We start from the raw sequence: 71,095 nt of genomic DNA, 5'->3' as shown, positions 1-71,095 counted from the left end.
TTTGGGGCATTTCCTGTCGCGGGCGCTAGGCCTACCCACACAAGTGAGGTATCATTTGTATCGGGAGACTTGGGGGAACGCTGGGTGGAAGGAAATCTGTGCCTCCTCTCAGATTCCAGGACTTTCTGTCGCCGAAATGTGAGGAAAATGTGTTTTTTTAGCCAAATTTTGAGGTTTGCAAAGGATTCTGGGTAACAGAACCTGGTCAGAGTCCCACAAGTCACCCCATCTTGGATTCCCCTAGGTCTCTAGTTTTAAAAAATGCACAGGTTTGGTAGGTTTCCCTAGGTGCCGGCTGAGCTAGAGGCCAAAATCTACAGGTAGGCACTTTGCAAAAAACACCTCTGTTTTGTTTAATAAAATGTGATGTGTCCACGTTGTGTTTTGGGGCATCTCCTGTCACGGGCGAGTGAGGTATCATTTTTATCGGGAGACTTGGGGGGAACGCTGGGTGGAAGGAAATTTGTGGCTCCTCTTAGATTCCAGGACTTTCTGTCACCGAAATGTGAGGAAAACATGTTTTTTTAGCCAAATTTTGAGGTTTGCAAAGGATTCTGGGTAACAGAACCTGGTCAGAGTCCCACAAGTCACCCCATCTTGGATTCCCCTAGGTCTCTAGTTTTAAAAAATGCACAGGTTTGGTAGGTTTCCCTAGGTGCCGGCTGAGCTAGAGGCCAAAATCTACAGATAGGCACTTTGCAAAAAACACCTCTGTTTTCTTTAAAAAAATGTGATGTGTACACGTTGTGTTTTGGGGCATCTCCTGTCACGGGCGCTAGGCCTACCCACACAAGTGAGGTATCATTTTTATCGGGAGACTTGGGGGGAACGCTGGGTGGAAGGAAATTTGTGGCTCCTCTTAGATTCCAGAACTTTCTGTCACCGAAATGTGAGGAAAACGTGTTTTTTTAGCCAAATTTTGAGGTTTGCAAAGGATTCTGGGTAACAGAACCTGGTCAGAGTCCCACAAGTCACCCCATCTTGGATTCCCCTAGGTCTCTAGTTTTAAAAAATGCACAGGTTTGGTAGGTTTCCCTAGGTGCAGGCTGAGCTAGAGGCCAAAATCTACAGATAGGAACTTTGCAAAAAACACCTCTGTTTTCTTTCAAAAAATGTGATGTGTCCACATTGTGTTTTGGGGCATTTCCTGTCACGGGCGCTAGGCCTACCCACACAAGTGAGGTATCATTTTTATCAGGAGACTTAGGGGAACGCTGGGTGGAAAGAAATTTGTGGCTCCTCTCAGATTCCAGAACTTTCTGTCACCATAATGTGAGGAAAATGTGTTTTTTTAGCCACATTTTGAGGTTTGCAAAGGATTCTGGGTAACAGAACCTGGTCAGAGCCCCACAAGTCACCCCATCTTGGATTCCCCTAGGTCTCTAGTTTTCAAAAATGCACAGGTTTGGTAGGTTTCCCTAGGTGCCGGCTGAGCTAGAGGCCACAATCTACAGGTAGGCACTTTGCAAAAAAAAGCTCTGTTTTCTGTCACAAAATGGGATGTGTCCACGTTGTGCTTTGGGGCATTTCCTGTCGCGGGCGCTAGGCCTACCCACACAAGTGAGGTATCATTTGTATCGGTAGACTTGGGGGAACGCTGGGTGGAAAGAAATTTGTGGCTCCTCTCAGATTCCAGAACTTTCTGTCACCATAATGTGAGGAAAATGTGTTTTTTTAGCCAAATTTTGAGGTTTGCAAAGGATTCTGGGTAACAGAACCTGGTCAGAGCCCCACAAGTCACCCCATCTTGGATTCCCCTAGGTCTCTAGTTTTAAAAAATGCACAGGTTTGGTAGGTTTCCCTAGGTGCCGGCTGAGCTAGAGGCCAAAATCTACAGATAGGCACTTTGCAAAAAACACCTCTGTTTTCTTTAAAAAAATGTGATGTGTCCACATTGTGTTTTGGGGCATTTCCTGTCACGGGCGCTAGGCCTACCCACACAAGTGAGGTATCATTTTTATCAGGAGACTTGGTTGAACGCTGGGTGGGAAGAAATTTGTGGCTCCTCTCAGATTCCAGAACTTTCTGTCACAGAAATGTGAGGAACATGTGTTTTTTTAGCCAAATTGAGGTTTGCAAAGGATTCTGGGTAACAGAACCTGGTCAGAGCCCCACAAGTCACCCCATCTTGGATTCCCCTAGGTCTCTAGTTTTCAAAAATGCACAGGTTTGGTAGGTTTCCCTAGGTGCCGGCTGAGCTAGAGGACAAAATCTACAGGTAGGAACTTTGCAAAAAACACCTCTGTTTTCTGTCAAAAAATGGGATGTGTCCACGTTGTGCTTTGGGGCATTTCCTGTCGCGGGCGCTAGGCCTACCCACACAAGTGAGGTATCATTTTTCTCGGGAGACTTTGGGGGAACGCTGGGTGGAAGGAAATTTGTGCCTCCTCTCAGATTCCAGGACTTTCTGTCACCAAAATGTGAGGAAAATGTGTTTTTTTAGCCAAATTTTGAGGTTTACAAAGGATTCTGGGTAGCAGAACCTGGACAGAGCCCCACAAGTCACCCCATTTTGGATTCCCCTAGGTCTCTAGTTTAAAAAAATGCACAGGTTTGGTAGGTTTCCCTAGGTGCCGGCTGAGCTAGAGGCCAAAATCTACAGGTAGGCACTTTGCAAAAAACACCTCTGTTTTCTTTCAAAAAATGTGATGTGTCCACATTGTGTTTTGGGGCATTTCCTGTCACGGGCGCTAGGCCTACCCACACAAGTGAGGTATCATTTTTATCGGGAGACTTGGGGGAACGCTGGGTGGAAGGAAATTTGTGGCTCCTCTCAGATTCCAGAATTTTCTGTCACCGAAATTTGAGGAAAATGTGTTTTTTTAGCCATATTTTGAGGTTTGCAAAGGATTCTGGGTAACAGAACCTGGTCAGAGCCCCACAAGTCACCCCATCTTGGATTCCCCTAGGTCTCTAGTTTTCACAAATGCACAGGTTTGGTAGGTTTCCCTAGGTGCCGGCTGAGCTAGAGGCCAAAATCTACAGATAGGCACTTTGCAAAAAACACCTCTGTTTTCTTTCAAAACATTTTATGTGTCCACATTGTGTTTTGGGGCATTTCCTGTCACGGGCGCTAGGCCTACCCACACAAGTGAGGTATCATTTTTATCAGGAGACTTAGGGGAACGCTGGGTGGAAAGAAATTTGTGGCTCCTCTCAGATTCCAGAACTTTCTGTCACCATAATGTGAGGAAAATGTGTTTTTTTAGCCAAATTTTGAGGTTTGCAAAGGATTCTGGGTAACAGAACCTGGTCAGAGCCCCACAAGTCACCCCATCTTGGATTCCCCTAGGTCTCTAGTTTTCAAAAATGCACAGGTTTGGTAGGTTTCCCTAGGTGCCGGCTGAGCTAGAGGCCACAATCTACAGGTAGGCACTTTGCAAAAAAAAGCTCTGTTTTCTGTCACAAAATGGGATGTGTCCACGTTGTGCTTTGGGGCATTTCCTGTCGCGGGCGCTAGGCCTACCCACACAAGTGAGGTATCATTTGTATCGGGAGACTTGGGGGAACGCTGGGTGGAAGGAAATCTGTGCCTCCTCTCAGATTCCAGGACTTTCTGTCGCCTAAATGTGAGGAAAACGTGTTTTTTTAGCCAAATTTTGAGGTTTGCAAAGGATTCTGGGTAACAGAACCTGGTCAGAGTCCCACAAGTCACACCATCTTGGATTCCCCTAGGTCTCTAGTTTTAAAAAATGCACAGGTTTGGTAGGTTTCCCTAGGTGCCGGCTGAGCTAGAGGCCAAAATCTACAGGTAGGCACTTTGCAAAAAACACCTCTGTTTTGTTTAAAAAAATGTGATGTGTCCACGTTGTGTTTTGGGGCATCTCCTGTCACGGGCGCTAGGCCTACCCACACAAGTGAGGTATCATTTTTATCGGGAGACTTGGGGGGAACGCTGGGTGGAAGGAAATTTGTGGCTCCTCTTAGATTCCAGGACTTTCTGTCACCGAAATGTGAGGAAAACGTGTTTTTTTAGCCAAATTTTGAGGTTTGCAAAGGATTCTGGGTAACAGAACCTGGTCAGAGTCCCACAAGTCACCCCATCTTGGATTCCCCTAGGTCTCTAGTTTTAAAAAATGCACAGGTTTGGTAGGTTTCCCTAGGTGCCGGCTGAGCTAGAGGCCAAAATCTACAGATAGGCACTTTGCAAAAAACACCTCTGTTTTCTTTAAAAAAATGTGATGTGTCCACGTTGTGTTTTGGGGCATCTCCTGTCACGGGCGCTAGGCCTACCCACACAAGTGAGGTATCATTTTTATCGGGAGACTTGGGGGGAACGCTGGGTGGAAGGAAATTTGTGGCTCCTCTTAGATTCCAGAACTTTCTGTCACCGAAATGTGAGGAAAATGTGTTTTTTTAGCCATATTTTGAGGTTTGCAAAGGATTCTGGGTAACAGAACCTGGTCAGAGCCCCACAAGTCACCCCATCTTGGATTCCCCTAGGTCTCTAGTTTTCACAAATGCACAGGTTTGGTAGGTTTCCCTAGGTGCAGGCTGAGCTAGAGGCCAAAATCTACAGATAGGAACTTTGCAAAAAACACCTCTGTTTTCTTTCAAAAAATGTGATGTGTCCACATTGTGTTTTGGGGCATTTCCTGTCACGGGCGCTAGGCCTACCCACACAAGTGAGGTATCATTTTTATCAGGAGACTTAGGGGAACGCTGGGTGGAAAGAAATTTGTGGCTCCTCTCAGATTCCAGAACTTTCTGTCACCATAATGTGAGGAAAATGTGTTTTTTTAGCCAAATTTTGAGGTTTGCAAAGGATTCTGGGTAACAGAACCTGGTCAGAGCCCCACAAGTCACCCCATCTTGGATTCCCCTAGGTCTCTAGTTTTAAAAAATGCACAGGTTTGGTAGGTTTCCCTAGGTGCCATCTGAGCTAGAGGCCACAATCTACAGGTAGGCACTTTGCAAAAAAAAGCTTTGTTTTCTGTCACAAAATGGGATGTGTCCACGTTGTGCTTTGGGGCATTTCCTGTCGCGGGCGCTAGGCCTACCCACACAAGTGAGGTATCATTTGTATCGGTAGACTTGGGGGAACGCTGGGTGGAAGGAAATCTGTGCCTCCTCTCAGATTCCAGGACTTTCTGTCACCGAAATGTGAGGAAAACGTGTTTTTTTAGCCAAATTTTGAGGTTTGCAAAGGATTCTGGGTAACAGAACCTGGTCAGAGTCCCACAAGTCACCCCATCTTGGATTCCCCTAGGTCTCTAGTTTTAAAAAATGCACAGGTTTGGTAGGTTTCCCTAGGTGCCGGCTGAGCTAGAGGCCAAAATCTACAGATAGGCACTTTGCAAAAAACACCTCTGTTTTCTTTAAAAAAATGTGATGTGTCCACATTGTGTTTTGGGGCATTTCCTGTCACGGGCGCTAGGCCTACCCACACAAGTGAGGTATCATTTTTATCAGGAGACTTGGTTGAACGCTGGGTGGGAAGAAATTTGTGGCTCCTCTCAGATTCCAGAACTTTCTGTCACAAAAATGTGAGGAACATGTGTTTTTTTAGCCAAATTGAGGTTTGCAAAGGATTCTGGGTAACAGAACCTGGTCAGAGCCCCACAAGTCACCCCATCTTGGATTCCCCTAGGTCTCTAGTTTTCAAAAATGCACAGGTTTGGTAGGTTTCCCTAGGTGCCGGCTGAGCTAGAGGCCAAAATCTACAGGTAGGAACTTTGCAAAAAACACCTCTGTTTTCTGTCAAAAAATGGGATGTGTCCACGTTGTGCTTTGGGGCATTTCCTGTCGCGGGCGCTAGGCCTACCCACACAAGTGAGGTATCATTTTTCTCGGGAGACTTTGGGGGAACGCTGGGTGGAAGGAAATTTGTGCCTCCTCTCAGATTCCAGGACTTTCTGTCACCAAAATGTGAGGAAAATGTGTTTTTTTAGCCAAATTTTGAGGTTTACAAAGGATTCTGGGTAGCAGAACCTGGAGAGAGCCCCACAAGTCACCCCATTTTGGATTCCCCTAGGTCTCTAGTTTAAAAAAATGCACAGGTTTGGTAGGTTTCCCTAGGTGCCGGCTGAGCTAGAGGCCAAAATCTACAGGTAGGCACTTTGCAAAAAACACCTCTGTTATCTTTAAAAACATTTGATGTGTCCACATTGTGTTTTGGTGCATTTCCTGTCACGGGCGCTAGGCCTACCCACACAAGTGAGGTATCATTTTTATCGGGAGACTTGGGGGAACGCTGGGTGGAAGGAAATTTGTGGCTCCTCTCAGATTCCAGGACTTTCTGTCACCAAAATGTGAGGAAAATGTGTTTTTGTAACCAAATTTTGAGGTTTGCAAAGGATTCTGGGTAGCAGAACCTGGACAGAGCCCCACAAGTCACCCCATTTTGGATTACCCTAGGTCTCTAGTTTGAAAAAATGCACAGGTTTGGTAGGTTTCGCTAGGTGCCGGCTGAGCTAGAGGCCAAAATCTACAGGTAGGCACTTTGCAAAAAACACCTCTGTTTTCTTTCAAAAAATGTGATGTGTCCACATTGTGTTTTGGGGCATTTCCTGTCACGGGCGCTAGGCCTACCCACACAAGTGAGGTATCATTTTTATCGGGAGACTTGGGGGAACGCTGGGTGGAAGGAAATTTGTGGTTCCTCTCAGATTCTAGAATTTTCTGTCACCGAAATGTGAGGAAAATGTGTTTTTTTAGCCATATTTTGAGGTTTGCAAAGGATTCTGGGTAACAGAACCTGGTCAGAGCCCCACAAGTCACCCCATCTTGGATTCCCCTAGGTCTCTAGTTTTCACAAATGCACAGGTTTGGTAGGTTTCCCTAGGTGCCGGCTGAGCTAGAGGCCAAAATCTACAGATAGGCACTTTGCAAAAAACACCTCTGTTTTCTTTCAAAAAATTTTATGTGTCCACATTGTGTTTTGGGGCATTTCCTGTCACGGGCGCTAGGCCTACCCACACAAGTGAGGTATCATTTTTATCAGGAGACTTAGGGGAACGCTGGGTGGAAAGAAATTTGTGGCTCCTCTCAGATTCCAGAACTTTCTGTCACCATAATGTGAGGAAAATGTGTTTTTTTAGCCAAATTTTGAGGTTTGCAAAGGATTCTGGGTAACAGAACCTGGTCAGAGCCCCACAAGTCACCCCATCTTGGATTCCCCTAGGTCTCTAGTTTTCAAAAATGCACAGGTTTGGTAGGTTTCCCTAGGTGCCGGCTGAGCTAGAGGCCACAATCTACAGGTAGGCACTTTGCAAAAAAAAGCTCTGTTTTCTGTCACAAAATGGGATGTGTCCACGTTGTGCTTTGGGGCATTTCCTGTCGCGGGCGCTAGGCCTACCCACACAAGTGAGGTATCATTTGTATCGGGAGACTTGGGGGAACGCTGGGTGGAAGGAAATCTGTGCCTCCTCTCAGATTCCAGGACTTTCTGTCGCCTAAATGTGAGGAAAACGTGTTTTTTTAGCCAAATTTTGAGGTTTGCAAAGGATTCTGGGTAACAGAACCTGGTCAGAGTCCCACAAGTCACCCCATCTTGGATTCCCCTAGGTCTCTAGTTTTAAAAAATGCACAGGTTTGGTAGGTTTCCCTAGGTGCCGGCTGAGCTAGAGGCCAAAATCTACAGGTAGGCACTTTGCAAAAAACACCTCTGTTTTGTTTAAAAAAATGTGATGTGTCCACGTTGTGTTTTGGGGCATCTCCTGTCACGGGCGCTAGGCCTACCCACACAAGTGAGGTATCATTTTTATCGGGAGACTTGGGGGGAACGCTGGGTGGAAGGAAATTTGTGGCTCCTCTTAGATTCCAGGACTTTCTGTCACCGAAATGTGAGGAAAACGTGTTTTTTTAGCCAAATTTTGAGGTTTGCAAAGGATTCTGGGTAACAGAACCTGGTCAGAGTCCCACAAGTCACCCCATCTTGGATTCCCCTAGGTCTCTAGTTTTAAAAAATGCACAGGTTTGGTAGGTTTCCCTAGGTGCCGGCTGAGCTAGAGGCCAAAATCTACAGATAGGCACTTTGCAAAAAACACCTCTGTTTTCTTTAAAAAAATGTGATGTGTCCACGTTGTGTTTTGGGGCATCTCCTGTCACGGGCGCTAGGCCTACCCACACAAGTGAGGTATCATTTTTATCGGGAGACTTGGGGGGAACGCTGGGTGGAAGGAAATTTGTGGCTCCTCTTAGATTCCAGAACTTTCTGTCACCGAAATGTGAGGAAAATGTGTTTTTTTAGCCATATTTTGAGGTTTGCAAAGGATTCTGGGTAACAGAACCTGGTCAGAGCCCCACAAGTCACCCCATCTTGGATTCCCCTAGGTCTCTAGTTTTCACAAATGCACAGGTTTGGTAGGTTTCCCTAGGTGCAGGCTGAGCTAGAGGCCAAAATCTACAGATAGGAACTTTGCAAAAAACACCTCTGTTTTCTTTCAAAAAATGTGATGTGTCCACATTGTGTTTTGGGGCATTTCCTGTCACGGGCGCTAGGCCTACCCACACAAGTGAGGTATCATTTTTATCAGGAGACTTAGGGGAACGCTGGGTGGAAAGAAATTTGTGGCTCCTCTCAGATTCCAGAACTTTCTGTCACCATAATGTGAGGAAAATGTGTTTTTTTAGCCAAATTTTGAGGTTTGCAAAGGATTCTGGGTAACAGAACCTGGTCAGAGCCCCACAAGTCACCCCATCTTGGATTCCCCTAGGTCTCTAGTTTTAAAAAATGCACAGGTTTGGTAGGTTTCCCTAGGTGCCATCTGAGCTAGAGGCCACAATCTACAGGTAGGCACTTTGCAAAAAAAAGCTTTGTTTTCTGTCACAAAATGGGATGTGTCCACGTTGTGCTTTGGGGCATTTCCTGTCGCGGGCGCTAGGCCTACCCACACAAGTGAGGTATCATTTGTATCGGTAGACTTGGGGGAACGCTGGGTGGAAGGAAATCTGTGCCTCCTCTCAGATTCCAGGACTTTCTGTCACCGAAATGTGAGGAAAACGTGTTTTTTTAGCCAAATTTTGAGGTTTGCAAAGGATTCTGGGTAACAGAACCTGGTCAGAGTCCCACAAGTCACCCCATTTTGGATTCCCCTAGGTCTCTAGTTTTAATAAATGCACAGGTTTGGTAGGTTTCCCTAGGTGCCGGCTGAGCTAGAGGCCAAAATCTACAGATAGGCACTTTGCAAAAAACACCTCTGTTTTCTTTAAAAAAATGTGATGTGTCCACATTGTGTTTTGGGGCATTTCCTGTCACGGGCGCTAGGCCTACCCACACAAGTGAGGTATCATTTTTATCAGGAGACTTGGTTGAACGCTGGGTGGGAAGAAATTTGTGGCTCCTCTCAGATTCCAGAACTTTCTGTCACAAAAATGTGAGGAACATGTGTTTTTTTAGCCAAATTGAGGTTTGCAAAGGATTCTGGGTAACAGAACCTGGTCAGAGCCCCACAAGTCACCCCATCTTGGATTCCCCTAGGTCTCTAGTTTTCAAAAATGCACAGGTTTGGTAGGTTTCCCTAGGTGCCGGCTGAGCTAGAGGCCAAAATCTACAGGTAGGAACTTTGCAAAAAACACCTCTGTTTTCTGTCAAAAAATGGGATGTGTCCACGTTGTGCTTTGGGGCATTTCCTGTCGCGGGCGCTAGGCCTACCCACACAAGTGAGGTATCATTTTTCTCGGGAGACTTTGGGGGAACGCTGGGTGGAAGGAAATTTGTGCCTCCTCTCAGATTCCAGGACTTTCTGTCACCAAAATGTGAGGAAAATGTGTTTTTTTAGCCAAATTTTGAGGTTTACAAAGGATTCTGGGTAGCAGAACCTGGACAGAGCCCCACAAGTCACCCCATTTTGGATTCCCCTAGGTCTCTAGTTTAAAAAAATGCACAGGTTTGGTAGGTTTCCCTAGGTGCCGGCTGAGCTAGAGGCCAAAATCTACAGGTAGGCACTTTGCAAAAAACACCTCTGTTATCTTTAAAAACATTTGATGTGTCCACATTGTGTTTTGGTGCATTTCCTGTCACGGGCGCTAGGCCTACCCACACAAGTGAGGTATCATTTTTATCGGGAGACTTGGGGGAACGCTGGGTGGAAGGAAATTTGTGGCTCCTCTCAGATTCCAGGACTTTCTGTCACCAAAATGTGAGGAAAATGTGTTTTTGTAACCAAATTTTGAGGTTTGCAAAGGATTCTGGGTAGCAGAACCTGGACAGAGCCCCACAAGTCACCCCATTTTGGATTACCCTAGGTCTCTAGTTTGAAAAAATGCACAGGTTTGGTAGGTTTCGCTAGGTGCCGGCTGAGCTAGAGGCCAAAATCTACAGGTAGGCACTTTGCAAAAAACACCTCTGTTTTCTTTCAAAAAATGTGATGTGTCCACATTGTGTTTTGGGGCATTTCCTGTCACGGGCGCTAGGCCTACCCACACAAGTGAGGTATCATTTTTATCGGGAGACTTGGGGGAACGCTGGGTGGAAGGAAATTTGTGGCTCCTCTCAGATTCTAGAATTTTCTGTCACCGAAATGTGAGGAAAATGTGTTTTTTTAGCCATATTTTGAGGTTTGCAAAGGATTCTGGGTAACAGAACCTGGTCAGAGCCCCACAACTCACCCCATCTTGGATTCCCCTAGGTCTCTAGTTTTCACAAATGCACAGGTTTGGTAGGTTTCCCTAGGTGCCGGCTGAGCTAGAGGCCAAAATCTACAGATAGGCACTTTGCAAAAAACACCTCTGTTTTCTTTCAAAAAATGTGATGTGTCCACATTGTGTTTTGGGGCATTTCCTGTCACGGGCGCTAGGCCTACCCACACAAGTGAGGTATCATTTTTATCAGGAGACTTAGGGGAACGCTGGGTGGAAAGAAATTTGTGGCTCCTCTCAGATTCCAGAACTTTCTGTCACCATAATGTGAGGAAAATGTGTTTTTTTAGCCAAATTTTGAGGTTTGCAAAGGATTCTGGGTAACAGAACCTGGTCAGAGCCCCACAAGTCACCCCATCTTGGATTCCCCTAGGTCTCTAGTTTTCAAAAATGCACAGGTTTGGTAGGTTTCCCTAGGTGCCGGCTGAGCTAGAGGCCACAATCTACAGGTAGGCACTTTGCAAAAAAAAGCTCTGTTTTCTGTCACAAAATGGGATGTGTCCACGTTGTGCTTTGGGGCATTTCGTGTCGCGGGCGCTAGGCCTACCCACACAAGTGAGGTATCATTTGTATCGGGAGACTTGGGGGAACGCTGGGTGGAAGGAAATCTGTGCCTCCTCTCAGATTCCAGGACTTTCTGTCACCGAAATGTGAGGAAAACGTGTTTTTTTAGCCAAATTTTGAGGTTTGCAAAGGATTCTGGGTAACAGAACCTGGTCAGAGCCCCACAAGTCACCCCATCTTGGATTCCCCTAGGTCTCTAGTTTTCACAAATGCACAGGTTTGGTAGGTTTCCCTAGGTGCAGGCTGAGCTAGAGGCCAAAATCTACAGATAGGCACTTTGCAAAAAACACCTCTGTTTTCTTTCAAAAAATGTGATGTGTCCACATTGTGTTTTGGGGCATTTCCTGTCACGGGCGCTAGGCCTACCCACACAAGTGAGGTATCATTTTTATCAGGAGACTTAGGGGAACGCTGGGTGGAAAGAAATTTGTGGCTCCTCTCAGATTCCAGAACTTTCTGTCACCATAATGTGAGGAAAATGTGTTTTTTTAGCCAAATTTTGAGGTTTGCAAAGGATTCTGGGTAACAGAACCTGGTCAGAGCCCCACAAGTCACCCCATCTTGGATTCCCCTAGGTCTCTAGTTTTCAAAAATGCACAGGTTTGGTAGGTTTCCCTAGGTGCCGGCTGAGCTAGAGGCCAAAATCTACAGGTAGGCACTTTGCAAAAAAAAGCTCTGTTTTCTGTCACAAAATGGGATGTGTCCACGTTGTGCTTTGGGGCATTTCCTGTCGCGGGCGCTAGGCCTACCCACACAAGTGAGGTATCATTTGTATCGGTAGACTTGGGGGAACGCTGGGTGGAAGGAAATCTGTGCCTCCTCTCAGACTCCAGGACTTTCTGTCACCGAAATGTGAGGAAAACGTGTTTTTTTAGCCAAATTTTGAGGTTTGCAAAGGATTCTGGGTAACAGAACCTGGTCAGAGTCCCACAAGTCACCCCATCTTGGATTCCCCTAGGTCTCTAGTTTTAAAAAATGCACAGGTTTGATAGGTTTCCCTAGGTGCCGGCTGAGCTAGAGGCCAAAATCTACAGGTAGGCACTTTGCAAAAAATACCTCTGTTTTGTTTAAAAAAATGTGATGTGTCCACGTTGTGTTTTGGGGCATCTCCTGTCACGGGCGCTAGGCCTACCCACACAAGTGAGGTATCATTTTTATCGGGAGACTTGGGGGGAACGCTGGGTGGAAGGAAATTTGTGGCTCCTCTTAGATTCCAGAACTTTCTGTCACCGAAATGTGAGGAAAATGTGTTTTTTTAGCCATATTTTGAGGTTTGCAAAGGATTCTGGGTAACAGAACCTGGTCAGAGCCCCACAAGTCACCCCATCTTGGATTCCCCTAGGTCTCTAGTTTTCACAAATGCACAGGTTTGGTAGGTTTCCCTAGGTGCAGGCTGAGCTAGAGGCCAAAATCTACAGATAGGCACTTTGCAAAAAACACCTCTGTTTTCTTTCAAAAAATGTGATGTGTCCACATTGTGCTTTGGGGCATTTCCTGTCACTGGCGCTAGGCCTACCCACACAAGTGAGGTATCATTTTTATCAGGAGACTTAGGGGAACGCTGGGTGGAAAGAAATTTGTGGCTCCTCTCAGATTCCAGAACTTTCTGTCACCATAATGTGAGGAAAATGTGTTTTTTTAGCCAAATTTTGAGGTTTGCAAAGGATTCTGGGTAACAGAACCTGGTCAGAGCCCCACAAGTCACCCCATCTTGGATTCTCCTAGATCTATAGTTTTCAAAAATGCACAGGTTTGGTAGGTTTCCCTAGGTGCCGGCTGAGCTAGAGGCCACAATCTACAGGTAGGCACTTTGCAAAAAACACCTCTGTTTTCTTTAAAAAAATGTGATGTGTCCACATTGTGTTTTGGGGCATTTCCTGTCACGGGCGCTAGGCCTACCCACACAAGTGAGGTATCATTTTTATCAGGAGACTTGGTTGAACGCTGGGTGGGAAGAAATTTGTGGCTCCTCTCAGATTCCAGAACTTTCTGTCACAGAAATGTGAGGAACATGTGTTTTTTTAGCCAAATTGAGGTTTGCAAAGGATTCTGGGTAACAGAACCTGGTCAGAGCCCCACAAGTCACCCCATCTTGGATTCCCCTAGGTCTCTAGTTTTCAAAAATGCACAGGTTTGGTAGGTTTCCCTAGGTGCCGGCTGAGCTAGAGGCCACAATCTACAGGTAGGAACTTTGCAAAAAACACCTCTGTTTTCTGTCAAAAAATGGGATGTGTCCACGTTGTGCTTTGGGGCATTTCCTGTCGCGGGCGCTAGGCCTACCCACACAAGTGAGGTATCATTTGTATCGGTAGACTTGGGGGAACGCTGGGTGGAAGGAAATCTGTGCCTCCTCTCAGATTCCAGGACTTTCTGTCACCGAAATGTGAGGAAAACGTGTTTTTTTAGCCAAATTTTGAGGTTTGCAAAGGATTCTGGGTAACAGAACCTGGTCAGAGTCCCACAAGTCACCCCATCTTGGATTCCCCTAGGTCTCTAGTTTTAAAAAATGCACAGGTTTGGTAGGTTTCCCTAGGTGCCGGCTGAGCTAGAGGCCAAAATCTACAGGTAGGCACTTTGCAAAAAACACCTCTGTTTTGTTTAAAAAAATGTGATGTGTCCACGTTGTGTTTTGGGGCATCTCCTGTCACGGGCGCTAGGCCTACCCACACAAGTGAGGTATCATTTTTATCGGGAGACTTGGGGGGAACGCTGGGTGGAAGGAAATTTGTGGCTCCTCTTAGATTCCAGAACTTTCTGTCACCGAAATGTGAGGAAAATGTGTTTTTTTAGCCATATTTTGAGGTTTGCAAAGGATTCTGGGTAACAGAACCTGGTCAGAGCCCCACAAGTCACCCCATCTTGGATTCCCCTAGGTCTCTAGTTTTCACAAATGCACAGGTTTGGTAGGTTTCCCTAGGTGCCGGCTGAGCTAGAGGCCACAATCTACAGGTAGGCACTTTGCAAAAAAAAGCTCTGTTTTCTGTCACAAAATGGGATGTGTCCACGTTGTGCTTTGGGGCATTTCCTGTCGCGGGCGCTAGGCCTACCCACACAAGTGAGGTATCATTTGTATCGGTAGACTTGGGGGAACGCTGGGTGGAAGGAAATCTGTGCCTCCTCTCAGATTCCAGGACTTTCTGTCACCGAAATGTGAGGAAAACGTGTTTTTTTAGCCAAATTTTGAGGTTTGCAAAGGATTCTGGGTAACAGAACCTGGTCAGAGTCCCACAAGTCACCCCATCTTGGATTCCCCTAGGTCTCTAGTTTTAAAAAATGCACAGGTTTGGTAGGTTTCCCTAGGTGCCGGCTGAGCTAGAGGCCAAAATCTACAGATAGGCACTTTGCAAAAAACACCTCTGTTTTCTTTAAAAAAATGTGATGTGTCCACATTGTGTTTTGGGGCATTTCCTGTCACGGGCGCTAGGCCTACCCACACAAGTGAGGTATCATTTTTATCAGGAGACTTGGTTGAACGCTGGGTGGTAAGAAATTTGTGGCTCCTCTCAGATTCCAGAACTTTCTGTCACAGAAATGTGAGGAACATGTGTTTTTTTAGCCAAATTGAGGTTTGCAAAGGATTCTGGGTAACAGAACCTGGTCAGAGCCCCACAAGTCACCCCATCTTGGATTCCCCTAGGTCTCTAGTTTTCAAAAATGCACAGGTTTGGTAGGTTTCCCTAGGTGCTGGCTGAGCTAGAGGCCAAAATCTACAGGTAGGAACTTTGCAAAAAACACCTCTGTTTTCTGTCAAAAAATGGGATGTGTCCACGTTGTGCTTTGGGGCATTTCCTGTCGCGGGCGCTAGGCCTACCCACACAAGTGAGGTATCATTTTTCTCGGGAGACTTTGGGGGAACGCTGGGTGGAAGGAAATTTGTGCCTCCTGTCAGATTCCAGGACTTTCTGTCACCAAAATGTGAGGAAAATGTGTTTTTTTAGCCAAATTTTGAGGTTTACAAAGGATTCTGGGTAGCAGAACCTGGACAGAGCCACACAAGTCACCCCATTTTGGATTCCCCTAGGTCTCTAGTTTAAAAAAATGCACATGTTTGGTAGGTTTCCCTAGGTGCCGGCTGAGCTAGAGGCCAAAATCTACAGGTAGGCACTTTGCAAAAAACACCTCTGTTTTCTTTAAAAAAATTTGATGTGTCCACATTGTGTTTTGGGGCATTTCCTGTCACGGGCGCTAGGCCTACCCACACAAGTGAGGTATCATTTTTATCGGGAGACTTGGGGGAACGCTGGGTGGAAGGAAATTTGTGCCTCCTCTCAGATTCCAGGACTTTCTCTCACCGAAATGTGAGGAAAACGTGTTTTTTTAGCCAAATTTTGAGGTTTGCAAAGGATTCTGGGTAACAGAACCTGGTCAGAGTCCCACAAGTCACCCCATCTTGGATTCCCCTAGGTCTCTAGTTTTAAAAAATGCACAGGTTTGGTAGGTTTCCCTAGGTGCCGGCTGAGCTAGAGGCCAAAATCTACAGGTAGGCACTTTGCAAAAAACACCTCTGTTTTGTTTAAAAAAATGTGATGTGTCCACGTTGTGTTTTGGGGCATCTCCTGTCACGGGCGCTAGGCCTACCCACACAAGTGAGGTATCATTTTTATCGGGAGACTTGGGGGGAACGCTGGGTGGAAGGAAATTTGTGGCTCCTCTTAGATTCCAGAACTTTCTGTCACCGAAATGTGAGGAAAATGTGTTTTTTTAGCCATATTTTGAGGTTTGCAAAGGATTCTGGGTAACAGAACCTGGTCAGAGCCCCACAAGTCACCCCATCTTGGATTCCCCTAGGTCTCTAGTTTTCACAAATGCACAGGTTTGGTAGGTTTCCCTAGGTGCAGGCTGAGCTAGAGGCCAAAATCCACAGATAGGAACTTTGCAAAAAACACCTCTGTTTTCTTTCAAAAAATGTGATGTGTCCACATTGTGTTTTGGGGCATTTCCTGTCACGGGCGCTAGGCCTACCCACACAAGTGAGGTATCATTATTATCAGGAGACTTAGGGGAACGCTGGGTGGAAAGAAATTTGTGGCTCCTCTCAGATTCCAGAACTTTCTGTCACCATAATGTGAGGAAAATGTGTTTTTTTAGCCAAATTTTGAGGTTTGCAAAGGATTCTGGGTAACAGAACCTGGTCAGAGCCCCACAAGTCACCCTATCTTGGATTCCCCTAGGTCTCTAGTTTTCAAAAATGCACAGGTTTGGTAGGTTTCCCTAGGTGCCGGCTGAGCTAGAGGCCACAATCTACAGGTAGGCACTTTGCAAAAAAAAGCTCTGTTTTCTGTCACAAAATGGGATGTGTCCACGTTGTGCTTTGGGGCATTTCCTGTCGCGGGCGCTAGGCCTACCCACACAAGTGAGGTATCATTTGTATCGGTAGACTTGGGGGAACGCTGGGTGGAAGGAAATCTGTGCCTCCTCTCAGATTCCAGGACTTTCTGTCACCGAAATGTGAGGAAAACGTGTTTTTTTAGCCAAATTTTGAGGTTTGCAAAGGATTCTGGGTAACAGAACCTGGTCAGAGTCCCACAAGTCACCCCATCTTGGATTCCCCTAGGTCTCTAGTTTAAAAAAATGCACAGGTTTGGTAGGTTTCCCTAGGTGCCGGCTGAGCTAGAGGCCAAAATCTACAGATAGGCACTTTGCAAAAAACACCTCTGTTTTCTTTAAAAAAATGTGATGTGTCCACATTGTGTTTTGGGGCATTTCGTGTCACGGGCGCTAGGCCTACCCACACAAGTGAGGTATCATTTTTATCAGGAGACTTGGTTGAACGCTGGGTGGGAAGAAATTTGTGGCTCCTTTCAGATTCCAGAACTTTCTGTCACAGAAATGTGAGGAACATGTGTTTTTTTAGCCAAATTGAGGTTTGCAAAGGATTCTGGGTAACAGAACCTGGTCAGAGCCCCACAAGTCACCCCATCTTGGATTCCCCTAGGTCTCTAGTTTTCAAAAATGCACAGGTTTGGTAGGTTTCCCTAGGTGCCGGCTGAGCTAGAGGCCAAAATCTACAGGTAGGAACTTTGCAAAAAACACCTCTGTTTTCTGTCAAAAAATGGGATGTGTCCACGTTGTGCTTTGGGGCATTTCCTGTCGCGGGCGCTAGGCCTACCCACACAAGTGAGGTATCATTTTTCTCGGGAGACTTTGGGGGAACGCTGGGTGGAAGGAAATTTGTGCCTCCTCTCAGATTCCAGGACTTTCTGTCACCAAAATGTGAGGAAAATGTGTTTTTTTAGCCAAATTTTGAGGTTTAAAAAGGATTCTGGGTAGCAGAACCTGGACAGAGCCCCACAAGTCACCCCATTTTGGATTCCCCTAGGTCTCTAGTTTAAAAAAATGCACAGGTTTGGTAGGTTTCCCTAGGTGCCGGCTGAGCTAGAGGCCAAAATCTACAGGTAGGCACTTTGCAAAAAACACCTCTGTTTTCTTTAAAAAAATTTGATGTGTCCACATTGTGTTTTGGGGCATTTCCTGTCACGGGCGCTAGGCCTACCCACACAAGTGAGGTATCATTTTTATCGGGAGACTTGGGGGAACGCTGGGTGGAAGGAAATTTGTGGCTCCTCTCAGATTCCAGGACTTTCTGTCACCAAAATGTGAGGAAAATGTGTTTTTGTAACCAAATTTTGAGGTTTGCAAAGGATTCTGGGTAGCAGAACCTGGACAGAGCCCCACAAGTCACCCCATTTTGGATTACCCTAGGTCTCTAGTTTGAAAAAATGCACAGGTTTGGTAGGTTTCGCTAGGTGCCGGCTGAGCTAGAGGCCAAAATCTACAGGTAGGCACTTTGCAAAAAACACCTCTGTTTTCTTTCAAAAAATGTGATGTGTCCACATTGTGTTTTGGGGCATTTCCTGTCACGGGCGCTAGGCCTACCCACACAAGTGAGGTATCATTTTTATCGGGATACATGGGGGAACGCTGGGTGGAAGGAAATTTGTGGCTCCTCTCAGATTCCAGAATTTTCTGTCACCGAAATGTGAGGAAAATGTGTTTTTTTAGCCATATTTTGAGGTTTGCAAAGGATTCTGGGTAACAGAACCTGTTCAGAGCCCCACAAGTCACCCCATCTTGGATTCCCCTAGGTCTCTAGTTTTCACAAATGCACAGGTTTGGTAGGTTTCCCTAGGTGCCGGCTGAGCTAGAGGCCAAAATCTACAGATAGGCACTTTGCAAAAAACACCTCTGTTTTCTTTCAAAAAATGTGATGTGTCCACATTGTGTTTTGGGGCATTTCCTGTCACGGGCGCAAGGCCTACCCACACAAGTGAGGTATCATTTTTATCAGGAGACTTAGGGGAACGCTGGGTGGAAAGAAATTTGTGGCTCCTCTCAGATTCCAGAACTTTCTGTCACCATAATGTGAGGAAAATGTGTTTTTTTAGCCAAATTTTGAGGTTTGCAAAGGATTCTGGGTAACAGAACCTGGTCAGAGCCCCACAAGTCACCCCATCTTGGATTCCCCTAGGTCTCTAGTTTTCAAAAATGCACAGGTTTGGTAGGTTTCCCTAGGTGCCGGCTGAGCTAGAGGCCACAATCTACAGGTAGGCACTTTGCAAAAAAAAGCTCTGTTTTCTGTCACAAAATGGGATGTGTCCACGTTGTGCTTTGGGGCATTTCCTGTCGCGGGCGCTAGGCCTACCCACACAAGTGAGGTATCATTTGTATTGGGAGACTTGGGGGAACGCTGGGTGGAAGGAAATCTGTGCCTCCTCTCAGATTCCAGGACTTTCTGTCGCCGAAATGTGAGGAAAACTTGTTTTTTTAGCCAAATTTTGAGGTTTGCAAAGGATTCTGGGTAACAGAACCTGGTCAGAGCCCCACAAGTCACCCCATCTTGGATTCCCCTAGGTCTCTAGTTTTCAAAAATGCACAGGTTTGGTAGGTTTCCCTAGGTGCCGGCTGAGCTAGAGGCCAAAATCTACAGGTAGGCACTTTGCAAAAAACACCTCTGTTTTCTTTCAAAAAATGTGATGTGTCCACATTGTGTTTTGGGGCATTTCCTGTCACGGGCGCTAGGCCTACCCACACAAGTGAGGTATCATTTTTATCGGGAGACATGGGGGAACGCTGGGTGGAAGGAAATTTGTGGCTCCTCTCAGATTCCAGAATTTTCTGTCACCGAAATGTGAGGAAAATGTGTTTTTTTAGCCATATTTTGAGGTTTGCAAAGGATTCTGGGTAACAGAACCTGTTCAGAGCCCCACAAGTCACCCCATCTTGGATTCCCCTAGGTCTCTAGTTTTCACAAATGCACAGGTTTGGTAGGTTTCCCTAGGTGCCGGCTGAGCTAGAGGCCAAAATCTACAGATAGGCACTTTACAAAAAACACCTCTGTTTTCTTTCAAAAAATGTGATGTGTCCACATTGTGTTTTGGGGCATTTCCTGTCACGGGCGCAAGGCCTACCCACACAAGTGAGGTATCATTTTTATCAGGAGACTTAGGGGAACGCTGGGTGGAAAGAAATTTGTGGCTCCTCTCAGATTCCAGAACTTTCTGTCACCATAATGTGAGGAAAATGTGTTTTTTTAGCCAAATTTTGAGGTTTGCAAAGGATTCTGGGTAACAGAACCTGGTCAGAGCCCCACAAGTCACCCCATCTTGGATTCCCCTAGGTCTCTAGTTTTCAAAAATGCACAGGTTTGGTAGGTTTCCCTAGGTGCCGGCTGAGCTAGAGGCCACAATCTACAGGTAGGCACTTTGCAAAAAAAAGCTCTTTTTTCTGTCACAAAATGGGATGTGTCCACGTTGTGCTTTGGGGCATTTCCTGTCGCGGGCGCTAGGCCTACCCACACAAGTGAGGTATCATTTGTATCGGGAGACTTGGGGGAACGCTGGGTGGAAGGAAATCTGTGCCAGGACTTTCTGTCGCCGAAATGTGAGGAAAACGTGTTTTTTTAGCCAAATTTTGAGGTTTGCAAAGGATTCTGGGTAACAGAACCTGGTCAGAGTCCCACAAGTCACCCCATCTTGGATTCCCCTAGGTCTCTAGTTTTCACAAATGCACAGGTTTGGTAGGTTTCCCTAGGTGCAGGCTGAGCTAGAGGCCAAAATCTACAGATAGGAACTTTGCAAAAAACACCTCTGTTTTCTTTCAAAAAATGTGATGTGTCCACATTGTGTTTTGGGGCATTTCCTGTCACGGGCGCTAGGCCTACCCACACAAGTGAGGTATCATTTTTATCAGGAGACTTAGGGGAACGCTGGGTGGAAAGAAATTTGTGGCTCCTCTCAGATTCCAGAACTTTCTGTCACCATAATGTGAGGAAAATGTGTTTTTTTAGCCAAATTTTGAGGTTTGCAAAGGATTCTGGGTAACAGAACCTGGTCAGAGTCCCACAAGTCACCCCATCTTGGATTCCCCTAGGTCTCTAGTTTTAAAAAATGCACAGGTTTGGTAGGTTTCCCTAGGTGCCGGCTGAGCTAGAGGCCAAAATCTACAGATAGGCACTTTGCAAAAAACACCTCTGTTTTCTTTAAAAAAATGTGATGTGTCCACATTGTGTTTTGGGGCATTTCCTGTCACGGGCGCTAGGCCTACCCACACAAGTGAGGTATCATTTTTATCAGGAGACTTGGTTGAACGCTGGGTGGGAAGAAATTTGTGGCTCCTCTCAGATTCCAGAACTTTCTGTCACAGAAATGTGAGGAACATGTGTTTTTTTAGCCAAATTGAGGTTTGCAAAGGATTCTGGGTAACAGAACCTGGTCAGAGCCCCACAAGTCACCCCATCTTGGATTCCCCTAGGTCTCTAGTTTTCAAAAATGCACAGGTTTGGTAGGTTTCCCTAGGTGCCGGCTGAGCTAGATGCCAAAATCTACAGGTAGGAACTTTGCAAAAAACACCTCTGTTTTCTGTCAAAAAATGGGATGTGTCCACGTTGTGCTTTGGGGCATTTCCTGTCGCGGGCGCTAGGCCTACCCACAGAAGTGAGGTATCATTTTTCTCGGGAGACTTGGGGGAACGCTGGGTGGAAGGAAATTTGTGCCTCCTCTCAGATTCCAGGACTTTCTGTCACCAAAATGTGAGGAAAATGTGTTTTTTTAGCCAAATTTTGAGGTTTACAAAGGATTCTGGGTAGCAGAACCTGGACAGAGCCCCACAAGTCACCCCATTTTGGATTCCCCTAGGTCTCTAGTTTAAAAAAATGCACAGGTTTGGTAGGTTTCCCTAGGTGCCGGCTGATCTAGAGGCCAAAATCTACAGGTAGGCACTTTGCAAAAAACACCTCTGTTTTCTTTAAAAAAATTTGATGTGTCCACATTGTGTTTTGGGGCATTTCCTGTCACAGGCGCTAGGCCTACCCACACAAGTGAGGTATCATTTTTATCGGGAGACTTGGGGGAACGCTGGGTGGAAGGAAATTTGTGGCTCCTCTCAGATTCCAGGACTTTCTGTCACCAAAATGTGAGGAAAATGTGTTTTTGTAACCAAATTTTGAGGTTTGCAAAGGATTCTGGGTAGCAGAACCTGGACAGAGCCCCACAAGTCACCCCATTTTGGATTACCCTAAGTCTCTAGTTTGAAAAAATGCACAGGTTTGGTAGGTTTCGCTAGGTGCCGGCTGAGCTAGAGGCCAAAATCTACAGGTAGGCACTTTGCAAAAAACACCTCTGTTTTCTTTCAAAAAATGTGATGTGTCCACATTGTGTTTTGGGGCATTTCCTGTCACGGGCGCTAGGCCTACCCACACAAGTGAGGTATCATTTTTATCGGGAGACTTGGGGGAACGCTGGGTGGAAGGAAATTTGTGGCTCCTCTCAGATTCCAGAATTTTCTGTCACCGAAATGTGAGGAAAATGTGTTTTTTTAGCCATATTTTGAGGTTTGCAAAGGATTCTGGGTAACAGAACCTGGTCAGAGCCCCACAAGTCACCCTATCTTGGATTCCCCTAGGTCTCTAGTTTTCACAAATGCACAGGTTTGGTAGGTTTCCCTAGGTGCCGGCTGAGCTAGAGGCCAAAATCTACAGATAGGCACTTTGCAAAAAACACCTCTGTTTTCTTTCAAAAAATGTGATGTGTCCACATTGTGTTTTGGGGCATTTCCTGTCACGGGCGCTAGGCCTACCCACACAAGTGAGGTATCATTTTTATCAGGAGACTTAGGGGAACGCTGGGTGGAAAGAAATTTGTGGCTCCTCTCAGATTCCAGAACTTTCTGTCACCATAATGTGAGGAAAATGTGTTTTTTTAGCCAAATTTTGAGGTTTGCAAAGGATTCTGGGTAACAGAACCTGGTCAGAGCCCCACAAGTCACCCCATCTTGGATTCCCCTAGGTCTCTAGTTTTCAAAAATGCACAGGTTTGGTAGGTTTCCCTAGGTGCCGGCTGAGCTAGAGGCCACAATCTACAGGTAGGCACTTTGCAAAAAAAAGCTCTGTTTTCTGTCACAAAATGGGATGTGTCCACGTTGTGCTTTGGGGCATTTCCTGTCGCGGGCGCTAGGCCTACCCACACAAGTGAGGTATCATTTGTATCGGGAGACTTGGGGGAACGCTGGGTGGAAGGAAATCTGTGCCTCCTCTCAGATTCCAGGACTTTCTGTCACCGAAATGTGAGGAAAACGTGTTTTTTTAGCCAAATTTTGAGGTTTGCAAAGGATTCTGGGTAACAGAACCTGGTCAGAGTCCCACAAGTCACCCCATCTTGGATTCCCCTAGGTCTCTAGTTTTAAAAAATGCACAGGTTTGGTAGGTTTCCCTAGGTGCCGGCTGAGCTAGAGGCCAAAATCTACAGGTAGGCACTTTGCAAAAAACACCTCTGTTTTGTTTAAAAAAATGTGATGTGTCCACGTTGTGTTTTGGGGCATCTCCTGTCACGGGCGCTAGGCCTACCCACACAAGTGAGGTATCATTTTTATCGGGAGACTTGGGGGGAACGCTGGGTGGAAGGAAATTTGTGGCTCCTCTTAGATTCCAGAACTTTCTGTCACCGAAATGTGAGGAAAATGTGTTTTTTTAGCCATATTTTGAGGTTTGCAAAGGATTCTGGGTAACAGAACCTGGTCAGAGCCCCACAAGTCACCCCATCTTGGATTCCCCTAGGTCTCTAGTTTTCACAAATGCACAGGTTTGGTAGGTTTCCCTAGGTGCCGGCTGAGCTAGAGGCCAAAATCTACAGATAGGCACTTTGCAAAAAACACCTCTGTTTTCTTTCAAAAAATGTGATGTGTCCACATTGTGTTTTGGGGCATTTCCTGTCACGGGCGCTAGGCCTACCCACACAAGTGAGGTATCATTGTTATCAGGAGACTTAGGGGAACGCTGGGTGGAAAGAAATTTGTGGCTCCTCTCAGATTCCAGAACTTTCTGTCACCATAATGTGAGGAAAATGTGTTTTTTTAGCCAGATTTTGAGGTTTGCAAAGGATTCTGGGTAACAGAACCTGGTCAGAGCCCCACAAGTCACCCCATCTTGGATTCCCCTAGGTCTCTAGTTTTCAAAAATGCACAGGTTTGGTAGGTTTCCCTAGGTGCCGGCTGAGCTAGAGGCCACAATCTACAGGTAGGCACTTTGCAAAAAAAAGCTCTGTTTTCTGTCACAAAATGGGATGTGTCCACGTTGTGGTTTGGGGCATTTCCTGTCGCGGGCGCTAGGCCTACCCACACAAGTGAGGTATCATTTGTATCGGGAGACTTGGGGGAACGCTGGGTGGAAGGAAATCTGTGCCTCCTCTCAGATTCCAGGACTTTCTGTCACCGAAATGTGAGGAAAACGTGTTTTTTTAGCCAAATTGTGAGGTTTGCAAAGGATTCTGGGTAACAGAACCTGGTCAGAGTCCCACAAGTCACCCCATCTTGGATTCCCCTAGGTCTCTAGTTTTAAAAAATGCACAGGTTTGGTAGGTTTCCCTAGGTGACGGCTGAGCTAGAGGCCAAAATCTACAGGTAGGCACTTTGCAAAAAACACTTCTGTTTTCTTTAAAAAAATGTGATGTGTCCACGTTGTGTTTTGGGGCATCTCCTGTCACGGGCGCTAGGCCTACCCACACAAGTGAGGTATCATTTTTATCGGGAGACTTGGGGGGAACGCTGGGTGGAAGGAAATTTGTGGCTCCTCTTAGATTCCAGAACTTTCTGTCACCGAAATGTGAGGAAAATGTGTTTTTTTAGCCAAATTTTGAGGTTTGCAAAGGATTCTGGGTAACAGAACCTGGTCAGAGCCCCACAAGTCACCCCATCTTGGATTCCCCTAGGTCTTTAGTTTTCACAAATGCACAGGTTTGGTAGGTTTCCCTAGGTGCCGGCTGAGCTAGAGGCCAAAATCTACAGATAGGCACTTTGCAAAAAACACCTCTGTTTTCTTTAAAAAATGTGATGTGTCCACATTGTGTTTTGGGGCATTTCCTGTCACGGGCGCTAGGCCTACCCACACAAGTGAGGTATCATTTTTATCAGGAGACTTGGGGGAACGCTGGGTGGAAAGAAATTTGTGGCTCCTCTCAGATTCCAGAACTTTCTGTCACAGAAATGTTAGGAACATGTGTTTTTTTTAGCCAAAATTGAGGTTTGCAAAGGATTCTGGGTAACAGAACCTGGTCAGAGCCCCACAAGTCACCCCATCTTGGATTCCCCTAGGTCTCTAGTTTTCAAAAATGCACAGGTTTGGTAGGTTTCCCTAGGTGCCGGCTGAGCTAGAGGCCAAAATCTACAGGTAGGCACTTTGCAAAAAACACCTCTGTTTTCTTTCAAAAAATTTGATGTGTCCACATTGTGTTTTGGGGCATTTCCTGACACGGGCGCTGGCCTACCCACACAAGTGAGGTATCATTTTTATCGGGAGACTTGGGGGAACGCTGGGTGGAAGAAAATTTGTGGCTCCTCTCAGATTCCAGAACGTTCTATCACAGAAATGTGAGGAACATTTGTTTTTTTAGCCAAAATTGAGGTTTGCAAAGGATTCTGGGTAACAGAACCTGGTCAGAGCCCCACAAGTCACCCCATCTTGGATTCCCCTAGGTCTCTAGTTTTCACAAATGCACAGGTTTGGTAGGTTTCCCTAGGTGCCGGCTGAGCTAGAGGCCACAATCTACAGGTAGGCACTTTGCAAAAAACAGCTCTGTTTTCTGTCAAAAAATGGGATGTGTCCACGTTGTGCTTTGGGGCATTTCCTGTCGTGGGCGCTAGGCCTACCCACACAAGTGAGGTATCATTTTTATCAGGAGACTTGGGGGAACGCTGAGTGGAAGGAAATTTGTGGCTCCTCTCAGATTCCAGAACTGTCTGTCACCATAATGGGAGGAAAATGTGTTTTTTTAGCCAAATTTTGAGGTTTGAAAGGATTCTGGGTAGGAGAACCTGGTCAGAGACCCACAAGTCACCCTATCCTGGATTCCCCTAGGTATCTAGTTTTCAAGAATGCACAGGTTTGGTAGGTTTCCCTAGTTGTCGGCTGAGCTAGAGGCCAAAATCTACAGGTAGGCACTTTGCAAAAAACACCTCTGTTTTCTTTAAAAAAATGTGATGTGTCCACGATGCGTTTTGGGGCATTTCCTGTCCCGGGCGCTAGGCCTACCCACACAAGTGAGGTATCATTTTTTATCAGGAGACTTAGGGGAACGCTGGGTGGAAAGAAATTTGTGACTCCTCTCAGATTCCAGAACTTTCTGTCACCATAATGTGAGGAAAATGTGTTTTTTTAGCCAAATTTTGAGGTTTGCAAAGGATTCTGGGTAACAGAACCTGGTCAGAGCCCCACAAGTCACCCCATCTTGGAATCCCCTAGGTCTCTAGTTTTAAAAAATGCACAGGTTTGGTAGGTTTCCCTAGATGCCGGCTGAGCTAGAGGCCAAAATCTACAGGTAGGCACTTTGCAAAAAACAGCTCTGTTTTCTGTAAAAAAATGGGATGTGTCCCGTTGTTCTTTGGGGCATTTCCTGTCGCGGGCGCTAGGCCTACCCACACAAGTGAGGTATCATTTTTATCGGGAGACTTGGGGGAACGCTGGGTGGAAGGAAATCTGTGCCTCCTCTCAGATTCCAGGACTTTCTGTCACCGAAATGTGAGGAAAACATGTTTTTTTAGCCAAATTTTGAGGTTTGCAAAGGATTCTGGGTAACAGAACCTGGTCAGAGTCCCACAAGTCACCCCATCTTGGATTCCCCTAGGTCTCTAGTTTTAAAAAATGCACAGGTTTGGTAGGTTTCCCTAGGTGCCGGCTGAGCTAGAGGCCAAAATCTACAGGTAGGCACTTTGCAAAAAACACCTCTGTTTTGTTTAAAAAAATGTGATGTGTCCACGTTGTGTTTTGGGGCATCTCCTGTCACGGGCGCTAGGCCTACCCACACAAGTGAGGTATCATTTTTATCGGGAGACTTGGGGGGAACGCTGGGTGGAAGGAAATTTGTGGCTCCTCTTAGATTCCAGAACTTTCTGTCACCGAAATGTGAGGAAAATGTGTTTTTTTAGCCATATTTTGAGGTTTGCAAAGGATTCTGGGTAACAGAACCTGGTCAGAGCCCCACAAGTCACCCCATCTTGGATTCCCCTAGGTCTCTAGTTTTCACAAATGCACAGGTTTGGTAGGTTTCCCTAGGTGCCGGCTGAGCTAGAGGCCAAAATCTACAGATAGGCACTTTGCAAAAAACACCTCTGTTTTCTTTCAAAAAATGTGATGTGTCCACATTGTGTTTTGGGGCATTTCCTGTCACGGGCGCTAGGCCTACCCACACAAGTGAGGTATCATTGTTATCAGGAGACTTAGGGGAACGCTGGGTGGAAAGAAATTTGTGGCTCCTCTCAGATTCCAGAACTTTCTGTCACCATAATGTGAGGAAAATGTGTTTTTTTAGCCAAATTTTGAGGTTTGCAAAGGATTCTGGGTAACAGAACCTGGTCAGAGCCCCACAAGTCACCCCATCTTGGATTCCCCTAGGTCTCTAGTTTTCAAAAATGCACAGGTTTGGTAGGTTTCCCTAGGTGCCGGCTGAGCTAGAGGCCACAATCTACAGGTAGGCACTTTGCAAAAAAAAGCTCTGTTTTCTGTCACAAAATGGGATGTGTCCACGTTGTGGTTTGGGGCATTTCCTGTCGCGGGCGCTAGGCCTACCCACACAAGTGAGGTATCATTTGTATCGGGAGACTTGGGGGAACGCTGGGTGGAAGGAAATCTGTGCCTCCTCTCAGATTCCAGGACTTTCTGTCTCCGAAATGTGAGGAAAATGTGTTTTTTTAGCCAAATTGTGAGGTTTGCAAAGGATTCTGGGTAACAGAACCTGGTCAGAGTCCCACAAGTCACCCCATCTTGGATTCCCCTAGGTCTCTAGTTTTAAAAAATGCACAGGTTTGGTAGGTTTCCCTAGGTGACGGCTGAGCTAGAGGCCAAAATCTACAGGTAGGCACTTTGCAAAAAACACCTCTGTTTTCTTTAAAAAAATGTGATGTGTCCACGTTGTGTTTTGGGGCATCTCCTGTCACGGGCGCTAGGCCTACCCACACAAGTGAGGTATCATTTTTATCGGGAGACTTGGGGGAACGCTGGGTGGAAGGAAATTTGTGGCTCCTCTTAGATTCCAGAACTTTCTGTCACCGAAATGTGAGGAAAATGTGTTTTTTTAGCCAAATTTTGAGGTTTGCAAAGGATTCTGGGTAACAGAACCTGGTCAGAGCCCCACAAGTCACCCCATCTTGGATTCCCCTAGGTCTTAGTTTTCACAAATGCACAGGTTTGGTAGGTTTCCCTAGGTGCCGGCTGAGCTAGAGGCCAAAATCTACAGATAGGCACTTTGCAAAAAACACCTCTGTTTTCTTTCAAAAATGTGATGTGTCCACATTGTGTTTTGGGGCATTTCCTGTCACGGGCGCTAGGCCTACCCACACAAGTGAGGTATCATTTTTATCAGGAGACTTGGGGGAACGCTGGGTGGAAAGAAATTTGTGGCTCCTCTCAGATTCCAGAACTTTCTGTCACAGAAATGTTAGGAACATGTGTTTTTTTTAGCCAAAATTGAGGTTTGCAAAGGATTCTGGGTAACAGAACCTGGTCAGAGCCCCACAAGTCACCCCATCTTGGATTCCCCTAGGTCTCTAGTTTTCAAAAATGCACAGGTTTGGTAGGTTTCCCTAGGTGCCGGCTGAGCTAGAGGCCAAAATCTACAGGTAGGCACTTTGCAAAAAACACCTCTGTTTTCTTTCAAAAAATTTGATGTGTCCACATTGTGTTTTGGGGCATTTCCTGACACGGGCGCTAGGCCTACCCACACAAGTGAGGTATCATTTTTATCGGGAGACTTGGGGGAACGCTGGGTGGAAGAAAATTTGTGGCTCCTCTCAGATTCCAGAACGTTCTATCACAGAAATGTGAGGAACATTTGTTTTTTTAGCCAAAATTGAGGTTTGCAAAGGATTCTGGGTAACAGAACCTGGTCAGAGCCCCACAAGTCACCCCATCTTGGATTCCCCTAGGTCTCTAGTTTTCACAAATGCACAGGTTTGGTAGGTTTCCCTAGGTGCCGGCTGAGCTAGAGGCCACAATCTACAGGTAGGCACTTTGCAAAAAACAGCTCTGTTTTCTGTCAAAAAATGGGATGTGTCCACGTTGTGCTTTGGGGCATTTCCTGTCGTGGGCGCTAGGCCTACCCACACAAGTGAGGTATCATTTTTATCAGGAGACTTGGGGGAACGCTGAGTGGAAGGAAATTTGTGGCTCCTCTCAGATTCCAGAACTGTCTGTCACCATAATGGGAGGAAAATGTGTTTTTTTAGCCAAATTTTGAGGTTTGAAAGGATTCTGGGTAGGAGAACCTGGTCAGAGACCCACAAGTCACCCTATCCTGGATTCCCCTAGGTATCTAGTTTTCAAGAATGCACAGGTTTGGTAGGTTTCCCTAGTTGTCGGCTGAGCTAGAGGCCAAAATCTACAGGTAGGCACTTTGCAAAAAACACCTCTGTTTTCTTTAAAAAAATGTGATGTGTCCACGATGCGTTTTGGGGCATTTCCTGTCCCGGGCGCTAGGCCTACCCACACAAGTGAGGTATCATTTTTTATCAGGAGACTTAGGGGAACGCTGGGTGGAAAGAAATTTGTGACTCCTCTCAGATTCCAGAACTTTCTGTCACCATAATGTGAGGAAAATGTGTTTTTTTAGCCAAATTTTGAGGTTTGCAAAGGATTCTGGGTAACAGAACCTGGTCAGAGCCCCACAAGTCACCCCATCTTGGAATCCCCTAGGTCTCTAGTTTTAAAAAATGCACAGGTTTGGTAGGTTTCCCTAGATGCCGGCTGAGCTAGAGGCCAAAATCTACAGGTAGGCACTTTGCAAAAAAAAGCTCTGTTTTCTGTCACAAAATGGGATGTGTCCACGTTGTGGTTTGGGGCATTTCCTGTCGCGGGCGCTAGGCCTACCCACACAAGTGAGGTATCATTTGTATCGGGAGACTTGGGGGAACGCTGGGTGGAAGGAAATCTGTGCCTCCTCTCAGATTCCAGGACTTTCTGTCACCGAAATGTGAGGAAAATGTGTTTTTTTAGCCAAATTGTGAGGTTTGCAAAGGATTCTGGGTAACAGAACCTGGTCAGAGTCCCACAAGTCACCCCATCTTGGATTCCCCTAGGTCTCTAGTTTTAAAAAATGCACAGGTTTGGTAGGTTTCCCTAGGTGACGGCTGAGCTAGAGGCCAAAATCTACAGGTAGGCACTTTGCAAAAAACACCTCTGTTTTCTTTAAAAAAATGTGATGTGTCCACGTTGTGTTTTGGGGCATCTCCTGTCACGGGCGCTAGGCCTACCCACACAAGTGAGGTATCATTTTTATCGGGAGACTTGGGGGGAACGCTGGGTGGAAGGAAATTTGTGGCTCCTCTTAGATTCCAGAACTTTCTGTCACCGAAATGTGAGGAAAATGTGTTTTTTTAGCCAAATTTTGAGGTTTGCAAAGGATTCTGGGTAACAGAACCTGGTCAGAGCCCCACAAGTCACCCCATCTTGGATTCCCCTAGGTCTTTAGTTTTCACAAATGCACAGGTTTGGTAGGTTTCCCTAGGTGCCGGCTGAGCTAGAGGCCAAAATCTACAGATAGGCACTTTGCAAAAAACACCTCTGTTTTCTTTCAAAAATGTGATGTGTCCACATTGTGTTTTGGGGCATTTCCTGTCACGGGCGCTAGGCCTACCCACACAAGTGAGGTATCATTTTTATCAGGAGACTTGGGGGAACGCTGGGTGGAAAGAAATTTGTGGCTCCTCTCAGATTCCAGAACTTTCTGTCACAGAAATGTTAGGAACATGTGTTTTTTTTAGCCAAAATTGAGGTTTGCAAAGGATTCTGGGTAACAGAACCTGGTCAGAGCCCCACAAGTCACCCCATCTTGGATTCCCCTAGGTCTCTAGTTTTCAAAAATGCACAGGTTTGGTAGGTTTCCCTAGGTGCCGGCTGAGCTAGAGGCCAAAATCTACAGGTAGGCACTTTGCAAAAAACACCTCTGTTTTCTTTCAAAAAATTTGATGTGTCCACATTGTGTTTTGGGGCATTTCCTGACACGGGCGCTAGGCCTACCCACACAAGTGAGGTATCATTTTTATCGGGAGACTTGGGGGAACGCTGGGTGGAAGAAAATTTGTGGCTCCTCTCAGATTCCAGAACGTTCTATCACAGAAATGTGAGGAACATTTGTTTTTTTAGCCAAAATTGAGGTTTGCAAAGGATTCTGGGTAACAGAACCTGGTCAGAGCCCCACAAGTCACCCCATCTTGGATTCCCCTAGGTCTCTAGTTTTCACAAATGCACAGGTTTGGTAGGTTTCCCTAGGTGCCGGCTGAGCTAGAGGCCACAATCTACAGGTAGGCACTTTGCAAAAAACAGCTCTGTTTTCTGTCAAAAAATGGGATGTGTCCACGTTGTGCTTTGGGGCATTTCCTGTCGTGGGCGCTAGGCCTACCCACACAAGTGAGGTATCATTTTTATCAGGAGACTTGGGGGAACGCTGAGTGGAAGGAAATTTGTGGCTCCTCTCAGATTCCAGAACTGTCTGTCACCATAATGGGAGGAAAATGTGTTTTTTTAGCCAAATTTTGAGGTTTGAAAGGATTCTGGGTAGGAGAACCTGGTCAGAGACCCACAAGTCACCCTATCCTGGATTCCCCTAGGTATCTAGTTTTCAAGAATGCACAGGTTTGGTAGGTTTCCCTAGTTGTCGGCTGAGCTAGAGGCCAAAATCTACAGGTAGGCACTTTGCAAAAAACACCTCTGTTTTCTTTAAAAAAATGTGATGTGTCCACGATGCGTTTTGGGGCATTTCCTGTCCCGGGCGCTAGGCCTACCCACACAAGTGAGGTATCATTTTTTATCAGGAGACTTAGGGGAACGCTGGGTGGAAAGAAATTTGTGACTCCTCTCAGATTCCAGAACTTTCTGTCACCATAATGTGAGGAAAATGTGTTTTTTTAGCCAAATTTTGAGGTTTGCAAAGGATTCTGGGTAACAGAACCTGGTCAGAGCCCCACAAGTCACCCCATCTTGGATTCCCCTAGGTCTTTAGTTTTCACAAATGCACAGGTTTGGTAGGTTTCCCTTGGTGCCGGCTGAGCTAGAGGCCACAATCTACAGGTAGGCACTTTGCAAAAAAAAGCTCTGTTTTCTGTCACAAAATGGGATGTGTCCACGTTGTGCTTTGGGGCATTTCGTGTCGCGGGCGCTAGGCCTACCCACACAAGTGAGGTATCATTTGTATCGGGAGACTTGGGGGAACGCTGGGTGGAAGGAAATCTGTGCCTCCTCTCAGATTCCAGGACTTTCTGTCACCGAAATGTGAGGAAAACGTGTTTTTTTAGCCAAATTTTGAGGTTTGCAAAGGATTCTGGGTAACAGAACCTGGTCAGAGTCCCACAAGTCACCCCATCTTGGATTCCCCTAGGTCTCTAGTTTTAAAAAATGCACAGGTTTGGTAGGTTTCCCTAGGTGCCGGCTGAGCTAGAGGCCAAAATCTACAGGTAGGCACTTTGCAAAAAACACCTCTGTTTTGTTTAAAAAAATGTGATGTGTCCACGTTGTGTTTTGGGGCATCTCCTGTCACGGGCGCTAGGCCTACCCACACAAGTGAGGTATCATTTTTATCGGGAGACTTGGGGGGAACGCTGGGTGGAAGGAAATTTGTGGCTCCTCTTAGATTCCAGAACTTTCTGTCACCGAAATGTGAGGAAAATGTGTTTTTTTAGCCATATTTTGAGGTTTGCAAAGGATTCTGGGTAACAGAACCTGGTCAGAGCCCCACAAGTCACCCCATCTTGGATTCCCCTAGGTCTCTAGTTTTCACAAATGCACAGGTTTGGTAGGTTTCCCTAGGTGCCGGCTGAGCTAGAGGCCAAAATCTACAGATAGGCACTTTGCAAAAAACACCTCTGTTTTCTTTAAAAAAATGTGATGTGTCCACATTGTGTTTTGGGGCATTTCCTGTCACGGGCGCTAGGCCTACCCACACAAGTGAGGTATCATTGTTATCAGGAGACTTAGGGGAACGCTGGGTGGAAAGAAATTTGTGGCTCCTCTCAGATTCCAGAACTTTCTGTCACCATAATGTGAGGAAAATGTGTTTTTTTAGCCAGATTTTGAGGTTTGCAAAGGATTCTGGGTAACAGAACCTGGTCAGAGCCCCACAAGTCACCCCATCTTGGATTCCCCTAGGTCTCTAGTTTTCAAAAATGCACAGGTTTGGTAGGTTTCCCTAGGTGCCGGCTGAGCTAGAGGCCACAATCTACAGGTAGGCACTTTGCAAAAAAAAGCTCTGTTTTCTGTCACAAAATGGGATGTGTCCACGTTGTGGTTTGGGGCATTTCCTGTCGCGGGCGCTAGGCCTACCCACACAAGTGAGGTATCATTTGTATCGGGAGACTTGGGGGAACGCTGGGTGGAAGGAAATCTGTGCCTCCTCTCAGATTCCAGGACTTTCTGTCACCGAAATGTGAGGAAAACGTGTTTTTTTAGCCAAATTGTGAGGTTTGCAAAGGATTCTGGGTAACAGAACCTGGTCAGAGTCCCACAAGTCACCCCATCTTGGATTCCCCTAGGTCTCTAGTTTTAAAAAATGCACAGGTTTGGTAGGTTTCCCTAGGTGACGGCTGAGCTAGAGGCCAAAATCTACAGGTAGGCACTTTGCAAAAAACACCTCTGTTTTCTTTAAAAAAATGTGATGTGTCCACGTTGTGTTTTGGGGCATCTCCTGTCACGGGCGCTAGGCCTACCCACACAAGTGAGGTATCATTTTTATCGGGAGACTTGGGGGGAACGCTGGGTGGAAGGAAATTTGTGGCTCCTCTTAGATTCCAGAACTTTCTGTCACCGAAATGTGAGGAAAATGTGTTTTTTTAGCCAAATTTTGAGGTTTGCAAAGGATTCTGGGTAACAGAACCTGGTCAGAGCCCCACAAGTCACCCCATCTTGGATTCCCCTAGGTCTTTAGTTTTCACAAATGCACAGGTTTGGTAGGTTTCCCTAGGTGCCGGCTGAGCTAGAGGCCAAAATCTACAGATAGGCACTTTGCAAAAAACACCTCTGTTTTCTTTCAAAAATGTGATGTGTCCACATTGTGTTTTGGGGCATTTCCTGTCACGGGCGCTAGGCCTACCCACACAAGTGAGGTATCATTTTTATCAGGAGACTTGGGGGAACGCTGGGTGGAAAGAAATTTGTGGCTCCTCTCAGATTCCAGAACTTTCTGTCACAGAAATGTTAGGAACATGTGTTTTTTTTAGCCAAAATTGAGGTTTGCAAAGGATTCTGGGTAACAGAACCTGGTCAGAGCCCCACAAGTCACCCCATCTTGGATTCCCCTAGGTCTCTAGTTTTCAAAAATGCACAGGTTTGGTAGGTTTCCCTAGGTGCCGGCTGAGCTAGAGGCCAAAATCTACAGGTAGGCACTTTGCAAAAAACACCTCTGTTTTCTTTCAAAAAATTTGATGTGTCCACATTGTGTTTTGGGGCATTTCCTGACACGGGCGCTAGGCCTACCCACACAAGTGAGGTATCATTTTTATCGGGAGACTTGGGGGAACGCTGGGTGGAAGAAAATTTGTGGCTCCTCTCAGATTCCAGAACGTTCTATCACAGAAATGTGAGGAACATTTGTTTTTTTAGCCAAAATTGAGGTTTGCAAAGGATTCTGGGTAACAGAACCTGGTCAGAGCCCCACAAGTCACCCCATCTTGGATTCCCCTAGGTCTCTAGTTTTCACAAATGCACAGGTTTGGTAGGTTTCCCTAGGTGCCGGCTGAGCTAGAGGCCACAATCTACAGGTAGGCACTTTGCAAAAAACAGCTCTGTTTTCTGTCAAAAAATGGGATGTGTCCACGTTGTGCTTTGGGGCATTTCCTGTCGTGGGCGCTAGGCCTACCCACACAAGTGAGGTATCATTTTTATCAGGAGACTTGGGGGAACGCTGAGTGGAAGGAAATTTGTGGCTCCTCTCAGATTCCAGAACTGTCTGTCACCATAATGGGAGGAAAATGTGTTTTTTTAGCCAAATTTTGAGGTTTGAAAGGATTCTGGGTAGGAGAACCTGGTCAGAGACCCACAAGTCACCCTATCCTGGATTCCCCTAGGTATCTAGTTTTCAAGAATGCACAGGTTTGGTAGGTTTCCCTAGTTGTCGGCTGAGCTAGAGGCCAAAATCTACAGGTAGGCACTTTGCAAAAAACACCTCTGTTTTCTTTAAAAAAATGTGATGTGTCCACGATGCGTTTTGGGGCATTTCCTGTCCCGGGCGCTAGGCCTACCCACACAAGTGAGGTATCATTTTTTATCAGGAGACTTAGGGGAACGCTGGGTGGAAAGAAATTTGTGACTCCTCTCAGATTCCAGAACTTTCTGTCACCATAATGTGAGGAAAATGTGTTTTTTTAGCCAAATTTTGAGGTTTGCAAAGGATTCTGGGTAACAGAACCTGGTCAGAGCCCCACAAGTCACCCCATCTTGGAATCCCCTAGGTCTCTAGTTTTAAAAAATGCACAGGTTTGGTAGGTTTCCCTAGATGCCGGCTGAGCTAGAGGCCAAAATCTACAGGTAGGCACTTTGCAAAAAACAGCTCTGTTTTCTGTAAAAAAATGGGATGTGTCCCGTTGTTCTTTGGGGCATTTCCTGTCGCGGGCGCTAGGCCTACCCACACAAGTGAGGTATCATTTTTATCGGGAGACTTGGGGGAACGCTGGGTGGAAGGAAATCTGTGCCTCCTCTCAGATTCCAGGACTTTCTGTCACCGAAATGTGAGGAAAACATGTTTTTTTAGCCAAATTTTGAGGTTTGCAAAGGATTCTGGGTAACAGAACCTGGTCAGAGTCCCACAAGTCACCCCATCTTGGATTCCCCTAGGTCTCTAGTTTTAAAAAATGCACAGGTTTGGTAGGTTTCCCTAGGTGCCGGCTGAGCTAGAGGCCAAAATCTACAGGTAGGCACTTTGCAAAAAACACCTCTGTTTTGTTTAAAAAAATGTGATGTGTCCACGTTGTGTTTTGGGGCATCTCCTGTCACGGGCGCTAGGCCTACCCACACAAGTGAGGTATCATTTTTATCGGGAGACTTGGGGGGAACGCTGGGTGGAAGGAAATTTGTGGCTCCTCTTAGATTCCAGAACTTTCTGTCACCGAAATGTGAGGAAAATGTGTTTTTTTAGCCATATTTTGAGGTTTGCAAAGGATTCTGGGTAACAGAACCTGGTCAGAGCCCCACAAGTCACCCCATCTTGGATTCCCCTAGGTCTCTAGTTTTCACAAATGCACAGGTTTGGTAGGTTTCCCTAGGTGCCGGCTGAGCTAGAGGCCAAAATCTACAGATAGGCACTTTGCAAAAAACACCTCTGTTTTCTTTCAAAAAATGTGATGTGTCCACATTGTGTTTTGGGGCATTTCCTGTCACGGGCGCTAGGCCTACCCACACAAGTGAGGTATCATTGTTATCAGGAGACTTAGGGGAACGCTGGGTGGAAAGAAATTTGTGGCTCCTCTCAGATTCCAGAACTTTCTGTCACCATAATGTGAGGAAAATGTGTTTTTTTAGCCAAATTTTGAGGTTTGCAAAGGATTCTGGGTAACAGAACCTGGTCAGAGCCCCACAAGTCACCCCATCTTGGATTCCCCTAGGTCTCTAGTTTTCAAAAATGCACAGGTTTGGTAGGTTTCCCTAGGTGCCGGCTGAGCTAGAGGCCACAATCTACAGGTAGGCACTTTGCAAAAAAAAGCTCTGTTTTCTGTCACAAAATGGGATGTGTCCACGTTGTGGTTTGGGGCATTTCCTGTCGCGGGCGCTAGGCCTACCCACACAAGTGAGGTATCATTTGTATCGGGAGACTTGGGGGAACGCTGGGTGGAAGGAAATCTGTGCCTCCTCTCAGATTCCAGGACTTTCTGTCTCCGAAATGTGAGGAAAATGTGTTTTTTTAGCCAAATTGTGAGGTTTGCAAAGGATTCTGGGTAACAGAACCTGGTCAGAGTCCCACAAGTCACCCCATCTTGGATTCCCCTAGGTCTCTAGTTTTAAAAAATGCACAGGTTTGGTAGGTTTCCCTAGGTGACGGCTGAGCTAGAGGCCAAAATCTACAGGTAGGCACTTTGCAAAAAACACCTCTGTTTTCTTTAAAAAAATGTGATGTGTCCACGTTGTGTTTTGGGGCATCTCCTGTCACGGGCGCTAGGCCTACCCACACAAGTGAGGTATCATTTTTATCGGGAGACTTGGGGGGAACGCTGGGTGGAAGGAAATTTGTGGCTCCTCTTAGATTCCAGAACTTTCTGTCACCGAAATGTGAGGAAAATGTGTTTTTTTAGCCAAATTTTGAGGTTTGCAAAGGATTCTGGGTAACAGAACCTGGTCAGAGCCCCACAAGTCACCCCATCTTGGATTCCCCTAGGTCTTAGTTTTCACAAATGCACAGGTTTGGTAGGTTTCCCTAGGTGCCGGCTGAGCTAGAGGCCAAAATCTACAGATAGGCACTTTGCAAAAAACACCTCTGTTTTCTTTCAAAAATGTGATGTGTCCACATTGTGTTTTGGGGCATTTCCTGTCACGGGCGCTAGGCCTACCCACACAAGTGAGGTATCATTTTTATCAGGAGACTTGGGGGAACGCTGGGTGGAAAGAAATTTGTGGCTCCTCTCAGATTCCAGAACTTTCTGTCACAGAAATGTTAGGAACATGTGTTTTTTTTAGCCAAAATTGAGGTTTGCAAAGGATTCTGGGTAACAGAACCTGGTCAGAGCCCCACAAGTCACCCCATCTTGGATTCCCCTAGGTCTCTAGTTTTCAGAAATGCACAGGTTTGGTAGGTTTCCCTAGGTGCCGGCTGAGCTAGAGGCCAAAATCTACAGGTAGGCACTTTGCAAAAAACACCTCTGTTTTCTTTCAAAAAATTTGATGTGTCCACATTGTGTTTTGGGGCATTTCCTGACACGGGCGCTAGGCCTACCCACACAAGTGAGGTATCATTTTTATCGGGAGACTTGGGGGAACGCTGGGTGGAAGAAAATTTGTGGCTCCTCTCAGATTCCAGAACGTTCTATCACAGAAATGTGAGGAACATTTGTTTTTTTAGCCAAAATTGAGGTTTGCAAAGGATTCTGGGTAACAGAACCTGGTCAGAGCCCCACAAGTCACCCCATCTTGGATTCCCCTAGGTCTCTAGTTTTCACAAATGCACAGGTTTGGTAGGTTTCCCTAGGTGCCGGCTGAGCTAGAGGCCACAATCTACAGGTAGGCACTTTGCAAAAAACAGCTCTGTTTTCTGTCAAAAAATGGGATGTGTCCACGTTGTGCTTTGGGGCATTTCCTGTCGTGGGCGCTAGGCCTACCCACACAAGTGAGGTATCATTTTTATCAGGAGACTTGGGGGAACGCTGAGTGGAAGGAAATTTGTGGCTCCTCTCAGATTCCAGAACTGTCTGTCACCATAATGGGAGGAAAATGTGTTTTTTTAGCCAAATTTTGAGGTTTGAAAGGATTCTGGGTAGGAGAACCTGGTCAGAGACCCACAAGTCACCCTATCCTGGATTCCCCTAGGTATCTAGTTTTCAAGAATGCACAGGTTTGGTAGGTTTCCCTAGTTGTCGGCTGAGCTAGAGGCCAAAATCTACAGGTAGGCACTTTGCAAAAAACACCTCTGTTTTCTTTAAAAAAATGTGATGTGTCCACGATGCGTTTTGGGGCATTTCCTGTCCCGGGCGCTAGGCCTACCCACACAAGTGAGGTATCATTTTTTATCTGGAGACTTAGGGGAACGCTGGGTGGAAAGAAATTTGTGACTCCTCTCAGATTCCAGAACTTTCTGTCACCATAATGTGAGGAAAATGTGTTTTTTTAGCCAAATTTTGAGGTTTGCAAAGGATTCTGGGTAACAGAACCTGGTCAGAGCCCCACAAGTCACCCCATCTTGGAATCCCCTAGGTCTCTAGTTTTAAAAAATGCACAGGTTTGGTAGGTTTCCCTAGATGCCGGCTGAGCTAGAGGCCAAAATCTACAGGTAGGCACTTTGCAAAAAAAAGCTCTGTTTTCTGTCACAAAATGGGATGTGTCCACGTTGTGGTTTGGGGCATTTCCTGTCGCGGGCGCTAGGCCTACCCACACAAGTGAGGTATCATTTGTATCGGGAGACTTGGGGGAACGCTGGGTGGAAGGAAATCTGTGCCTCCTCTCAGATTCCAGGACTTTCTGTCACCGAAATGTGAGGAAAATGTGTTTTTTTAGCCAAATTGTGAGGTTTGCAAAGGATTCTGGGTAACAGAACCTGGTCAGAGTCCCACAAGTCACCCCATCTTGGATTCCCCTAGGTCTCTAGTTTTAAAAAATGCACAGGTTTGGTAGGTTTCCCTAGGTGACGGCTGAGCTAGAGGCCAAAATCTACAGGTAGGCACTTTGCAAAAAACACCTCTGTTTTCTTTAAAAAAATGTGATGTGTCCACGTTGTGTTTTGGGGCATCTCCTGTCACGGGCGCTAGGCCTACCCACACAAGTGAGGTATCATTTTTATCGGGAGACTTGGGGGGAACGCTGGGTGGAAGGAAATTTGTGGCTCCTCTTAGATTCCAGAACTTTCTGTCACCGAAATGTGAGGAAAATGTGTTTTTTTAGCCAAATTTTGAGGTTTGCAAAGGATTCTGGGTAACAGAACCTGGTCAGAGCCCCACAAGTCACCCCATCTTGGATTCCCCTAGGTCTTTAGTTTTCACAAATGCACAAGTTTGGTAGGTTTCCCTAGGTGCCGGCTGAGCTAGAGGCCAAAATCTACAGATAGGCACTTTGCAAAAAACACCTCTGTTTTCTTTCAAAAATGTGATGTGTCCACATTGTGTTTTGGGGCATTTCCTGTCACGGGCGCTAGGCCTACCCACACAAGTGAGGTATCATTTTTATCAGGAGACTTGGGGGAACGCTGGGTGGAAAGAAATTTGTGGCTCCTCTCAGATTCCAGAACTTTCTGTCACAGAAATGTTAGGAACATGTGTTTTTTTTAGCCAAAATTGAGGTTTGCAAAGGATTCTGGGTAACAGAACCTGGTCAGAGCCCCACAAGTCACCCCATCTTGGATTCCCCTAGGTCTCTAGTTTTCAAAAATGCACAGGTTTGGTAGGTTTCCCTAGGTGCCGGCTGAGCTAGAGGCCACAATCTACAGGTAGGCACTTTGCAAAAAACAGCTCTGTTTTCTGTCAAAAAATGGGATGTGTCCACGTTGTGCTTTGGGGCATTTCCTGTCGTGGGCGCTAAGCCTACCCACACAAGTGAGGTATCATTTTTATCAGGAGACTTGGGGGAACGCTGAGTGGAAGGAAATTTGTGGCTCCTCTCAGATTCCAGAACTGTCTGTCACCATAATGGGAGGAAAATGTGTTTTTTTAGCCAAATTTTGAGGTTTGAAAGGATTCTGGGTAGGAGAACCTGGTCAGAGACCCACAAGTCACCCTATCCTGGATTCCCCTAGGTATCTAGTTTTCAAGAATGCACAGGTTTGGTAGGTTTCCCTAGTTGTCGGCTGAGCTAGAGGCCAAAATCTACAGGTAGGCACTTTGCAAAAAACACCTCTGTTTTCTTTAAAAAAATGTGATGTGTCCACGATGCGTTTTGGGGCATTTCCTGTCCCGGGCGCTAGGCCTACCCACACAAGTGAGGTATCATTTTTTATCAGGAGACTTAGGGGAACGCTGGGTGGAAAGAAATTTGTGACTCCTCTCAGATTCCAGAACTTTCTGTCACCATAATGTGAGGAAAATGTGTTTTTTTAGCCAAATTTTGAGGTTTGCAAAGGATTCTGGGTAACAGAACCTGGTCAGAGCCCCACAAGTCACCCCATCTTGGAATCCCCTAGGTCTCTAGTTTTAAAAAATGCACAGGTTTGGTAGGTTTCCCTAGATGCCGGCTGAGCTAGAGGCCAAAATCTACAGGTAGGCACTTTGCAAAAAAAAGCTCTGTTTTCTGTCACAAAATGGGATGTGTCCACGTTGTGGTTTGGGGCATTTCCTGTCGCGGGCGCTAGGCCTACCCACACAAGTGAGGTATCATTTGTATCGGGAGACTTGGGGGAACGCTGGGTGGAAGGAAATCTGTGCCTCCTCTCAGATTCCAGGACTTTCTGTCACCGAAATGTGAGGAAAATGTGTTTTTTTAGCCAAATTGTGAGGTTTGCAAAGGATTCTGGGTAACAGAACCTGGTCAGAGTCCCACAAGTCACCCCATCTTGGATTCCCCTAGGTCTCTAGTTTTAAAAAATGCACAGGTTTGGTAGGTTTCCCTAGGTGACGGCTGAGCTAGAGGCCAAAATCTACAGGTAGGCACTTTGCAAAAAACACCTCTGTTTTCTTTAAAAAAATGTGATGTGTCCACGTTGTGTTTTGGGGCATCTCCTGTCACGGGCGCTAGGCCTACCCACACAAGTGAGGTATCATTTTTATCGGGAGACTTGGGGGGAACGCTGGGTGGAAGGAAATTTGTGGCTCCTCTTAGATTCCAGAACTTTCTGTCACCGAAATGTGAGGAAAATGTGTTTTTTTAGCCAAATTTTGAGGTTTGCAAAGGATTCTGGGTAACAGAACCTGGTCAGAGCCCCACAAGTCACCCCATCTTGGATTCCCCTAGGTCTTTAGTTTTCACAAATGCACAGGTTTGGTAGGTTTCCCTAGGTGCCGGCTGAGCTAGAGGCCAAAATCTACAGATAGGCACTTTGCAAAAAACACCTCTGTTTTCTTTCAAAAATGTGATGTGTCCACATTGTGTTTTGGGGCATTTCCTGTCACGGGCGCTAGGCCTACCCACACAAGTGAGGTATCATTTTTATCAGGAGACTTGGGGGAACGCTGGGTGGAAAGAAATTTGTGGCTCCTCTCAGATTCCAGAACTTTCTGTCACAGAAATGTTAGGAACATGTGTTTTTTTTAGCCAAAATTGAGGTTTGCAAAGGATTCTGGGTAACAGAACCTGGTCAGAGCCCCACAAGTCACCCCATCTTGGATTCCCCTAGGTCTCTAGTTTTCAAAAATGCACAGGTTTGGTAGGTTTCCCTAGGTGCCGGCTGAGCTAGAGGCCAAAATCTACAGGTAGGCACTTTGCAAAAAACACCTCTGTTTTCTTTCAAAAAATTTGATGTGTCCACATTGTGTTTTGGGGCATTTCCTGACACGGGCGCTAGGCCTACCCACACAAGTGAGGTATCATTTTTATCGGGAGACTTGGGGGAACGCTGGGTGGAAGAAAATTTGTGGCTCCTCTCAGATTCCAGAACGTTCTATCACAGAAATGTGAGGAACATTTGTTTTTTTAGCCAAAATTGAGGTTTGCAAAGGATTCTGGGTAACAGAACCTGGTCAGAGCCCCACAAGTCACCCCATCTTGGATTCCCCTAGGTCTCTAGTTTTCACAAATGCACAGGTTTGGTAGGTTTCCCTAGGTGCCGGCTGAGCTAGAGGCCACAATCTACAGGTAGGCACTTTGCAAAAAACAGCTCTGTTTTCTGTCAAAAAATGGGATGTGTCCACGTTGTGCTTTGGGGCATTTCCTGTCGTGGGCGCTAGGCCTACCCACACAAGTGAGGTATCATTTTTATCAGGAGACTTGGGGGAACGCTGAGTGGAAGGAAATTTGTGGCTCCTCTCAGATTCCAGAACTGTCTGTCACCATAATGGGAGGAAAATGTGTTTTTTTAGCCAAATTTTGAGGTTTGAAAGGATTCTGGGTAGGAGAACCTGGTCAGAGACCCACAAGTCACCCTATCCTGGATTCCCCTAGGTATCTAGTTTTCAAGAATGCACAGGTTTGGTAGGTTTCCCTAGTTGTCGGCTGAGCTAGAGGCCAAAATCTACAGGTAGGCACTTTGCAAAAAACACCTCTGTTTTCTTTAAAAAAATGTGATGTGTCCACGATGCGTTTTGGGGCATTTCCTGTCCCGGGCGCTAGGCCTACCCACACAAGTGAGGTATCATTTTTTATCAGGAGACTTAGGGGAACGCTGGGTGGAAAGAAATTTGTGACTCCTCTCAGATTCCAGAACTTTCTGTCACCATAATGTGAGGAAAATGTGTTTTTTTAGCCAAATTTTGAGGTTTGCAAAGGATTCTGGGTAACAGAACCTGGTCAGAGCCCCACAAGTCACCCCATCTTGGAATCCCCTAGGTCTCTAGTTTTAAAAAATGCACAGGTTTGGTAGGTTTCCCTAGATGCCGGCTGAGCTAGAGGCCAAAATCTACAGGTAGGCACTTTGCAAAAAACAGCTCTGTTTTCTGTAAAAAAATGGGATGTGTCCCGTTGTTCTTTGGGGCATTTCCTGTCGCGGGCGCTAGGCCTACCCACACAAGTGAGGTATCATTTTTATCGGGAGACTTGGGGGAACGCTGGGTGGAAGGAAATCTGTGCCTCCTCTCAGATTCCAGGACTTTCTGTCACCGAAATGTGAGGAAAACATGTTTTTTTAGCCAAATTTTGAGGTTTGCAAAGGATTCTGGGTAACAGAACCTGGTCAGAGTCCCACAAGTCACCCCATCTTGGATTCCCCTAGGTCTCTAGTTTTAAAAAATGCACAGGTTTGGTAGGTTTCCCTAGGTGCCGGCTGAGCTAGAGGCCAAAATCTACAGGTAGGCACTTTGCAAAAAACACCTCTGTTTTCTTTAAAAAAATGTGATGTGTCCACGATGCGTTTTGGGGCATTTCCTGTCCCGGGCGCTAGGCCTACCCACACAAGTGAGGTATCATTTTTTATCAGGAGACTTAGGGGAACGCTGGGTGGAAAGAAATTTGTGACTCCTCTCAGATTCCAGAACTTTCTGTCACCATAATGTGAGGAAAATGTGTTTTTTTAGCCAAATTTTGAGGTTTGCAAAGGATTCTGGGTAACAGAACCTGGTCAGAGCCCCACAAGTCCCCCCATCTTGGATTCCCCTAGGTCTTTAGTTTTCACAAATGCACAGGTTTGGTAGGTTTCCCTTGGTGCCGGCTGAGCTAGAGGCCACAATCTACAGGTAGGCACTTTGCAAAAAAAAGCTCTGTTTTCTGTCACAAAATGGGATGTGTCCACGTTGTGCTTTGGGGCATTTCGTGTCGCGGGCGCTAGGCCTACCCACACAAGTGAGGTATCATTTGTATCGGGAGACTTGGGGGAACGCTGGGTGGAAGGAAATCTGTGCCTCCTCTCAGATTCCAGGACTTTCTGTCACCGAAATGTGAGGAAAACGTGTTTTTTTAGCCAAATTTTGAGGTTTGCAAAGGATTCTGGGTAACAGAACCTGGTCAGAGTCCCACAAGTCACCCCATCTTGGATTCCCCTAGGTCTCTAGTTTTAAAAAATGCACAGGTTTGGTAGGTTTCCCTAGGTGCCGGCTGAGCTAGAGGCCAAAATCTACAGGTAGGCACTTTGCAAAAAACACCTCTGTTTTGTTTAAAAAAATGTGATGTGTCCACGTTGTGTTTTGGGGCATCTCCTGTCACGGGCGCTAGGCCTACCCACACAAGTGAGGTATCATTTTTATCGGGAGACTTGGGGGGAACGCTGGGTGGAAGGAAATTTGTGGCTCCTCTTAGATTCCAGAACTTTCTGTCACCGAAATGTGAGGAAAATGTGTTTTTTTAGCCATATTTTGAGGTTTGCAAAGGATTCTGGGTAACAGAACCTGGTCAGAGCCCCACAAGTCACCCCATCTTGGATTCCCCTAGGTCTCTAGTTTTCACAAATGCACAGGTTTGGTAGGTTTCCCTAGGTGCCGGCTGAGCTAGAGGCCAAAATCTACAGATAGGCACTTTGCAAAAAACACCTCTGTTTTCTTTAAAAAAATGTGATGTGTCCACATTGTGTTTTGGGGCATTTCCTGTCACGGGCGCTAGGCCTACCCACACAAGTGAGGTATCATTGTTATCAGGAGACTTAGGGGAACGCTGGGTGGAAAGAAATTTGTGGCTCCTCTCAGATTCCAGAACTTTCTGTCACCATAATGTGAGGAAAATGTGTTTTTTTAGCCAGATTTTGAGGTTTGCAAAGGATTCTGGGTAACAGAACCTGGTCAGAGCCCCACAAGTCACCCCATCTTGGATTCCCCTAGGTCTCTAGTTTTCAAAAATGCACAGGTTTGGTAGGTTTCCCTAGGTGCCGGCTGAGCTAGAGGCCACAATCTACAGGTAGGCACTTTGCAAAAAAAAGCTCTGTTTTCTGTCACAAAATGGGATGTGTCCACGTTGTGGTTTGGGGCATTTCCTGTCGCGGGCGCTAGGCCTACCCACACAAGTGAGGTATCATTTGTATCGGGAGACTTGGGGGAACGCTGGGTGGAAGGAAATCTGTGCCTCCTCTCAGATTCCAGGACTTTCTGTCACCGAAATGTGAGGAAAACGTGTTTTTTTAGCCAAATTGTGAGGTTTGCAAAGGATTCTGGGTAACAGAACCTGGTCAGAGTCCCACAAGTCACCCCATCTTGGATTCCCCTAGGTCTCTAGTTTTAAAAAATGCACAGGTTTGGTAGGTTTCCCTAGGTGACGGCTGAGCTAGAGGCCAAAATCTACAGGTAGGCACTTTGCAAAAAACACCTCTGTTTTCTTTAAAAAAATGTGATGTGTCCACGTTGTGTTTTGGGGCATCTCCTGTCACGGGCGCTAGGCCTACCCACACAAGTGAGGTATCATTTTTATCGGGAGACTTGGGGGGAACGCTGGGTGGAAGGAAATTTGTGGCTCCTCTTAGATTCCAGAACTTTCTGTCACCGAAATGTGAGGAAAATGTGTTTTTTTAGCCAAATTTTGAGGTTTGCAAAGGATTCTGGGTAACAGAACCTGGTCAGAGCCCCACAAGTCACCCCATCTTGGATTCCCCTAGGTCTTTAGTTTTCACAAATGCACAGGTTTGGTAGGTTTCCCTAGGTGCCGGCTGAGCTAGAGGCCAAAATCTACAGATAGGCACTTTGCAAAAAACACCTCTGTTTTCTTTCAAAAATGTGATGTGTCCACATTGTGTTTTGGGGCATTTCCTGTCACGGGCGCTAGGCCTACCCACACAAGTGAGGTATCATTTTTATCAGGAGACTTGGGGGAACGCTGGGTGGAAAGAAATTTGTGGCTCCTCTCAGATTCCAGAACTTTCTGTCACAGAAATGTTAGGAACATGTGTTTTTTTTAGCCAAAATTGAGGTTTGCAAAGGATTCTGGGTAACAGAACCTGGTCAGAGCCCCACAAGTCACCCCATCTTGGATTCCCCTAGGTCTCTAGTTTTCAAAAATGCACAGGTTTGGTAGGTTTCCCTAGGTGCCGGCTGAGCTAGAGGCCAAAATCTACAGGTAGGCACTTTGCAAAAAACACCTCTGTTTTCTTTCAAAAAATTTGATGTGTCCACATTGTGTTTTGGGGCATTTCCTGACACGGGCGCTAGGCCTACCCACACAAGTGAGGTATCATTTTTATCGGGAGACTTGGGGGAACGCTGGGTGGAAGAAAATTTGTGGCTCCTCTCAGATTCCAGAACGTTCTATCACAGAAATGTGAGGAACATTTGTTTTTTTAGCCAAAATTGAGGTTTGCAAAGGATTCTGGGTAACAGAACCTGGTCAGAGCCCCACAAGTCACCCCATCTTGGATTCCCCTAGGTCTCTAGTTTTCACAAATGCACAGGTTTGGTAGGTTTCCCTAGGTGCCGGCTGAGCTAGAGGCCACAATCTACAGGTAGGCACTTTGCAAAAAACAGCTCTGTTTTCTGTCAAAAAATGGGATGTGTCCACGTTGTGCTTTGGGGCATTTCCTGTCGTGGGCGCTAGGCCTACCCACACAAGTGAGGTATCATTTTTATCAGGAGACTTGGGGGAACGCTGAGTGGAAGGAAATTTGTGGCTCCTCTCAGATTCCAGAACTGTCTGTCACCATAATGGGAGGAAAATGTGTTTTTTTAGCCAAATTTTGAGGTTTGAAAGGATTCTGGGTAGGAGAACCTGGTCAGAGACCCACAAGTCACCCTATCCTGGATTCCCCTAGGTATCTAGTTTTCAAGAATGCACAGGTTTGGTAGGTTTCCCTAGTTGTCGGCTGAGCTAGAGGCCAAAATCTACAGGTAGGCACTTTGCAAAAAACACCTCTGTTTTCTTTAAAAAAATGTGATGTGTCCACGATGCGTTTTGGGGCATTTCCTGTCCCGGGCGCTAGGCCTACCCACACAAGTGAGGTATCATTTTTTATCAGGAGACTTAGGGGAACGCTGGGTGGAAAGAAATTTGTGACTCCTCTCAGATTCCAGAACTTTCTGTCACCATAATGTGAGGAAAATGTGTTTTTTTAGCCAAATTTTGAGGTTTGCAAAGGATTCTGGGTAACAGAACCTGGTCAGAGCCCCACAAGTCACCCCATCTTGGAATCCCCTAGGTCTCTAGTTTTAAAAAATGCACAGGTTTGGTAGGTTTCCCTAGATGCCGGCTGAGCTAGAGGCCAAAATCTACAGGTAGGCACTTTGCAAAAAACAGCTCTGTTTTCTGTAAAAAAATGGGATGTGTCCCGTTGTTCTTTGGGGCATTTCCTGTCGCGGGCGCTAGGCCTACCCACACAAGTGAGGTATCATTTTTATCGGGAGACTTGGGGGAACGCTGGGTGGAAGGAAATCTGTGCCTCCTCTCAGATTCCAGGACTTTCTGTCACCGAAATGTGAGGAAAACATGTTCTTTTAGCCAAATTTTGAGGTTTGCAAAGGATTCTGGGTAACAGAACCTGGTCAGAGTCCCACAAGTCACCCCATCTTGGATTCCCCTAGGTCTCTAGTTTTAAAAAATGCACAGGTTTGGTAGGTTTCCCTAGGTGCCGGCTGAGCTAGAGGCCAAAATCTACAGGTAGGCACTTTGCAAAAAACACCTCTGTTTTGTTTAAAAAAATGTGATGTGTCCACGTTGTGTTTTGGGGCATCTCCTGTCACGGGCGCTAGGCCTACCCACACAAGTGAGGTATCATTTTTATCGGGAGACTTGGGGGGAACGCTGGGTGGAAGGAAATTTGTGGCTCCTCTTAGATTCCAGAACTTTCTGTCACCGAAATGTGAGGAAAATGTGTTTTTTTAGCCATATTTTGAGGTTTGCAAAGGATTCTGGGTAACAGAACCTGGTCAGAGCCCCACAAGTCACCCCATCTTGGATTCCCCTAGGTCTCTAGTTTTCACAAATGCACAGGTTTGGTAGGTTTCCCTAGGTGCCGGCTGAGCTAGAGGCCAAAATCTACAGATAGGCACTTTGCAAAAAACACCTCTGTTTTCTTTCAAAAAATGTGATGTGTCCACATTGTGTTTTGGGGCATTTCCTGTCACGGGCGCTAGGCCTACCCACACAAGTGAGGTATCATTGTTATCAGGAGACTTAGGGGAACGCTGGGTGGAAAGAAATTTGTGGCTCCTCTCAGATTCCAGAACTTTCTGTCACCATAATGTGAGGAAAATGTGTTTTTTTAGCCAAATTTTGAGGTTTGCAAAGGATTCTGGGTAACAGAACCTGGTCAGAGCCCCACAAGTCACCCCATCTTGGATTCCCCTAGGTCTCTAGTTTTCAAAAATGCACAGGTTTGGTAGGTTTCCCTAGGTGCCGGCTGAGCTAGAGGCCACAATCTACAGGTAGGCACTTTGCAAAAAAAAGCTCTGTTTTCTGTCACAAAATGGGATGTGTCCACGTTGTGGTTTGGGGCATTTCCTGTCGCGGGCGCTAGGCCTACCCACACAAGTGAGGTATCATTTGTATCGGGAGACTTGGGGGAACGCTGGGTGGAAGGAAATCTGTGCCTCCTCTCAGATTCCAGGACTTTCTGTCTCCGAAATGTGAGGAAAATGTGTTTTTTTAGCCAAATTGTGAGGTTTGCAAAGGATTCTGGGTAACAGAACCTGGTCAGAGTCCCACAAGTCACCCCATCTTGGATTCCCCTAGGTCTCTAGTTTTAAAAAATGCACAGGTTTGGTAGGTTTCCCTAGGTGACGGCTGAGCTAGAGGCCAAAATCTACAGGTAGGCACTTTGCAAAAAACACCTCTGTTTTCTTTAAAAAAATGTGATGTGTCCACGTTGTGTTTTGGGGCATCTCCTGTCACGGGCGCTAGGCCTACCCACACAAGTGAGGTATCATTTTTATCGGGAGACTTGGGGGGAACGCTGGGTGGAAGGAAATTTGTGGCTCCTCTTAGATTCCAGAACTTTCTGTCACCGAAATGTGAGGAAAATGTGTTTTTTTAGCCAAATTTTGAGGTTTGCAAAGGATTCTGGGTAACAGAACCTGGTCAGAGCCCCACAAGTCACCCCATCTTGGATTCCCCTAGGTCTTAGTTTTCACAAATGCACAGGTTTGGTAGGTTTCCCTAGGTGCCGGCTGAGCTAGAGGCCAAAATCTACAGATAGGCACTTTGCAAAAAACACCTCTGTTTTCTTTCAAAAATGTGATGTGTCCACATTGTGTTTTGGGGCATTTCCTGTCACGGGCGCTAGGCCTACCCACACAAGTGAGGTATCATTTTTATCAGGAGACTTGGGGGAACGCTGGGTGGAAAGAAATTTGTGGCTCCTCTCAGATTCCAGAACTTTCTGTCACAGAAATGTTAGGAACATGTGTTTTTTTTAGCCAAAATTGAGGTTTGCAAAGGATTCTGGGTAACAGAACCTGGTCAGAGCCCCACAAGTCACCCCATCTTGGATTCCCCTAGGTCTCTAGTTTTCAAAAATGCACAGGTTTGGTAGGTTTCCCTAGGTGCCGGCTGAGCTAGAGGCCAAAATCTACAGGTAGCCACTTTGCAAAAAACACCTCTGTTTTCTTTAAAAAAATTTGATGTGTCCACATTGTGTTTTGGGGCATTTCCTGACACGGGCGCTAGGCCTACCCACACAAGTGAGGTATCATTTTTATCGGGAGACTTGGGGGAACGCTGGGTGGAAGAAAATTTGTGGCTCCTCTCAGATTCCAGAACGTTCTATCACAGAAATGTGAGGAACATTTGTTTTTTTAGCCAAAATTGAGGTTTGCAAAGGATTCTGGGTAACAGAACCTGGTCAGAGCCCCACAAGTCACCCCATCTTGGATTCCCCTAGGTCTCTAGTTTTCACAAATGCACAGGTTTGGTAGGTTTCCCTAGGTGCCGGCTGAGCTAGAGGCCACAATCTACAGGTAGGCACTTTGCAAAAAACAGCTCTGTTTTCTGTCAAAAAATGGGATGTGTCCACGTTGTGCTTTGGGGCATTTCCTATCGTGGGCGCTAGGCCTACCCACACAAGTGAGGTATCATTTTTATCAGGAGACTTGGGGGAACGCTGAGTGGAAGGAAATTTGTGGCTCCTCTCAGATTCCAGAACTGTCTGTCACCATAATGGGAGGAAAATGTGTTTTTTTAGCCAAATTTTGAGGTTTGAAAGGATTCTGGGTAGGAGAACCTGGTCAGAGACCCACAAGTCACCCTATCCTGGATTCCCCTAGGTATCTAGTTTTCAAGAATGCACAGGTTTGGTAGGTTTCCCTAGTTGTCGGCTGAGCTAGAGGCCAAAATCTACAGGTAGGCACTTTGCAAAAAACACCTCTGTTTTCTTTAAAAAAATGTGATGTGTCCACGATGCGTTTTGGGGCATTTCCTGTCCCGGGCGCTAGGCCTACCCACACAAGTGAGGTACCATTTTTTATCTGGAGACTTAGGGGAACGCTGGGTGGAAAGAAATTTGTGACTCCTCTCAGATTCCAGAACTTTCTGTCACCATAATGTGAGGAAAATGTGTTTTTTTAGCCAAATTTTGAGGTTTGCAAAGGATTCTGGGTAACAGAACCTGGTCAGAGCCCCACAAGTCACCCCATCTTGGAATCCCCTAGGTCTCTAGTTTTAAAAAATGCACAGGTTTGGTAGGTTTCCCTAGATGCCGGCTGAGCTAGAGGCCAAAATCTACAGGTAGGCACTTTGCAAAAAAAAGCTCTGTTTTCTGTCACAAAATGGGATGTGTCCACGTTGTGGTTTGGGGCATTTCCTGTCGCGGGCGCTAGGCCTACCCACACAAGTGAGGTATCATTTGTATCGGGAGACTTGGGGGAACGCTGGGTGGAAGGAAATCTGTGCCTCCTCTCAGATTCCAGGACTTTCTGTCACCGAAATGTGAGGAAAATGTGTTTTTTTAGCCAAATTGTGAGGTTTGCAAAGGATTCTGGGTAACAGAACCTGGTCAGAGTCCCACAAGTCACCCCATCTTCGATTCCCCTAGGTCTCTAGTTTTAAAAAATGCACAGGTTTGGTAGGTTTCCCTAGGTGACGGCTGAGCTAGAGGCCAAAATCTACAGGTAGGCACTTTGCAAAAAACACCTCTGTTTTCTTTAAAAAAATGTGATGTGTCCACGTTGTGTTTTGGGGCATCTCCTGTCACGGGCGCTAGGCCTACCCACACAAGTGAGGTATCATTTTTATCGGGAGACTTGGGGGGAACGCTGGGTGGAAGGAAATTTGTGGCTCCTCTTAGATTCCAGAACTTTCTGTCACCGAAATGTGAGGAAAATGTGTTTTTTTAGCCAAATTTTGAGGTTTGCAAAGGATTCTGGGTAACAGAACCTGGTCAGAGCCCCACAAGTCACCCCATCTTGGATTCCCCTAGGTCTTTAGTTTTCACAAATGCACAGGTTTGGTAGGTTTCCCTAGGTGCCGGCTGAGCTAGAGGCCAAAATCTACAGATAGGCACTTTGCAAAAAACACCTCTGTTTTCTTTCAAAAATGTGATGTGTCCACATTGTGTTTTGGGGCATTTCCTGTCACGGGCGCTAGGCCTACCCACACAAGTGAGGTATCATTTTTATCAGGAGACTTGGGGGAACGCTGGGTGGAAAGAAATTTGTGGCTCCTCTCAGATTCCAGAACTTTCTGTCACAGAAATGTTAGGAACATGTGTTTTTTTTAGCCAAAATTGAGGTTTGCAAAGGATTCTGGGTAACAGAACCTGGTCAGAGCCCCACAAGTCACCCCATCTTGGATTCCCCTAGGTCTCTAGTTTTCAAAAATGCACAGGTTTGGTAGGTTTCCCTAGGTGCCGGCTGAGCTAGAGGCCAAAATCTACAGGTAGGCACTTTGCAAAAAACACCTCTGTTTTCTTTCAAAAAATTTGATGTGTCCACATTGTGTTTTGGGGCATTTCCTGACACGGGCGCTAGGCCTACCCACACAAGTGAGGTATCATTTTTATCGGGAGACTTGGGGGAACGCTGGGTGGAAGAAAATTTGTGGCTCCTCTCAGATTCCAGAACGTTCTATCACAGAAATGTGAGGAACATTTGTTTTTTTAGCCACAATTGAGGTTTGCAAAGGATTCTGGGTAACAGAACCTGGTCAGAGCCCCACAAGTCACCCCATCTTGGATTCCCCTAGGTCTCTAGTTTTCACAAATGCACAGGTTTGGTAGGTTTCCCTAGGTGCCGGCTGAGCTAGAGGCCACAATCTACAGGTAGGCACTTTGCAAAAAACAGCTCTGTTTTCTGTCAAAAAATGGGATGTGTCCACGTTGTGCTTTGGGGCATTTCCTGTCGTGGGCGCTAGGCCTACCCACACAAGTGAGGTATCATTTTTATCAGGAGACTTGGGGGAACGCTGAGTGGAAGGAAATTTGTGGCTCCTCTCAGATTCCAGAACTGTCTGTCACCATAATGGGAGGAAAATGTGTTTTTTTAGCCAAATTTTGAGGTTTGAAAGGATTCTGGGTAGGAGAACCTGGTCAGAGACCCACAAGTCACCCTATCCTGGATTCCCCTAGGTATCTAGTTTTCAAGAATGCACAGGTTTGGTAGGTTTCCCTAGTTGTCGGCTGAGCTAGAGGCCAAAATCTACAGGTAGGCACTTTGCAAAAAACACCTCTGTTTTCTTTAAAAAAATGTGATGTGTCCACGATGCGTTTTGGGGCATTTCCTGTCCCGGGCGCTAGGCCTACCCACACAAGTGAGGTATCATTTTTTATCAGGAGACTTAGGGGAACGCTGGGTGGAAAGAAATTTGTGACTCCTCTCAGATTCCAGAACTTTCTGTCACCATAATGTGAGGAAAATGTGTTTTTTTAGCCAAATTTTGAGGTTTGCAAAGGATTCTGGGTAACAGAACCTGGTCAGAGCCCCACAAGTCACCCCATCTTGGAATCCCCTAGGTCTCTAGTTTTAAAAAATGCACAGGTTTGGTAGGTTTCCCTAGATGCCGGCTGAGCTAGAGGCCAAAATCTACAGGTAGGCACTTTGCAAAAAACAGCTCTGTTTTCTGTAAAAAAATGGGATGTGTCCCCGTTGTTCTTTGGGGCATTTCCTGTCGCGGGCGCTAGGCCTACCCACACAAGTGAGGTATCATTTTTATCGGGAGACTTGGGGGAACGCTGGGTGGAAGGAAATTTGTGCTTCCTCTCAGATTCCAGGACTTTCTGTCACCGAAATGTGAGGAAAACTTGTTTTTTAGCCAAATTTTGAGGTTTGCAAAGGATTCTGGGTAACAGAACCTGGGCAGAGCCTCACAAGTCACCCCATCTTGGATTCCCCTAGGTCTTTAGTTTTCAAAAATGCACAGGTTTGGTAGGTTTCCCTAGGTGCCGGCTGAGCTGGAGGCCAAAATCTACAGGTAGGCACTTTGCAAAAAACACCTCTGTTTTTTTTCAAAAAATGTGATGTGTCCAACATTGTGTTTTGGGGCATTTTCTGTCACGGGCGCTAGGCCTACCCACACAAGTGAGGTATCATTTCTATCGGGAGACGTGGGGGAACGCTGGGTGGAAGGAAATTTGTGGCTCCTCTCAGATTCCAGAACTTTCTGTCACCGAAATGTGAGGAAAATGTGTTTTTTTAGCCAGATTTTGAGGTTTGCAAAGGATTCTGGGTAACAGAACCTGGTCAGAGCCCCACAAGTCGCCCCATCTTGGATTCCCCTAGGTCTCTAGTTTTAAAAAATGCACAGGTTTGGTAGGTTTCCCTAGGTGCCGGCTGAGCTAGAGGCCACAATCTACAGGTAGGCACTTTGCAAAAAACAGCTCTGTTTTCTGTCAAAAAATGGGATGTGTCCACGTTGTGCTTTGGGGCATTTCCTGTCGCGGGCGCTAGGCCTACCCACACAAGTGAGGTATCATTTTTATCGGGAGAGTTGGGGGAACGCTGGGTGGAAGGAAATTCGTGCCTCCTCTCAGATTCCAGAACTTTCTGTCACAGAAATGTGAGGAACGTGTTTTTTTAGCCAAAGTTTGAAGTTTGCAAAGGATTCTGGGTAACAGAACCTGGTCAGAGCCCCACAAGTCACCCCATCTTGGATTCCCCTAGGTCTCTAGTTTTCAAAAATGCACAGGTTTGGTAGGTTTCCCTAGATGCCGGCTGAGCTAGAGGCCAAAATCTACAGGTAGGCACTTTGCAAAAAACAGCTCTGTTTTCTGTAAAAAAATGGGATGTGTCCACGTTGTTCTTTGGGGCATTTCCTGTCGCGGGCGCTAGGCCTACCCACACAAGTGAGGTATCATTTTTATCGGGAGACTTGGGGGAACGCTGGGTGGAAGGAAATTTGTGGCTCCTCTCAGATTCCAGAACTTTCTGTCACCGAAATGTGAGGAAAATGTGTTTTTTTAGCCAGATTTTGAGGTTTGCCAAGGATTCTGGGTAACAGAACCTGGTCAGAGCCCCACAAGTCACCCCATCTTGGATTCCCCTAGGTCTCTAGTTTTCAATAATGCACAGGTTTGGTAGGTTTCCCTAGGTGCCGGCTGAGCTAGAGGCCAAAATCTACAGGTAGGCACTTTGCAAAAAACACCACTGTTTTCTTTAAAAAAATGTGATGTGTCCACGTTGCGTTTTGGGGCATTTCCTGTCACGGGCGCTAGGCCTACCCACACAAGTGAGGTATCATTTTTATCGGGAGACTTGGGGGAACGCTGGGTGGAAAGAAATTTGTGGCTCCTCTCAGATTCCAGAAATTTCTGTCACAGAAATGTGAGTAACATGTGTTTTTTTAGCCAAAATTGAGGTTTGCAAAGGATTCTGGGTAACAAACCTGGTCAGAGCCCCACAAGTCCCCCCATCTTGGATTCCCCTAGGTCTCTAGTTTTAAAAAATGCACAGGTTTGGTAGGTTTCCCTGGGTGCCGGCTGAGCTAGAGGCCAAAATCTACAGGTAGGCACTTTGCAAAAAACACCTCTGTTTTCTGTCAAAAAATGGGATGTGTCCACGTTGTGCTTTGGGGCATTTCCTGTCGCGGGCGCTAGGCCTACCCACACAAGTGAGGTATCATTTTTCTCGGGAGACTTTGGGGGAGCGCTGGGTGGAAGGAAATTTGTGGCTCCTCTCAGATTCCAGAGCTTTCTGTCACCGAAATGTGAGGAAAATGTGTTTTTTTAGCCATATTTTGAGGTTTGCAAAGGATTCTGGGTAACAGAACCGGTCAGAGAACCACAAGTCACCCCATCTTGGATTCCCCTAGGTCTTTAGTTTTCACAAATGCACAGGTTTGGTAGGTTTCCCTAGGTGCCGGCTGAGCTAGAGGCCAAAATCTACAGATAGGCACTTTGCAAAAAACACCTCTGTTTTCTTTCAAAAAATGTGATGTGTCCATATTGTGTTTTGGGGCATTTCCTGTCACGGGCGCTAGGCCTACCCACACAAGTGAGGTATCATTTTTATCAGGAGACTTGGGGGAACGCTGGGTGGAAAGACATTTGTGGCTCCTCTCAGATTCCAGAACTTTCTGTCACAGAAATGTGAGGAACATGTGTTTTTTTAGCCAAAATTTAGGTTTGCAAAGGATTCTGGGTAACAGAACCTGGTCAGAGCCCCACAAGTCACCCCATCTTGGATTCCCCTAGGTCTCTAGTTTTCAAAAATGCACAGGTTTGGTAGGTTTCCCTAGGTGCCGGCTGAGCTAGAGGCCAAAATCTACAGGTAGGAGCTTTGCAAAAAACACCTCTGTTTTCTGTCAAAAAATGGGATGTGTCCACGTTGTGCTTTGGGGCATTTCCTGTCGCGGGCGCTAGGCCTACCCACACAAGTGAGGTATCATTTTTCTCGGGAGACTTTGGGGGAACGCTGGGTGGAAGGAAATTTGTGCCTCCTCTCAGATTCCAGGACTTTCTGTCACCAAAATGTGAGGAAAATGTGTTTCTTTAGCCAAAGTTTGAGGTTTGCAAAGGATTCTGGGTAGCAGAACCTGGACAGAGCCCCACAAGTCACCCCATTTTGGATTCCCCTAGGTCTCTAGTTTTAAAAAATGCACAGGTTTGGTAGGTTTCCCTAGGTGCCGGCTGAGCTAGAGGCCAAAATCTACAGGTAGGCACTTTGCAAAAAACACCTCTGTTTTCTTAAAAAAAATTTGATGTGTCCAAATTGTGTTTTGGGGCATTTCCTGTCACGGGCGCTAGGCCTACCCACACAAGTGAGGTATCATTTTTATCGGGAGACTTGGGGGAACGCTGGGTGGAAAGAAATTTGTGGCTCCTCTCAGATTCGAGAAATTTCTGTCACAGAAATGTGAGGAACATGTGTTTTTTTAGCCAAAATTGAGGTTTGCAAAGGATTCTGGGTAACAGAACCTGGTCAGAGCCCCACAAGTCACCCCATCTTGGATTCCCCTAGGTCTCTAGTTTAAAAAAATGCACAGGTTTGGTAGGTTTCCCTAGGTGCCGGCTGAGCTAGAGGCCAAAATCTACAGGTAGGCACTTTGCAAAAAACACCTCTGTTTTCTTTAAAAAAATTTGATGTGTCCACATTGTGTTTTGGGGCATTTCCTGTCACGGGCGCTAGGCCTACCCACACAAGTGAGGTATCATTTTTATCGGGAGACTTGGGGGAACGCTGGGTGGAAGGAAATTTGTGGCTCCTCTCAGATTCCAGGACTTTCTGTCACCAAAATGTGAGGAAAATGTGTTTTTGTAACCAAATTTTGAGGTTTGCAAAGGATTCTGGGTAGCAGAACCTGGACAGAGCCCCACAAGTCACCCCATTTTGGATTACCCTAGGTCTCTAGTTTGAAAAAATGCACAGGTTTGGTGGGTTTCGCTAGGTGCCGGCTGAGCTAGAGGCCAAAATCTACAGATAGGCACTTTGCAAAAAACACCTCTGTTTTCTTTCAAAAAATGTGATGTGTCCACATTGTGTTTTGGGGCATTTCCTGTCACGGGCGCTAGGCCTACCCACACAAGTGAGGTATCATTTTTATCGGGAGACTTGGGGGAACGCTGGGTGGAAGAAAATTTGTGGCTCCTCTCAGATTCCAGAACGTTCTATCACAGAAATGTGAGGAACATTTGTTTTTTTAGCCAAAATTGAGGTTTGCAAAGGATTCTGGGTAACAGAACCTGGTCAGAGCCCCACAAGTCACCCCATCTTGGATTCCCCTAGGTCTCTAGTTTTCACAAATGCACAGGTTTGGTAGGTTTCCCTAGGTGCCGGATCAGCTAGAGGCCACAATCTACAGGTAGGCACTTTGCAAAAAACAGCTCTGTTTTCTGTCAAAAAATGGGATGTGTCCACGTTGTGCTTTGGGGCATTTCCTGTCGTGGGCGCTAGGCCTACCCACACAAGTGAGGTATCATTTTTATCAGGAGACTTGGGGGAACGCTGAGTGGAAGGAAATTTGTGGCTCCTCTCAGATTCCAGAACTGTCTGTCACCATAATGGGAGGAAAATGTGTTTTTTTAGCCAAATTTTGAGGTTTGAAAGGATTCTGGGTAGGAGAACCTGGTCAGAGACCCACAAGTCACCCTATCCTGGATTCCCCTAGGTATCTAGTTTTCAAGAATGCACAGGTTTGGTAGGTTTCCCTAGTTGTCGGCTGAGCTAGAGGCCAAAATCTACAGGTAGGCACTTTGCAAAAAACACCTCTGTTTTCTTTAAAAAAATGTGATGTGTCCACGATGCGTTTTGGGGCATTTCCTGTCCCGGGCGCTAGGCCTACCCACACAAGTGAGGTATCATTTTTTATCAGGAGACTTAGGGGAACGCTGGGTGGAAAGAAATTTGTGACTCCTCTCAGATTCCAGAACTTTCTCTCACCATAATGTGAGGAAAATGTGTTTTTTTAGCCAAATTTTGAGGTTTGCAAAGGATTCTGGGTAACAGAACCTGGTCAGAGCCCCACAAGTCCCCCCATCTTGGAATCCCCTAGGTCTCTAGTTTTAAAAAATGCACAGGTTTGGTAGGTTTCCCTAGATGCCGGCTGAGCTAGAGGCCAAAATCTACAGGTAGGCACTTTGCAAAAAACAGCTCTGTTTTCTGTAAAAAAATGGGATGTGTCCCCGTTGTTCTTTGGGGCATTTCCTGTCGCGGGCGCTAGGCCTACCCACACAAGTGAGGTATCATTTTTATCGGGAGACTTGGGGGAACGCTGGGTGGAAGGAAATTTGTGCTTCCTCTCAGATTCCAGGACTTTCTGTCACCGAAATGTGAGGAAAACGTGTTTTTTAGCCAAATTTTGAGGTTTGCAAAGGATTCTGGGTAACAGAACCTGGGCAGAGCCTCACAAGTCACCCCATCTTGGATTCCCCTAGGTCTTTAGTTTTCAAAAATGCACAGGTTTGGTAGGTTTCCCTAGGTGCCGGCTGAGCTGGAGGCCAAAATCTACAGGTAGGCACTTTGCAAAAAACACCTCTGTTTTTTTTCAAAAAATGTGATGTGTCCAACATTGTGTTTTGGGGCATTTTCTGTCACGGGCGCTAGGCCTACCCACACAAGTGAGGTATCATTTCTATCGGGAGACGTGGGGGAACGCTGGGTGGAAGGAAATTTGTGGCTCCTCTCAGATTCCAGAACTTTCTGTCACCGAAATGTGAGGAAAATGTGTTTTTTTAGCCAGATTTTGAGGTTTGCAAAGGATTCTGGGTAACAGAACCTGGTCAGAGCCCCACAAGTCGCCCCATCTTGGATTCCCCTAGGTCTCTAGTTTTAAAAAATGCACAGGTTTGGTAGGTTTCCCTAGGTGCCGGCTGAGCTAGAGGCCACAATCTACAGGTAGGCACTTTGCAAAAAACAGCTCTGTTTTCTGTCAAAAAATGGGATGTGTCCACGTTGTGCTTTGGGGCATTTCCTGTCGCGGGCGCTAGGCCTACCCACACAAGTGAGGTATAATTTTTATCGGGAGAGTTGGGGGAATGCTGGGTGGAAGGAAATTCGTGCCTCCTCTCAGATTCCAGAACTTTCTGTCACAGAAATGTGAGGAACGTGTTTTTTTAGCCAAAGTTTGAAGTTTGCAAAGGATTCTGGGTAACAGAACCTGGTCAGAGCCCCACAAGTCACCCCATCTTGGATTCCCCTAGGTCTCTAGTTTTCAAAAATGCACAGGTTTGGTAGGTTTCCCTAGATGCCGGCTGAGCTAGAGGCCAAAATCTACAGGTAGGCACTTTGCAAAAAACAGCTCTGTTTTCTGTAAAAAAATGGGATGTGTCCACGTTGTTCTTTGGGGCATTTCCTGTCGCGGGCGCTAGGCCTACCCACACAAGTGAGGTATCATTTTTATCGGGAGACTTGGGGGAACGCTGGGTGGAAGGAAATTTGTGGCTCCTCTCAGATTCCAGAACTTTCTGTCACCGAAATGTGAGGAAAATGTGTTTTTTTAGCCAGATTTTGAGGTTTGCAAATGATTCTGGGTAACAGAACCTGGTCAGAGCCCCACAAGTCACCCCATCTTGGATTCCCCTAGGTCTCTAGTTTTCAATAATGCACAGGTTTGGTAGGTTTCCCTAGGTGCCGGCTGAGCTAGAGGCCAAAATCTACAGGTAGGCACTTTGCAAAAAACACCACTGTTTTCTTTAAAAAAATGTGATGTGTCCACGTTGCGTTTTGGGGCATTTCCTGTCACGGGCGCTAGGCCTACCCACACAAGTGAGGTATCATTTTTATCGGGAGACTTGGGGGAACGCTGGGTGGAAAGAAATTTGTGGCTCCTCTCAGATTCCAGAAATTTGTGTCACAGAAATGTGAGTAACATGTGTTTTTTTAGCCAAAATTGAGGTTTGCAAAGGATTCTGGGTAACAAACCTGGTCAGAGCCCCACAAGTCCCCCCATCTTGGATTCCCCTAGGTCTCTAGTTTTCAAAAATGCACAGGTTTGGTAGGTTTCCCTGGGTGCCGGCTGAGCTAGAGGCCAAAATCTACAGGTAGGCACTTTGCAAAAAACACCTCTGTTTTCTGTCAAAAAATGGGATGTGTCCACGTTGTGCTTTGGGGCATTTCCTGTCGCGGGCGCTAGGCCTACCCACACAAGTGAGGTATCATTTTTATCAGGAGACTTTGGGGGAGCGCTGGGTGGAAGGAAATTTGTGGCTCCTCTCAGATTCCAGAGCTTTCTGTCACCGAAATGTGAGGAAAATGTGTTTTTTTAGCCATATTTTGAGGTTTGCAAAGGATTCTGGGTAACAGAACCGGTCAGAGCCCCACAAGTCACCCCATCTTGGATTCCCCTAGGTCTTTAGTTTTCACAAATGCACAGGTTTGGTAGGTTTCCCTAGGTGCCGGCTGAGCTAGAGGCCAAAATCTACAGATAGGCACTTTGCAAAAAACACCTCTGTCTTCTTTCAAAAAATGTGATGTGTCCATATTGTGTTTTGGGGCATTTCCTGTCACGGGCGCTAGGCCTACCCACACAAGTGAGGTATCATTTTTATCAGGAGACTTGGGGGAACGCTGGGTGGAAAGAAATTTGTGGCTCCTCTCAGATTCCAGAACTTTCTGTCACAGAAATGTGAGGAACATGTGTTTTTTTAGCCAAAATTGAGGTTTGCAAAGGATTCTGGGTAACAGAACCTGGTCAGAGCCCCACAAGTCACCCCATCTTGGATTCCCCTAGGTCTCTAGTTTTCAAAAATGCACAGGTTTGGTAGGTTTCCCTAGGTGCCGGCTGAGCTAGAGGCCAAAATCTACAGGTAGGCACTTTGCAAAAAACACCTCTGTTTTCTGTCAAAAAATGGGATGTGTCCACGTTGTGCTTTGGGGCATTTCCTGTCGCGGGCGCTAGGCCTACCCACACAAGTGAGGTATCATTTTTCTCGGGAGACTTTGGGGGAACGCTGGGTGGAAGGAAATTTGTGCCTTCTCTCAGATTCCAGGACTTTCTGTCACCAAAATGTGAGGAAAATGTGTTTCTTTAGCCAAAGTTTGAGGTTTGCAAAGGATTCTGGGTAGCAGAACCTGGACAGAGCCCCACAAGTCACCCCATTTTGGATTCCCCTAGGTCTCTAGTTTAAAAAAATGCACAGGTTTGGTAGGTTTCCCTAGGTGCCGGCTGAGCTAGAGGCCAAAATCTACAGGTAGGCACTTTGCAAAAAACACCTCTGTTTTCTTTAAAAAAAATTGATGTGTCCAGATTGTGTTTTGGGGCATTTCCTGTCACGGGCGCTAGGCCTACCCACACAAGTGAGGTATCATTTTTATCGGGAGACTTGGGGGAACGCTGGGTGGAAAGAAATTTGTGGCTCCTCTCAGATTCGAGAAATTTCTGTCACAGAAATGTGAGGAACATGTGTTTTTTTAGCCAAAATTGAGGTTTGCAAAGGATTCTGGGTAACAGAACCTGGTCAGAGCCCCACAAGTCACCCCATCTTGGATTCCCCTAGGTCTCTAGTTTTCAAAAATGCACAGGTTTGGTAGGTTTCCCTAGGTGCCGGCTGAGCTAGAGGCCAAAATCTACAGGTAGGCACTTTGCAAAAAACACCTCTGTTTTCTGTCAAAAAATGGGATGTGTCCACGTTGTGCTTTGGGGCATTTCCTGTCGCGGGCGCTAGGCCTACCCACACAAGTGAGGTCTCATTTTTCTCGGGAGACTTTTGGGGGAACGCTGGGTGGAAGGAAATTTGTGCCTCCTCTCAGATTCCAGGACTTTCTGTCACCAAAATGTGAGGAAAATGTGTTTTTTTAGCCAAATTTTGAGGTTTACAAAGGATTCTGGGTAGCAGAACCTGGACAGAGCCCCACAAGTCACCCCATTTTGGATTCCCCTAGGTCTCTAGTTTAAAAAAATGCACAGGTTTGGTAGGTTTCCCTAGGTGCCGGCTGAGCTAGAGGCCAAAATCTACAGGTAGGCACTTTGCAAAAAACACCTCTGTTTTCTTTAAAAAAATTTGATGTGTCCACATTGTGTTTTGGGGCATTTCCTGTCACGGGCGCTAGGCCTACCCACACAAGTGAGGTATCATTTTTATCGGGAGACTTGGGGGAACGCTGGGTGGAAGGAAATTTGTGGCTCCTCTCAGATTCCAGGACTTTCTGTCACCAAAATGTGAGGAAAATGTGTTTTTGTAACCAAATTTTGAGGTTTGCAAAGGATTCTGGGTAGGAGAACCTGGACAGAGCCCCACAAGTCACCCCATTTTGGATTACCCTAGGTCTCTAGTTTGAAAAAATGCACAGGTTTGGTAGGTTTCGCTAGGTGCCGGCTGAGCTAGAGGCCAAAATCTACAGGTAGGCACTTTGCAAAAAACACCTCTGTTTTCTTTCAAAAAATGTGATGTGTCCACATTGTGTTTTGGGGCATTTCCTGTCACGGGCGCTAGGCCTACCCACACAAGTGAGGTATCATTTTTATCGGGAGACTTGGGGGAACGCTGGGTGGAAGGAAATTTGTGGCTCCTCTCAGATTCCAGAATTTTCTGTCACCGAAATGTGAGGAAAATGTGTTTTTTTAGCCATATTTTGAGGTTTGCAAAGGATTCTGGGTAACAGAACCTGGTCAGAGCCCCACAAGTCACCCCATCTTGGATTCCCCTAGGTCTCTAGTTTTCACAAATGCACAGGTTTGGTAGGTTTCCCTAGGTGCCGGCTGAGCTAGAGGCCAAAATCTACAGATAGGCACTTTGCAAAAAACGCCTCTGTTTTCTTATAAAAAATGTGATGTGTCCACATTGTGTTTTGGGGCATTTCCTGTCACGGGCGCTAGGCCTACCCACACAAGTGAGGTATCATTTTTATCAGGAGACTTAGGGGAACGCTGGGTGGAAAGAAATTTGTGGCTCCTCTCAGATTCCAGAACTTTCTGTCACCATAATGTGAGGAAAATGTGTTTTTTTAGCCAAATTTTGAGGTTTGCAAAGGATTCTGGGTAACAGAACCTGGTCAGAGCCCCACAAGTCACCCCATCTTGGATTCCCCTAGGTCTCTAGTTTTCAAAAATGCACAGGTTTGGTAGGTTTCCCTAGGTGCCGGCTGAGCTAGAGGCCACAATCTACAGGTAGGCACTTTGCAAAAAAAAGCTCTGTTTTCTGTCACAAAATGGGATGTGTCCACGTTGTGCTTTGGGGCATTTCCTGTCGCGGGCGCTAGGCCTACCCACACAAGTGAGGTATCATTTGTATCGGGAGACTTGGGGGAACGCTGGGTGGAAGGAAATCTGTGCCTCCTCTCAGATTCCAGGACTTTCTGTCACCGAAATGTGAGGAAAACGTGTTTTTTTAGCCAAATTTTGAGGTTTGCAAAGGATTCTGGGTAACAGAACCTGGTCAGAGTCCCACAAGTCACCCCATCTTGGATTCCCCTAGGTCTCTAGTTTTAAAAAATGCACAGGTTTGGTAGGTTTCCCTAGGTGCCGGCTGAGCTAGAGGCCAAAATCTACAGGTAGGCACTTTGCAAAAAACACCTCTGTTTTGTTTAAAAAAATGTGATGTGTCCACGTTGTGTTTTGGGGCATCTCCTGTCACGGGCGCTAGGCCTACCCACACAAGTGAGGTATCATTTTTATCGGGAGACTTGGGGGGAACGCTGGGTGGAAGGAAATTTGTGGCTCCTCTTAGATTCCAGAACTTTCTGTCACCGAAATGTGAGGAAAATGTGTTTTTTTAGCCATATTTTGAGGTTTGCAAAGGATTCTGGGTAACAGAACCTGGTCAGAGCCCCACAAGTCACCCCATCTTGGATTCCCCTAGGTCTCTAGTTTTCACAAATGCACAGGTTTGGTAGGTTTCCCTAGGTGCCGGCTGAGCTAGAGGCCAAAATCTACAGATAGGCACTTTGCAAAAAACACCTCTGTTTTCTTTCAAAAAATGTGATGTGTCCACATTGTGTTTTGGGGCATTTCCTGTCACGGGCGCTAGGCCTACCCACACAAGTGAGGTATCATTTTTATCAGGAGACTTAGGGGAACGCTGGGTGGAAAGAAATTTGTGGCTCCTCTCAGATTCCAGAACTTTCTGTCACCATAATGTGAGGAAAATGTGTTTTTTTAGCCAAATTTTGAGGTTTGCAAAGGATTCTGGGTAACAGAACCTGGTCAGAGCCCCACAAGTCACCCCATCTTGGATTCCCCTAGGTCTCTAGTTTTCAAAAATGCACAGGTTTGGTAGGTTTCCCTAGGTGCCGGCTGAGCTAGAGGCCACAATCTACAGGTAGGCACTTTGCAAAAAAAAGCTCTGTTTTCTGTCACAAAATGGGATGTGTCCACGTTGTGGTTTGGGGCATTTCCTGTCGCGGGCGCTAGGCCTACCCACACAAGTGAGGTATCATTTGTATCGGGAGACTTGGGGGAACGCTGGGTGGAAGGAAATCTGTGCCTCCTCTCAGATTCCAGGACTTTCTGTCACCGAAATGTGAGGAAAACTTGTTTTTTTAGCCAAATTGTGAGGTTTGCAAAGGATTCTGGGTAACAGAACCTGGTCAGAGTCCCACAAGTCACCCCATCTTGGATTCCCCTAGGTCTCTAGTTTTAAAAAATGCACAGGTTTGGTAGGTTTCCCTAGGTGCCGGCTGAGCTAGAGGCCAAAATCTACAGGTAGGCACTTTGCAAAAAACACCTCTGTTTTCTTTTAAAAAATGTGATGTGTCCACGTTGTGTTTTGGGGCATCTCCTGTCACGGGCGCTAGGCGTACCCACACAAGTGAGGTATCATTTTTATCGGGAGACTTGGGGGGAACGCTGGGTGGAAGGAAATTTGTGGCTCCTCTTAGATTCCAGAACTTTCTGTCACCGAAATGTGAGGAAAATGTGTTTTTTTAGCCAAATTTTGAGGTTTGCAAAGGATTCTGGGTAACAGAACCTGGTCAGAGCCCCACAAGTCACCCCATCTTGGATTCCCCTAGGTCTTTAGTTTTCACAAATGCACAGGTTTGGTAGGTTTCCCTAGGTGCCGGCTGAGCTAGAGGCCAAAATCTACAGATAGGCACTTTGCAAAAAACACCTCTGTTTTCTTTCAAAAATGTGATGTGTCCACATTGTGTTTTGGGGCATTTCCTGTCACGGGCGCTAGGCCTACCCACACAAGTGAGGTATCATTTTTATCAGGAGACTTGGGGGAACGCTGGGTGGAAAGAAATTTGTGGCTCCTCTCAGATTCCAGAACTTTCTGTCACAGAAATGTTAGGAACATGTGTTTTTTTTAGCCAAAATTGAGGTTTGCAAAGGATTCTGGGTAACAGAACCTGGTCAGAGCCCCCCAAGTCACCCCATCTTGGATTCCCCTAAGTCTCTAGTTTTCAAAAATGCACAGGTTTGGTAGGTTTCCCTAGGTGCCGGCTGAGCTAGAGGCCAAAATCTACAGGTAGGCACTTTGCAAAAAACACCTCTGTTTTCTTTAAAAAAAATTGATGTGTCCACATTGTGTTTTGGGGCATTTCCTGACACGGGCGCTAGGCCTACCCACACAAGTGAGGTATCATTTTTATCGGGAGACTTGGGGGAACGCTGGGTGGAAGGAAATTTGTGGCTCCTCTCAGATTCCAGAACGTTCTATCACAGAAATGTGAGGAACATTTGTTTTTTTTGCCAAAATTGAGGTTTGCAAAGGATTCTGGGTAACAGAACCTGGTCAGAGCCCCACAAGTCACCCCATCTTGGATTCCCCTAGGTCTCTAGTTTTCACAAATGCACAGGTTTGGTAGGTTTCCCTAGGTGCCGGCTGAGCTAGAGGCCACAATCTACAGGTAGGCACTTTGCAAAAAACAGCTCTGTTTTCTGTCAAAAAATGGGATGTGTCCACGTTGTGCTTTGGGGCATTTCCTGTCGTGGGCGCTAGGCCTACCCACACAAGTGAGGTATCATTTTTATCAGGAGACTTGGGGAAACGCTGAGTGGAAGGAAATTTGTGGCTCCTCTCAGATTCCAGAACTGTCTGTCACCATAATGGGAGGAAAATGTGTTTTTTTAGCCAAATTTTGAGGTTTGAAAGGATTCTGGGTAGGAGAACCTGGTCAGAGACCCACAAGTCACCCTATCCTGGATTCCCCTAGGTATCTAGTTTTCAAGAATGCACAGGTTTGGTAGGTTTCCCTAGTTGTCGGCTGAGCTAGAGGCCAAAATCTACAGATAGGCACTTTGCAAAAAACACCTCTGTTTTTTTTAAAAAAATGTGATTTGTCCACGATGCGTTTTGGGGCATTTCCTGTCCCGGGCGCTAGGCCTACCCACACAAGTGAGGTATCATTTTTTATCAGGAGACTTAGGGGAACGCTGGGTGGAAAGAAATTTGTGACTCCTCTCAGATTCCAGAACTTTCTGTCACCATAATGTGAGGAAAATGTGTTTTTTTAGCCAAATTTTGAGGTTTGCAAAGGATTCTGGGTAACAGAACCTGGTCAGAGCCCCACAAGTCACCCCATCTTGGAATCCCCTAGGTCTCTAGTTTTAAAAAATGCACAGGTTTGGTAGGTTTCCCTAGATGCCGGCTGAGCTAGAGGCCAAAATCTACAGGTAGGCACTTTGCAAAAAACAGCTCTGTTTTCTGTAAAAAAATGGGATGTGTCCCCGTTGTTCTTTGGGGCATTTCCTGTCGCGGGCGCTAGGCCTACCCACACAAGTGAGGTATCATTTTTATCGGGAGACTTGGGGGAACGCTGGGTGGAAGGAAATTTGTGCTTCCTCTCAGATTCCAGGACTTTCTGTCACCGAAATGTGAGGAAAACGTGTTTTTTTAGACAAATTTTGAGGTTTGCAAAGGATTCTGGGTAACAGAACCTGGGCAGAGCCTCACAAGTCACCCCATCTTGGATTCCCCTAGGTCTTTAGTTTTCAAAAATGCACAGGTTTGGTAGGTTTCCCTAGGTGCCGGCTGAGCTGGAGGCCAAAATCTACAGGTAGGCACTTTGCAAAAAACACCTCTGTTTTCTTTAAAAAAAATTGATGTGTCCACATTGTGTTTTGGGGCATTTCCTGACACGGGCGCTAGGCCTACCCACACAAGTGAGGTATCATTTTTATCGGGAGACTTGGGGGAACGCTGGGTGGAAGGAAATTTGTGGCTCCTCTCAGATTCCAGAACGTTCTATCACAGAAATGTGAGGAACATTTGTTTTTTTAGCCAAAATTGAGGTTTGCAAAGGATTCTGGGTAACAGAACCTGGTCAGAGCCCCACAAGTCACCCCATCTTGGATTCCCCTAGGTCTCTAGTTTTCACAAATGCACAGGTTTGGTAGGTTTCCCTAGGTGCCGGCTGAGCTAGAGGCCACAATCTACAGGTAGGCACTTTGCAAAAAACAGCTCTGTTTTCTGTCAAAAAATGGGATGTGTCCACGTTGTGCTTTGGGGCATTTCCTGTCGTGGGCGCTAGGCCTACCCACACAAGTGAGGTATCATTTTTATCAGGAGACTTGGGGAAACGCTGAGTGGAAGGAAATTTGTGGCTCCTCTCAGATTCCAGAACTGTCTGTCACCATAATGGGAGGAAAATGTGTTTTTTTAGCCAAATTTTGAGGTTTGAAAGGATTCTGGGTAGGAGAACCTGGTCAGAGACCCACAAGTCACCCTATCCTGGATTCCCCTAGGTATCTAGTTTTCAAGAATGCACAGGTTTGGTAGGTTTCCCTAGTTGTCGGCTGAGCTAGAGGCCAAAATCTACAGATAGGCACTTTGCAAAAAACACCTCTGTTTTCTTTAAAAAAATGTGATGTGTCCACGATGCGTTTTGGGGCATTTCCTGTCCCGGGCGCTAGGCCTACCCACACAAGTGAGGTATCATTTTTTATCAGGAGACTTAGGGGAACGCTGGGTGGAAAGAAATTTGTGACTCCTCTCAGATTCCAGAACTTTCTGTCACCATAATGTGAGGAAAATGTGTTTTTTTAGCCAAATTTTGAGGTTTGCAAAGGATTCTGGGTAACAGAACCTGGTCAGAGCCCCACAAGTCACCCCATCTTGGAATCCCCTAGGTCTCTAGTTTTAAAAAATGCACAGGTTTGGTAGGTTTCCCTAGATGCCGGCTGAGCTAGAGGCCAAAATCTACAGGTAGGCACTTTGCAAAAAACAGCTCTGTTTTCTGTAAAAAAATGGGATGTGTCCCCGTTGTTCTTTGGGGCATTTCCTGTCGCGGGCGCTAGGCCTACCCACACAAGTGAGGTATCATTTTTATCGGGAGACTTGGGGGAACGCTGGGTGGAAGGAAATTTGTGCTTCCTCTCAGATTCCAGGACTTTCTGTCACCGAAATGTGAGGAAAACGTGTTTTTTTAGACAAATTTTGAGGTTTGCAAAGGATTCTGGGTAACAGAACCTGGGCAGAGCCTCACAAGTCACCCCATCTTGGATTCCCCTAGGTCTTTAGTTTTCAAAAATGCACAGGTTTGGTAGGTTTCCCTAGGTGCCGGCTGAGCTGGAGGCCAAAATCTACAGGTAGGCACTTTGCAAAAAACACCTCTGTTTTTTTTCAAAAAATGTGATGTGTCCAACATTGTGTTTTGGGGCATTTTCTGTCACGGGCGCTAGGCCTACCCACACAAGTGAGGTATCATTTCTATCGGGAGACGTGGGGGAACGCTGGGTGGAAGGAAATTTGTGGCTCCTCTCAGATTCCAGAACTTTCTGTCACCGAAATGTGAGGAAAATGTGTTTTTTTAGCCAGATTTTGAGGTTTGCAAAGGATTCTGGGTAACAGAACCTGGTCAGAGCCCCACAAGTCACCCCATCTTGGATTCCCCTAGGTCTCTAGTTTTAAAAAATGCACAGGTTTGGTAGGTTTCCCTAGGTGCCGGCTGAGCTAGAGGCCACAATCTACAGGTAGGCACTTTGCAAAAAACAGCTCTGTTTTCTGTCAAAAAATGGGATGTGTCCACGTTGTGCTTTGGGGCATTTCCTGTCGCGGGCGCTAGGCCTACCCACACAAGTGAGGTATCATTTTTATCGGGAGACTTGGGGGAACGCTGGGTGGAAGGAAATTTGTGGCTCCTCTCAGATTCCAGAACTTTCTGTCACCGAAATGTGAGGAAAATGTGTTTTTTTAGCCAGATTTTGAGGTTTGCAAAGGATTCTGGGTAACAGAACCTGGTCAGAGCCCCACAAGTCACCCCATCTTGGATTCCCCTAGGTCTCTAGTTTTCAATAATGCACAGGTTTGGTAGGTTTCCCTAGGTGCCGGCTGAGCTAGAGGCCAAAATCTACAGGTAGGCACTTTGCAAAAAACACCTCTGTTTTCTGTCAAAAAATGGGATGTGTCCACGTTGTGCTTTGGGGCATTTCCTGTCGCGGGCGCTAGGCCTACCCACACAAGTGAGGTATCATTTTTCTCGGGAGACTTTGGGGGAGCGCTGGGTGGAAGGAAATTTGTGGCTCCTCTCAGATTCCAGAGCTTTCTGTCATCGAAATGTGAGGAAAATGTGTTTTTTTAGCCATATTTTGAGGTTTGCAAAGGATTCTGGGTAACAGAACCGGTCAGAGCCCCACAAGTCACCCCATCTTGGATTCCCCTAGGTCTTTAGTTTTCACAAATGCACAGGTTTGGTAGGTTTCCCTAGGTGCCGGCTGAGCTAGAGGCCATAATCTACAGATAGGCACTTTGCAAAAAACACCTCTGTTTTCTTTCAAAAAATGTGATGTGTCCATATTGTGTTTTGGGGCATTTCCTGTCACGGGCGCTAGGCCTACCCACACAAGTGAGGTATCATTTTTATCAGGAGACTTGGGGGAACGCTGGGTGGAAAGAAATGTGTGGCTCCTCTCAGATTCCAGAACTTTCTGTCACAGAAATGTGAGGAACATGTGTTTTTTTAGCCAAAATTGAGGTTTGCAAAGGATTCTGGGTAACAGAACCTGGTCAGAGCCCCACAAGTCACCCCATCTTGGATTCCCCTAGGTCTCTAGTTTTCAAAAATGCACAGGTTTGGTAGGTTTCCCTAGGTGCCGGCTGAGCTAGAGGCCAAAATCTACAGGTAGGAACTTTGCAAAAAACACCTCTGTTTTCTGTCAAAAAATGGGATGTGTCCACGTTGTGCTTTGGGGCATTTCCTGTCGCGGGCGCTAGGCCTACCCACACAAGTGAGGTATCATTTTTCTCGGGAGACTTTGGGGGAACGCTGGGTGGAAGGAAATTTGTGCCTCCTCTCAGATTCCAGGACTTTCTGTCACCAAAATGTGAGGAAAATGTGTTTCTTTAGCCAAAGTTTGAGGTTTGCAAAGGATTCTGGGTAGCAGAACCTGGACAGAGCCCCACAAGTCACCCCATTTTGGATTCCCCTAGGTCTCTAGTTTAAAAAAATGCACAGGTTTGGTAGGTTTCCCTAGGTGCCGGCTGAGCTAGAGGCCAAAATCTACAGGTAGGCACTTTGCAAAAAACACCTCTGTTTTCTTTAAAAAAAATTGATGTGTCCACATTGTGTTTTGGGGCATTTCCTGTCACGGGCGCTAGGCCTACCCACACAAGTGAGGTATCATTTTTATCGGGAGACTTGGGGGAACGCTGGGTGGAAAGAAATTTGTGGCTCCTCTCAGATTCGAGAAATTTCTGTCACAGAAATGTGAGGAACATGTGTTTTTTTAGCCAAAATTGAGGTTTGCAAAGGATTCTGGGTAACAGAACCTGGTCAGAGCCCCACAAGTCACCCCATCTTGGATTCCCCTAGGTCTCTAGTTTTCAAAAATGCACAGGTTTGGTAGGTTTCCCTAGGTGCCGGCTGAGCTAGAGGCCAAAATCTACAGGTAGGCACTTTGCAAAAAACACCTCTGTTTTCTGTCAAAAAATGGGATGTGTCCACGTTGTGCTTTGGGGCATTTCCTGTCACGGGTGCTAGGCCTACCCACACAAGTGAGGTATAATTTTTCTCGGGAGACTTTGGGGGAACGCTGGGTGGAAGGAAATTTGTGCCTCCTCTCAGATTCCAGGACTTTCTGTCACCAAAATGTGAGGAAAATGTGTTTTTTTAACCAAATTTTGAGGTTGGCAAAAGATTCTGGGTAGCAGAACCTGGACAGAGCCCCACAAGTCACCCCATTTTGGATTCCCCTAGGTCTCTAGTTTGAAAAAATGCACAGGTTTGGTAGGTTTCGCTAGGTGCCGGCTGAGCTAGAGGCCAAAATCTACAGGTAGGCACTTTGCAAAAAACACCTCTGTTTTCTGTCAAAAAATGGGATGTGTCCACGTTGTGCTTTGGGGCATTTCCTGTCGCGGGCGCTAGGCCTACCCACACAAGTGAGGTATCATTTTTCTCGGGAGACTTTGGGGGAACGCTGGGTGGAAGGAAATTTGTGCCTCCTCTCAGATTCCAGGACTTTCTGTCACCAAAATGTGAGGAAAATGTGTTTTTTTAACCAAATTTTGAGGTTTGCAAAGGATTCTGGGTAGCAGAACCTGGACAGAGCCCCACAAGTCACCCCATTTTGGATTCCCCTAGGTCTCTAGTTTGAAAAAATGCACAGGTTTGGTAGGTTTCGCTAGGT

The sequence above is a fragment of the Pleurodeles waltl genome, chromosome 2_1 (genome assembly GCF_031143425.1).
Source record: "Pleurodeles waltl isolate 20211129_DDA chromosome 2_1, aPleWal1.hap1.20221129, whole genome shotgun sequence".
Taxonomy (NCBI): Eukaryota; Metazoa; Chordata; class Amphibia; order Caudata; family Salamandridae; genus Pleurodeles; species Pleurodeles waltl.
The sequence above is the reverse complement of the archived record's forward strand: the minus strand, read 5'-3'. Positions refer to the sequence as shown.